This window comes from Peromyscus eremicus, chromosome 2 (assembly GCF_949786415.1).
Source record: "Peromyscus eremicus chromosome 2, PerEre_H2_v1, whole genome shotgun sequence".
NCBI lineage: Eukaryota > Metazoa > Chordata > Mammalia > Rodentia > Cricetidae > Peromyscus > Peromyscus eremicus.
Genome location: NC_081417.1, coordinates 152968905 through 153028511, shown reverse-complemented (window position 1 = coordinate 153028511; position 59607 = coordinate 152968905). Strand labels below are relative to the sequence as shown.

Below are 59607 nucleotides of genomic sequence, written 5' to 3'. Positions count from 1 at the left end.
AACAAATTCTTGCTCAGATGTCAACAGTAATTCCTTTCATCGCAGAAGTTTTCTCAGAGCCTACCTAGAGATCTGCAGCCTACAACTGATCATTTTATTCCCTATCAAAATTCAAACAACCTAAGAAAAACAAAAATTTCAGCAGCCATAAAGATACTAGGATTAGTTCAGATCCTTTCCAAAGAGCAGGTTGTTTTTGTTTGGTTTTGAGGCAGGGTCTCTGTGTAGCCCTACCTTCCTAGAACTCCCTATGTAGACCAGGCTGACCTAGAAATCAGAGATCACCCTGCCTCTTCCTCCTGAGTGCTGAGATCACAGGCGTGTGCTACCACCGCCAGCAAGGACCTTGAGAGTATAGGAGTCTCCAGCGGTGGTGGCGCACACCTTTAATCCCAACACTTGGGAGACAGAGGCAGGAGATCTCTGTGAGTTCAAGGCCAGCCTGGTCTACAAAGCAAGTTCCAGGACAGCTAGGCTGTTACACAGAGAAACCCTGTCTCGACCCCCCCTCCAAAAAAAAAAGAGTCTAGGAGAAGGAGGAGCAAATGAAGAGCCCAGGAGCAGAGAGAAGACCACTGAGGTTGAGTTTTCCACACACCAACTTTGACCCATTTCGTAGTTTTGCCCAAGGCTGATTCTTGCATTCAAAATATCAATCTCTAGCCCCAAACATTGGAATTAGGCAAATCATGGCACCAGCTATCAGAGGGGAGCAAAGTTCATTCTTCCCTGGAATGTGTCCACAGTCCAGAGTACAGGTGCACTGGAGAGGAGGTCACTCCAAGTGTGGTGGGACTGGACACGTGCCAAGAGAGCTGCGGGTGCCTTACACAGGTGCACGTGATCCTGGCCAAAGAAATAGGAAGTGTGTGTGTAAAAACACTCGGGAGGCTGAGGCAGGTGGGTCTCTGAGTTCAAGGCCAGCCTGGTCTACAGAGTGGGTTTGAGGACAACCAGAGCTACACAGTGAGACCCTGTCTCCAAAACAACAAAAATCAACAACAACCAATAAAGGAATAAAATGAAGTTCTATGTACTCTCATTTGACAAGCTAGAAATGAAGAGGAATTAGGATCTACTTTGAGCAACCTAGCCAGGATATGATAAGGAAGTGTGGCATGTAAGTACAGCTTCAAGGAGGCATTTTAAAGAACACTATACAATTCCCTAAAGAAAAAGTAATAGTCCAAAAGTATTTACAAGGCTGGACATGGTGATAAGGGACTTTAATCCCAGCACTGGAGAAGCAGAGGAAGGCAGATATTTTGAGTACAAGGACAGCCTGGTCTAGATAGAGAACTCTGGACCAGCTAGGACTACATAGTGAGACCCTGCCTCAAATGAAAAAAAAATATTTACAATATAGACACATCAATTAACATGTGTCCAGATGACGGCTCAGTGGCTAAAGGGCCTAGATGTGCAAGCCTAACGCAGGAGCTGGGTGTCCAAAAGCCATATTAAAATGGGTGCACCAGGCTGTGGTGGCACAGGCCTTTAGTTCCAGCACTGGGAGACAGAGGCAGGTGGATCTCTGAGTTGGAGGCCAGCCTAGTCTACAGAATGAGTTCTAGGACAGCCAGGAGTATATAGAGAAACCCTGTCTCCAAAAACCAAAGAGAGAGAGAGAAAAAGGGGGTGAGAATCAACCTGTGATAGTTGTTCTCTGATACCCACCCACCCATACACCACCCCCCAGTACATACTTTTTAAAAATCAGGATAAACTAGGCGTGGTGGTGCCTGTCTGACAGGAGAATGCCAATGTTGAGGCCAGCTTGGGCTACATAGTGAAACTGTCTCAAAAAATAAGAAAACAACTGCTGTGGGATGTTCTGTATGGCAAATGTGTTGCTAATTAATCAATAAAACACTGATTGGCCGTTGGCTAGGCAGGAAGTATAGGCGGGACAAGGAGGAGAATAAAGCTGGGAAGTGGAAGGCTAAGTCAGAGAGACACTGCCAGCCACCACGAGGACAAGCAGCATCATGTGAAGGTGCCGGTAAGCCACGAGCCACGTGGCAAGGTATAGACTTATAGAAATGGATTAATTTAAGCTATAAGAACAGTTAGCAAGAAGCCTGACACGGCCATACAGTTTGAAAGCAACATAAGTCTCTGTGTTTATTTGGTTGGGTCTGGGCGGCTGTGGGATTGGCAGGTGAGAGAGATTTGTCCTGACTGTGGGCCAGGCAGGAAAACTCTAGCTACAAACAACCACACAAAGAACAATTAAAAAAACCAAACCCAAACAGGCTGGTAAGATGGCTGAGCAGGTAAAGGCGCTTCCTGCTAACATTGGCGACCTGAGTTTGCCAGCCCTGCGCCCACACGGTGGAAGGAGGAAAGGGACTCCAGCCCAGCTGCTCTCTCATCCCCCCATGCACCCCTTGTCGTGAGCACACCCACCAACATCTAACACAGCGCACAGAAATAAATGTACTTTTCAAAGGAAAACAACAACAATAAAACCAGAGAAGATGTCTTTAACTGTTTGGCCGTTTCAAGTAGAGAATAAGGCAAGAACCGAGGAGGAGAAGGGAACCTTGTTGGCAGTGACCGTGGAGTAACCAAGGTGGTTTGGAGCACAACAATGTGACATGTGTGGGCAGAGCATCTGTGCTCCAGTCAGGGGAAAAAAATAGAAGCTTAGATTATTATTTTTATTATTAATTACATAACTATGTGTGTGGGAATGTGAATAGGTGCCCACAAAGTCCAGAAAAGGGTGTCAGATCCTCCAGAGCTGGAGTTACAGGCTGTTGTGAACTATCCCACATGGATGCTGGGAACTTGGTTCTCTGCAAGAGCGGTATGTGATCCTCTGAGTCATCTCTCTGGCCCAAGAGTTTAGATTCTTACTTCCTTCCAATTTGAAAAAGCCTCCCAATCATTCTCTGTGTGTATTTAGGAAAGTAAATTAAAGTCCCCAGGCCTCAATTTCCTTATCCAGGAAATAAAAATGAGGTTTTCAAGAACATTTTGAAGAATAGTCCTATCTGAGGCATCTTAACATGGTGGCTAAGACTATCAGCTTGCTGGGTCTGGTGGCGTTAAAGCTCCTGAAACAGACTGTAGACTCAGGCAGGCCTCATGCTCATGCCTCTAATACCAGCACTCTGGAGGCTGAGGCAGGAGATTGAGAGTTCCAGGTCAGCCTAGACTACATAGGACCTGTTTCAAAAACTAGACATGACTGTAGGCTCACGTCGGATTGCTTGTTTTGACTCCCGGAGCTGCTATTAAATGTTTTTGTGTCCTTAGGCGAGAGGCTAATGGTTAGTCTCGATCCCTCTACTTCTGTAAAATGGAGGGAATACCTCATGGGACTTTCCTGAGGGCTCAGTGACTCACCACAAAGTGCTCAGAGGAGTTCTTGGCACAGAGTGAGCATTCAGTAAATGTTAGCGATCATTTGAAAGGTGTTCGACAGCAGTGATCAATTAACGGGACCGGTTTTTGGTAAGCCATGTTATTCTGGAGCAGGACTCCAGGTTCTGAGACTCCCTCTTCTAAACCTTCACCTCATTCCAGCCTAAGCTAGGATGAGGACTGATTTGTCGTTTGTGGTGACAGATGGTAGATGTGCAAAGTCTATCTTGTAGTGTGAGTTAACTAGAGTCCACACTCTGAATCAGATCCCAAGAGGCAGTTGACTGGAGTCCAAATGGGGTGAGGCATGAGAGGAACTGAGCTGACTGGAAGGACCTGGGAGAACTTTGTGCTCCTGGATTTGGCTCTGAAGAGGCAGGACCAGGTTCAAGGCCATTTGAGCAGTGAGCGGAGCTGTGGGCAGATGACCACAGGAGCTTGGTAGCTCTATCCCGTTCTCCAATTAGCAGCCAGTTGGAACATTAAAGGCACATTTCACAGCTTTATTAAAGTATCACATACTTCATGCACCAATTGCAGTTCATTCAGGTTGTTGTCAAGACAAGGGTCTCTCTGTTATACAGCTCTGGCTGTCCCGGAACTGGCTAGGTAGACCAAGCTGGCGTCGAACTCTCACAGATCACTTGCCTCTGCCTCTGGAGTGCTGGGATTAAAGGTGTGCACCACTATGCCCAGCTGAGACAGGGTTTTACAATGGAGGCAGGCTGGCCTTGAACTTCCCATCCTCCGACTTTATTCTCTTGAGTGCTGGGATTACAGGTGTGCACCATCATGCCAGCTCAGCTTAATAGGGTTATATGATCTTCACCACAATCAATCTTAGAACATTTTTATCATCCCTCCAAGAAACTCTGTACCCATCATTCTACGGGCCACAGGAATATATTATAAGAACTCAGCTACAACAAAACAAAACAAAACAACAACAACAAAAAGCAGGGCGGAGGTGGCACACACCTTTAATCCTAGCACTTGGGAGGCAGAGCCAGGTGGATCTCTGTGAGTTCGAGGCCAGCCTGATCTACAAAGCAAGTTCCAGGACAGGTTCCAAAGCTACAGAGAAACCCTGTCTCAAAAAAAAAAAAAAAAAAAAAAAAAAAAAAAAAAAAAGAACTCAGCTGGTTATGTCAATGTCACTACCTGAAGGGATCAGGGAATTCCTTCAGAGGAAGCCAGATTCATAAATTTATAAATTCCTGCTGGTGGCGGTGGCGCATGCCTTTAATCTCAGCACTCGGGAGGCAGAGGCAGGCGGATCTCTGTGAGTTCGAGGCCAGCCTGGTCTACAGAGCAAGATCCAGGACAGGCACCAAAACTAAAATACAATAAATTCCCCCTGCTCTCATCTGCATTTGGCACCATAGCCACCGAGGTGAGCGGTACCTCCTTGTGGTTTTAATTCACAATTGCATTTCATTTTGATCAATAGATTCTGGGAGCCAGAACTTCAGAGAGAGTACAGCATACAGAGGAGATGGCTCTGAGAAGTCTGGAGCCTCAACTGCAAAGTCTCAAAGGCTGCCCATGACTCACTGGCTGGGGCTAAGTCCATCTGGAAGGTTCTAAACTCAGACACTTGCTAGGTTTTTCCCGGCTGAGCGGTTTTGACCTCAGCTAAGCTGTTGCCTGAAATAGCTAGGTGTTTTCTCCATGGTGGTCTCACTTCAAGAGATAGTTTGGGCGTCCTCACTGGTTCCCAAGAGCTAATTGTCTAAGAGAACCAGGTTAAATGCTATTCAGACTTAAGGTCAGAAGCCATACAGTGTCACTTGCATAGACTCAGTCTACACCACAATTCAAACTGTCACACAGAGTCAGTCTACACCACAATTCAAACTGTCACACAGTCAGTCTACACCACAATTCACACGTAGGGACTTCTTTATTTTCTGAGCCAAACTGGTCTCAACCTCTCTTTTTAGTTGAGCATGGTCTTGATCTTATGATTGTCCTGCTTCTAGCTCCAGAGTGCTAGTGTCACAGGCATGTGTGTGCATGCTAGGTAAGCACTCTAGCAGCTGAGCTACACCCCCACCTCCCACCCTGTCTTGAGACACGGGGTCAATATGTGGTCAGGTGCCTAAAACTGGCAGTCCTCTCAATTCTGCCTCCAAAGCATTGGGATTACAGACATGCTCCATCATGCCCAGCTCACATATCTCATTTTTTTATTTTAAGACTGATTTTAGGGCTGGAGAGATGACTCAGAGGTTAAGAGCACTGCTTGTTCTTCCAAAGGTCCTGAGTTCAATTCCCAGCAACCACATGGTGGCTCACAACCATCTGTAATGAGATCTGGTGCCCTTCTGGCCTGCAGGGATATGTGCAGACAGAACACTGTATACATAATAAATAAATCTTTAAAAAAAAAGACTGATTTTATACATGTATGCATGTGCCTATGTATACATATATACCAAGTGAATGCAGTACCCAAGGATACAAGAAGAGGGCATTGGGTCCTCTGGCTGTTGCAAGCCACCCAACATAGGTGCTAGAAACTGAGTCAAGCTTTTCTGAAAGAGAAACGAGCTCTTAACTCCTGAGCCATCTCTCCAGCCACATCCCACATGCCTCTTCTTCTTCTTCTTCTTCTTCTTCTTCTTCTTCTTCTTCTTCTTCTTCTTCTTCTTCTTGGTTTTTGTTTTTTAATTTTTGAGACAGGGTTTCTCTGTGTAACAGCCCTAGTTGTCCTGGAACTTGTTCTGTAGGCCAGGCTGGACTTGAACTCACAGAGATCTGCCTACCTCTGTCTCCGAGTGCTGGGACTAAACGTGTGAGCTACTACAGCCCAGCCACATGCCACTTTTTAATGAGAGAAAAAACATACAGGATGGGGGGGGATTGTGATGGCCATGGTAGGAAAATAAGCTCTTCCAGAACCAAGAACCTGAGAGCTAGTAGAAAAAACGTCACAGAGAGGCTGTGGAGATGGCTCAGCCCCCAAGAGTACTTGTCCTTTTTGCAGAGGACCCAGGTTCAGGTCCCAGTACCCACGTGGTGGCTCACAAACATCTGCAGCTCTAGTTCCAGGGGACCTGATACCTCCTCCTGGCTTCCAGGGCATCAGGCAGACACATGGGGCACATATGTTACAGACATGCAGGCAAAAAATGCTATACACTTAAAATTATATATATGTATGTATATATACATATATTTGAAAGTCCTGTCGAATGTACCTAATTAAAAACCTATTTTAAACCTCCTCTGCTTTAGAAAGCATCGTGCATGTTTTACTTGACTCCATCTTCATCCCCCTTTACCAGACAGTGTCCATTAAAGCTTGTTGAAAATGCTAAACACTGAACACCTGCTTTCCTAGCTTCTCGTACAGCTACTTGACACAGGTCTGTCCAGTAAGATACCAGCCAAAGGTCTGCTGATAGACTTCTAGGCAAGCTCCAACCTTGGACAAGAAAATGACTCATGGTGTGGAGACTCCAGCCACACTGCAATCTTTGGGGAAAGGCCAAGAGAATTGTTACATCCTTAGAGGTAGGTGAAAGGCACTGGCCCTTGTGCCTTGAGCCAATGAACTGGAGCAGCTGCCTGTCCAAGCCCCTAGCGTGTGAGAAAACAAACCCTTTTTTGGTAAAGTCCCAGATAGCATCTGTCAACTCAAACTTAGAAAACTAAAGGACTTCCTCTGGAGTTGGAATCACAATTCAGGTGTAACGAGTTCATAGAATGCAGAGTCAGTGATGCAAATAAAGCAAGTAGGGAAAATTTGATCTGAAATGGGTGAGTAGAGAAGCTCCAGTGAAACTGGGAAAGAACTGGAGTTGTATGAAAGGCTCTATGTGACAGATTCCTTCGAGCCAGCGTGGTGGTGCATTCCTTTAATCCTAGCACTTGGGAGACAGTCAGGTGAATCTCTGTAAGTTCAAGACCAGCCTCATCTACACAGTAAGTTCCAGGGCTACGTAATGAGACCCTCTCTCAAAAACAGGGTAGGGGCTGCTAGAGACCTGGCTCAGCAGAGGCAGAGGCGGAGGCAGGCGGCTCTCTGAGTTCGAAGCCAGCCTGGTCGACAGAGCAAGTACGAGGACAGGCTCCAAAACCACATGGTGAAATCCTGTCTGGGAAAAAAACCAAAACTGGATTTGGATTAAAGACATTTGCCACAACCACCCAGCAAAATTTAAAATTTTTCAGGAAACGATTCATACAACAATAGCATCTTGATGCCATTAAATGTCTAGGCACGAGTTAATCATCTCTTTTAGATGACACAAAGTGAAGGTGACCAGAGTTCATATCCTGTGGGGCACCTGACGTCCTCAGAAATCTCGTTTCCCAACTCCATTTTGAAAGGCTCTTAGGATGTTGTTTTCATTGCAATTTGCCATTTATTTGTACAGTAGCTGGGCTTTCTGTCACTCGGTCCTTGGTACCAGCACTGTCCTGGGGGCCCAGCTTCTCCACTTCCGTCTTTGTAAAAAGTCTGCACCTAGACATTCTCCCTTTTCTGCAAACTGAAGTTCTTGCGGCATCCACAGCCATCCTGCTTCCTATTTCCTTCCACAGCAAAGTGAGATCTAGGGATCAAAGGAAGGATTTAGGTTTTCGTCCTACATTAATTACCAAGACGAAAACGAGTTACTATTATAATGCTAGTTTCCATTTTGAAAAATCTGTTTCAGATCTGCTTGTTTAAGTCTCCCAAAGCAGATGGAGAGTCAAGAGTGAGGACTCGTATCTTTCATCCACTTTTATGTCCGCGCAAAGCGAACAGTAGGGGCCTGCTGGCTGAACAACTGAGATCGTAGAGTGCTCACGAATTCAGTTATTAAGTCCACCAATAGTGGGTTTCCCCCACCCCCACATTCCTGCCGACAGGCTCCCTCAGCCCCGCCCCACACCCCACGCGTCGCGAAGGCGGCTGCAGCCAGGAGCGCTTTACGGCAGCCGCGTTGCGGCGGGGCGGGGCGCCGGGCGGCCCGCGCTTGACGGTAGCGGTGGGAGGCAGGCCGGCAGGCAGACGGCCTCGCAGGCGGGTGGCGGCGGCCGTGCTGGCTGCTGAGGGCGGGAGCGAGTGAGTCACTGCGCGCGTGTGAGGGAGGGAAGGAGCGAGGGAGCCAGCAGCCCGCGCCCGCCGCCCTCCCGCAGCTCCCGCCAGGCCCCCCGCCACCGCCTGCCCTCCGCCCAGCGTCCAGGCCGGGCCGAGCCGAGCCGGGTCGGGCCCGGGCCATGCTGCTCACCGTGTACTGTGTGCGGAGGGACCTCTCCGAGGTGACCTTTTCCCTCCAGGTCGACGCCGACTTCGAGCTGCATAACTTCCGCGCGCTGTGCGAGCTCGAGTCCGGCATCCCCGCCGCCGAGAGCCAGGTACGCTGGGGCAGCGAGCGGGGCCTCCAGACTCTGCAGCCGGGGAGTTGGGGGGTGGCGGGGGCCGAGTCCTGCAGCCGCCCGCCCGTAGCTGCACCCACTGCAGCGAGGGGGACACGTGCACGGGTGGACGGCCCTCTCCACCTTCTGGCACTCGGGAGCCCTGGGTCCTCATCACGTACCTCCTGCTTCTCCAACCAGAAATACCAGTTTGGATCCCTGGGAGATAGACGCTGGTCTGGGGTTTGCTTATTTGTACTTCAGTATGTGCAGTTTACCTGGGAGCTTGCAAATTTGTAGTTGAAAGTGAGGGGGAAAGTTTGAGACTCGCCCTGCCTCTGACGTCTCTAGAAATGCTTTTCCCCACGGCATGTGTTTCTGGTTAATTTATTATTATTATTTTTTTAAGTGAGGGTTAGGTCAACTCAAGTCTATTTGCTTCTCTCAGGCCAAAGCCGCCCTCCTTTCTGGTCCCAGTTCAGTTGGGTTAGTACAAAGCTCAGTGCTTTCGAAGGATATCAGCTTGAAAATGGCCTACTGTCTGAAGATCTCCGTGGGACTCGGTGGCAAGGAGTTCAGCCCCTCTTATGTTCTAACAACAAAATATATTCTCAAAATGCTTTGGAGCTCTTGATAGTCTTTACCAAACACAATAGGTGGACTACTCTGTAACCTTTGCACTAAAACGCTTAAGATTCTACCCAGAGTGGGCCTTGCTGGGCGTAGTCTAAACATTAGAAAATTATAGACGACTCCCAAGGCCCCAGAATGTAAATCTGGATTTCCTTCTGCAGTTATGAAATAGTTCCAAAAACTATTGCCCAACTACTGCTTGTTCTGCCTTGACTTATGATAAACGTGTCAATATTTTGTTCAGAAGTATGATTCCTTTACACAATATGAACTTTAGAACCTTGGCATACAACTTTTTCTGGGAGGATCTGTCTTAGGGAACAAGGTGTCACTCACATATGCAGTCTGGAAAAAGGTAGAGATTAAACAGTTCCCCTAATTTCCATAGAAAAATTGACCCACAAAAACCTAGTACTCAGTTCCTGTTGGTAAACCCCATGTTCATGTCAGTGGCAAACTAGGACTAGAGAGATTAGAGAGGGGGGATGTCAGCCTCTTTGAAGATTGATTGATTGATTGATTGATTGATTGATTGATTGGGGTGTGTGTGCAAGGTTCAAGACAGTGTTTCTCTGTGTAGCCTGGTTGTCCTAGAACTTCTGTAGACCAGGCTGGCCTCGAACTCACACACATCTGTCTGCTTCTGCCTCCTGAGTGCTGGGATTAAAGGTGTGTTCCACCACCTGGCTTGATTGGTTGTTTTTTGAGGCAGGTCTCACCATATAGTTCAGATTGGCTCTCACCTAAACTCAGAGTCCCTCTTGACTCTGCTTCCTAAGTTTTTGGAGGCCTGAGCTATGGCAACCGGCTCTTTTGTTTTTTGAGACAAGGTCTCAACTATGGGACTCATAAAACAACCTTCAAACAACAACCTTCCTGCCTCAGGCTCCTGTACTGTTGGGATTATAAGTATACACTACCATGCCCAGCCTCACTTTTCAGTTTTTGAAAGTTTGTTTTGTTTTTTTTTAATTGTTCTTTTGTGTGTGGCTGTTTGATTACCCAAGTTATAATTGCCAGCTGATTGGGAATAATTTTAAGTTGAATTTGTCAGTACGACTTGACGGTGAACAGAGGGGGACATTGTTTCTGTCTGCCAGGCAAGCGTTCTACTACTGGGTTATATCCCCCCCCCCCCCCCCAACCCCAGGCTATGGCACTCAGATGTCTGTAAAAAGTTTTAAGTAAATTAGGGTATCAGATTGAAAGATAATTGTATGACTAAAGAGGGCACTGTCTTCTGCCACCTTGGGGCTTTAGGGGTACTACTTGAACAGGTAGGCTAGTGCCAGATTCCTCCACTGCTAGCATTAACATTTGGTATTTACTTTCTTCCCGACCCAAATTAGTGTGCTCCAACTAGTGTTAAGCCTGTATTAGATAGCTGTAAACAGCACCCTGTTTTTCAAGTTAGTGCTGTTGGCTCTGTAACTTGACAACATAGTGTCTATTTTAAGAACTGATTTTTTTTTTTTTTAAGCGCTCCGGGGGTTGGGGGTCGCCTGCCTAGTTCATTGGCTAGCCCCCCTCAGGCAGGAACAGGATCCACCCCAGACACTTGAGTCACTTCCTTTCCTTGGATCATAAAAGTAAACGCTATCTTTTGTTTGGTTGGTTGATTTGGTTTTTGTTTTATTTTTCCCAGTCATTTCTTATTTGAGTTCCCCAACCAGCTTTTCTGACTTGTCCCTTCCCCTCAGATTTCGTCCAGTCTGTTTACTTCCCTGGGCTTTGATTTTTCCCATCCCCGTTCCCTCACCTGTTTCTGACTCCACGCCACTGGCATCCAAACATGTATGAACTTTACAGAGCCCTGCTTGGCTATTGAGTTGCACTCGCATGAGATAGAGCATGCCCCGCTTTCATCACATGTGCAGTGGAGATGGTTTCTGTTCTAAGTCTATTATCCTCATGCTATAACCTGTATCTCCATAAGTAAAGTGTTTCAGATCATGCTCACAGTACCTTATACATAAATTACATAAATGGCTGTTTTATGTACTATGCATGTTGTGCATATTCTGTTGTATGGTACATAGCCGTTACAGCTAAGTTATATATGTGCATATACTATATATCAGTTACATTTTTAAGAAAGATTTATTTATTAGGTATACAGTGTCCTATCTGCAAGCATGCCTGCATGCCAGAAGGACGGCATCAAATCTCTTAGATGGTTGTGAGCTACCATGTGGTTGCTAGGAATTGAACTCAGGACCTCTGGAAGAACAGGCAGTGCTCTTAATCTCTGAGCCATCTCTCCAGCCCAGTTATATTATGTGCATACATACATACATACATTAATTAATAATGTACATTATAAACATGCAAAGTAGAATTCAAGAAGGATAAAATGGGGGGGGAGGGTTGGCTCACATCTTTAATCTCAAAACTTGCGAGGCAGAGGCAGGCGGATCTCTGAGTTTGAGGCCAGCCTGGTCTACAAAGAGAGTTCCAGGACAGGCAGGGCTACCCAGAGAAATCCTGTCTCAAACCACCCCGCCCCAAAGAATAAACTAGAATAAATGGAAATGGGACTGAAGAGACAGATAACAATTAAGAGCACTTGTTGCTCTTACAGAGGTTTGATTCCCAGCACCTACACAGTGGGTCACAACACCCTCTTCTGGCCTCTGTGGGCACTAGGCATGCACATAGTACGCATACATACATGCAGGCATAGTACACATAAATAAGTCTAAATTAAAAAATTAAAAATAAATAGAGTGAACATGCTCATGCTTTCTTTCCTATGCTTTTTAGTTGTCGCATGCCTGTCCTGCCCAGGGAGCATCATTTGTGCACAAGACACTTGGAAAAGGCGTTAATTTTCCTAACAGCTCTAGTCTGAGTATAGTAGTTCTAATGCAGTGACAATAAATTTAGAATAGAAACCATCTCCTATACTGTGATTAAAGCAGGACGTGTTCTCCCTCATTGCAAGTGTGGGTTTGGCAGCCAGACAGACTCAGGGTGATGCTTTGATGCTGGCTTGGCTGGACCAACTTCAAGCAGTTATCAGAACTTAGCTTCACGTTAAATTAATGTCTTGATATTTTTGACACATAATTCACTTCTATAGGTAGCGTGGAGTAAAAGCCTGTACAGAATGGAAGGATCATCAGTGAAAGGCATGTTTAAGTGGCAGCTAACAGCAGTAACTGTGACCCTGGAAATGCCACTTTTCACACAGCCTGTGTGTGGTTTACAAAAATGCTATTTTAAACCATGGAAACCAAAAGTTTCTATTATGGCTAGTTTTGGTGTGTTTATTTCCTTAAGTAATTCTCTCCCTCCCTCTCTCCCTCCCTCCTCCCCCAGGTAAATACTGAATAGTCATGATAGAAAGGTTGTATAACGGCCAGGCGGTGGTAGCGCACGCCTTTAATCCCAGCACTCGGGAGGCAGAGGCAGGCGGATTTCTGTGAGTTCGAGGCCAGCCTGGGCTACCAAGTGAGTCCCAGGAAAGGCGCAAAGCTACACAGAGAAACCCTGTCTCGAAAAACCAAAAAAAAAAAAAAAAAAAGAAAGGTTGTATAACACTAAAAAGAATGAAGAATGCAACTACTCACTCATTCCTCATAACTCAGAGATACCTGCAGTTTGGGTGTTAGTTTGTTGTTATTTGAGACTCACAGTTCAAGGCCAGCCTGGTCTCCATTGTGGTTTCAGGCCAACCAAGGCTACATAGAGAGAACCTGTCTCAAAAAACAAGTTCTTGTTTGGGTGCTGAGCATGGTGGTTCACTTGGGAGGCAGACACAGGTAGGTCTCTAGTCTAACCTGGTCTAATAGGAAGTAGAGAGACCTTGTTTAAAAAAAAAATAAGGTCTACTGGGTTGGGGGTAGTAGCTCTGGTAGAGCTTTCCTGCTACACCTTTGATTCCCAGCACGGTCAAAAGGGATAAAAGTGACATCCCACCCCACCCCATTAACCATTAAGTGAAGGCTCTTTTTCAGGGACCAGAAAACATTTGATGTCATACTTTAAGGTTTTCAAATTGCATTGTTGAGTCTGTTGCTAAGTGTTGATTGATTAAAGTTGGAATCTCATCTTTTTTTTTTGAGACAGGGTTTCTCTGTGTGGCTCTGCCTGTCCTGGAACTCACTCTGTAGACCAGGCTGGCCTCAAACTCACAGAGATCCACCTGCCTCTGCCTCCCGAGCACTGGGATTAAAGGTGTGCACCACCACTGCCTGACTGGAATCTCATTTTAGAGTGAGGTTCTAATATTCCTCTGTTGTAAGTATTAGCTGCTGCAACAGTTCTGCAGATTTACACCTGAAAGTGTAGACTTCTGTTGTACAGAAGGCAGAGGCAAGTGGATCTCTGTAAGTTCGAGGCCAGCCTGGTCTGCAGAGCGAGCTCCAGGACAGGCACCAAAACTACATGGAGAGAAACCCTGTCTGGAAAAACAAAAACAAAAAAACAAAAATAACTAATCCTTTGATGAATTCATAGTATGATGGAATTATTGGGAGGTAGTGAAAAGAAGTGGGGTCTGGTTGGAGGAGAGTCATTGAAAGCATGTCCTTGGGACGTGTCTTCCCGTGTCTGCTTGTTTGCTTTCGCCTGCCATGAAGCGAACAGTTCTTTGCTGTGTCCTCCTGACCATGATCCAAATCCTGAAATCAGGGCCATACAGACATCAGTGCCCAAGTAACTAATCAACCCATTTTTTGAGGGAATTGGGTCACATATTCCATAGCTTGTATACATTTTTTTTTTTTTTTTGAGACAGGGTTTCTCTATGTAGCTCGGGCTGTCCTGTAATTCTATGTAGAACAGGCTAGCCTCAAACTCAGAGAGATACAGAGATCCTCCTCTCTCTGCCTCCTCAGTCTGGGATTAAAGGTGAGTGCTACCACTCTTGGCTCCTGTTGCCATCCATCCTTTCAAACATGAGAAACGGCCGGAAAGATGCTCAGCAGTTACGAGCACTGGCTGCTCTTGTAGAGGGCTGGATTCAGTTCCTAGCTCCCACATGGTGGCTCACAAACATTTATAATTCCAGTTTTAGAGAATCAGACACTGTTCTTCTGGCTTCCACAGGCACCATGCATGCAAGTGATATACATTATGTATGTGAAGGTCAAATGTTCACACACATAAAAAAAGTCAAAAAGTAAATAAAAATGACAAAGTAGGCCGAGTAAGAAGACGCTAGACACTGCAGTCAGTGTCTCTTTTCCGCCTCTCCTTTGTCCTGTCCTGTGCAGTCCTGCACCATGACCTACATCCCCCGCCAGCCCCAGGACTGTTTGATGTTTAGAATAAAAACTGTGTGTGTATCCCATACCCCATACTCAGAACTGAACCCAGGGGCTTCACATAGCAGGGCAGGTGTTGCCAGGAGAGGTGTAGATCCTTAGTGGTGAAGGCTGGCTTAGAAGCCAGTTCCTGAGGCTGCTTTGGTGTACTGGAAAAGAATATCATTTAATTTTATTTTTTCCCCCTGAGACAGGGTTTCTTTGTGTAGCTTTGGAGCCTTTCCTGGAACTAGCTTTATAGACCAGGCCGGCCTCGAACTTACAGAGATCCGCCTGCCTCTGCCTCCCAAGTGCTGGGATTAAAGGCATGCGCCATCACCGCCTGGCAAGAATATCATTTTTAATGTCAAGCACATAGAACATCAGTGTCAGTTCTCTTAATAGCTGTGTGGTCTCTTTGTCTTCTGGTCCATAAAATTGGACAAATGATCCCTGTTAAAATGACTGTGACACTCAGTGAGACAGTGTGAGGATTAAGTGGGTAATGTGAACTTGGTGTGTTAGCCCCATATAGTTTCACTCAGTGGTAGCAGATGGTCTTTAAGTTTGGATTTCCATATTATGTCCCACTGGAAGAAAATTCAGTAGTCTTGTGCTGAGCTCTTCCATGCCAGGCAGATGCTTTCCCACTGAACCAAGCCTCATCCTTAAATTGTTCTCATCTTACTGAGTTTGGTTCTTTATAAATGAATACATTTTCTAGTAAGTGTATCTGCCTTGGGAGGCGAGTCATGAGCCTTTAAATGCGTTACAGCTGACTCACTGAACTGAGACGCTAGGGAAGGCCATGGGCTATTGGTGACCTCATCACAGTGGCTTAGTTGTGTTGATGCCACCCAATACACCTCAGCCTGAGACCCTAGTTTATGGTTGTTTTCTACTCACCCCCACAAATTATATGTGGTACAGCGCTCCATTGTATTACCAAAAAGAAAAAAGAATCAGTTGTTTCCTACCTCCATTAAGTCTGAGATACGCACTTAGATAAGTGTCATGACAAGGTGGCAGGGATGGTTGCAGCCATTTTAGTCAGGCATCAAACTTGTAAAATTGGGCAGACAAGTTCTGCTTTCTTGTCTGCAGAAGGATTCAGTTTTGGAGGATTAGTTTTTTGGTCCTATCACCTCGAACTTGGGAGCAGAATGACAGCAAATACTGAGGATTGCTAATGTAAGTGATGTCTGCCTGTTCTATTCCCAGGAGCTTTGCCAAGAGAGCATGTGGACAGACAGGGAAGGCTGGTATTAGACAAGTTGCCTAGCAGGTACAAGGCCCTGAGTTCAGCCCCAAGCATGGAAAAAGAAGTGAAAGGGACATCTGCTGTGACCAGTCCTGGTGGCCTGCTTGACACAAGAAATTTGACTCCTGGCCCACCTAGTGACAGGCCCCTCCCAGAGTTCCTGGCTGAGTTAGTACCCAGCTCAGGTTGCTCAGTTTGTGGCCCAGAGCAGAGCAAACGCTTAGGGAGCAAGCTGTGCCAAGCCCCAGTGTGTCTGTGGAGTACAGGACGACATAGGGACAGTTTCCACCCTTGTGTGGTGAAGTCTCAGTGTGCTCCTGTGTGTTCCGTTCTTCCCTCACAGTACACTCTGCTTTTATGTGTGAACCATGGAAAGTGTTTCTGTTAACAGGACTTAGCTCAACATGTTTGTCTTTCTGTTTTTCTCTCATAAACATGAGAGCAGTAAAACTTTGGGAGAGAGAGTCCTGCTGGTGTGCCAGCCCACTTCTTCCTGCACTTACTGTATTCCAGTCACTTAACTACAGCTGTAGGTTTGCTTTGCGGTTGAAAAACACAATTGTCTTTTATCCTGAATTTCTTTTCTTGTTTTTTTGTTTGTTTGTTTGTTTGTTGTTGGGTTTTTTTTTTTTTGTTTTTTTGTTTTTTTTTTTTTTGGTTTTTTGAGACAGGGTTTCTCTGTGTAGCTTTGCGCCTCTCCTGGAACTCACTTGGTAGCCCAGGCTGGCCTCGAACTCACAGAGATCCGCCTGGCTCTGCCTCCCGAGTGCTGGGATTAAAGGCGTGCGCCGCCGCCGCCGCCACCACCACCCGGCTTGTTTTTATTTTTAAAGGTAGGGCTTCTCTGTATAATAGCCTTGGCTGTCCTGAAATTTGCTTTGTAGACCAGGCTGACCTCGAACTCAGAGATCCTGCTGCCTCTGCTTCCCAAGTGCTGGGACTAAAGGCATGCGCCACCATTCCTGGCTCTGAATTTCTTTATTATCTCTTTCTCAGATTTTTAAAATATGTTTTTTAAACATTTTATTTATTTATTTTGAGAATTTGATCATTAAATACTGTGTTTGCATCATTTCCACACACACCCATTCATGACCTTTTTATAATTATTGTTACATGTATACTGGGCTTTAGTTTTGTGGGGGTTTTTGAGACACTATAGCCCTGGCTGGCCTGATATTTAAGGTGGTTTTCTGCCTTGGCCTCCTAGTGTTGAGATTACAGGCGTGTGCCACCATACCTAGCTAAAAGTATACGTTATTTGCCTTGTAGCAGACATACCCAGAACATGTCATCCCTATTTCCATGGTTGCTCAGAATGAAAGCTAAATTCCTTACTACATAAATCAACGCATCCTTTACTTGAGCAGACTTCTGGGCATTCGTTACATAACAGGCTTTGTCCTAGGCATCTGTGATGGGCAGCTGAACAACATCGCGTTCCACAGAGCCTACATTGTAGTTGAGCAGATCAACATAGCATATTAGGTGAGGGAAGTATAGTTTACTTCAAAATATATTGTGTCGTTAGGGATGGAACCCAGGGCCTTGCGGGTGTAAGGGAGATGCAATGTCATTGAACTACTCCCACGGCCCGTAGCCAGGGTACACTTTAAATGTGGCTTCAGGGAAGAACATTGAAATAATACTTGATTAGAGACCTAAACAAAGTGACAGGAGAAAGAATGGTCCTCTGGTAGAGGAGGAAACAGCCTGAGAGGAAGAAAATGTGTGTCTCATTGGAACGATGAGATGAGCAGTAGGATGAGGTCAGAGGTGGCCATCAGCCAAGTTTTTTGGGCCCAGTAGGAGATAGGCAGGACTTTGGGTTTCCTTTTAGGCATGATGGGAACCCATGAAGAGTCTTGAGCAGGGAACATGATGAAGAGGAAAAGTGGTATCATGTTGCTTCTCCATACTTTATACCACTGGATCTTCCCTTGCAGATTGTCTACGCAGAAAGACCTCTCACCGACAACCACAGATCCCTGGCTTCTTACGGCTTGAAAGATGGAGATGTTGTAATTTTGAGACAGAAGGAGAATGCAGACCCTCGTCCTCCAGTGCAGTTCTCAAGTAAGACCAATCAATACTCATCACCTTGTAATACAAATGTCAGACTAATGGGGTGTAGACTGCCTGCCTACTGCATAACCTTGGGCAGGTCATTGGATTTCTAAATCAGTCTCCTCTGTAGTAAGGTAGGTGTCATAATTAACCTAGCTTTACCTCATCCAGAGATGATGTCATCAGAGTTATGTAGCTAGTAAGTAAAAAGTGATTGAAATGGTACTTTTTCTGTTATTCCAAACTTGGCAGATTTAAGTGGTTGGAGCACCAGGTTTGGGTCCCTACTTGACACTGCTATTAGTCTTGATGTACCGTTTAGAATGGGGAATTTTCTTCCCTTTGTAAAGATCTCTTTATTAAATGATATATTTTGCTGAGCGGTGGTGGCGCATGCCTTTAATCCCAGCGCTCTAGAGGCAAAGGCAGGCGGATCTCTGTGAGTTCGAGACCAGCCTGGGCTACAGAGTGAGTTCCAGGAAAGGCGTCAAAGCTACACAGAGAAACCTTGTTTCTGGGGGGGGGGGGGAGAGAACCCCCCCAAAAAAAGTTTTAAAAAAAGTTTAAAATGTTATATTTTTATATGTATGGCTATTTTGCTTCCGTATGTGTCCTGTGTGCATGCAGTTGCTGTGAAGGCCAGAAGAGGGTGTCAGATCTTCTAGAACTGGAGTTTATTATTTTTAATTATGTGTGGAGGTTTTTACACATGAGTGCAGGTGCCCACAGACATCAGTATCAGAGCCCCCTAGAACTGGAATTAAAGGTGGTTATGAGCTACCTTACATGTGTGCTGGTAGCCATCAGAAATCACTCTTGGGGTTGGGGATTTAGCTCAGTGGTAAGGCCCTGGGTTTGGTCCTCAGCTCTGGAAAAACAAAACAAAAACAAAACAAAACAAAAATCACTCTTAACCACTGAGCTATCGCTCCAGACCCATGGCTTTTTGTTTTGTTTTAAAGACAGGGATTCAAATCCAGAGTGGTCATGGAATTTCCTGTATGACCCAAGCTGGCTTCCAGACTCCTGAAGACAGGAATTACAGGCATGCACCCACACATCCAGCCAGGCTCCGTGTTCATAGTCTGGAGCCTGCATTTAGGTTTAGGAGGTTTCTGTGTCTGTAAAATATGCAGGACTGTGTGGGAGTGGACACATATGTGCTTGATGCTGAGAGAGCCCATAGCTTCCTTTAGCTACTCAAAGGGGCTCATGACTCAGAGTTTCCAAGCCCTGATGTGGAACTACATGATGAAGTGTGCCTTTTTTCCCCTCCCTGCTGCCTGCCATATTTTGGTGAAATTTTCAGATAGTATTTATAGCCTCTAGGTCTCCTGCTTTGAAAGTTTATGGTACTAGGTTGACAAGTGTGTTAGGTGACAACAGACTACAGAATGGAGCACAGTGCTTCATTCAGACTTCGAGACCAACTTCAGGCACCCACTTGATCAGTTCTGGATTTTCATCCGTCCCTTGGGCTTCTGCTTTAGGAAGAATAGCAGTTTGAGTTTGCCAGTCAGTAAAAAACAAATCTTCCCTCAGGTACTTTGTGAGGTGGTTGGTACTAGAGAGTCCCTGTATCAGTTTTGTTTTTGTTTGTGTGTTTTATTGTTTTCTTCGATGTTTCTATATGGACAGCATAGCCAATAGATTGCTATGAGGGGAGGGGTGTATGTGGAGATCTGGTTTAATGAAGTAAACAAATTTTCAGAATTCTGAAGTCAGTGGACTGGCAAGATGGAATGTCAGGTGGAGATAAGATTCTCCAGCTGCAGAGGTGGCCCCACCCATGTGTGTTTGGTGGTTGGTAGGGACAGCAGCTCCCCAGGGAGCCTGCCATTCATTCACCTTTCCATTGCTTAAATGTTTTGTCCTGTATGACCCTTCTCAACACACACACTGGCTGACAACTGGCCTCTGTTTTAAGACAGTGACTTACTTGAGTGTAAGCTTTCTCTTTTTGTAGTTGAAGCACAAAGGGCTTTATCGAGATAAAATCCACACACCACACAATTCACCTGTTTGAAGGATAACATTCAGTGGCTGTGGATGGTGATTCACAGTGGTGTAGTTATAGTCTCCATTTAGTTCATTGAGCATGGGAACCCTTAAGCCACTCTCCGTTTTCCGTTACACTCTGAGAGGTTGCTTTTTCTCTTTGTTTACTGTTCTGGGCATAAGGCAGTGGAGTCATACATTGTGAGGGCTCATGTGTGAAGACTGAAGTTCTAGAAAAATCCAGAACCTGAGATGAAAAACTCCTGCTCTTCAGTTCTTCAGTCCTGTAAAACAATTGTGTCCTTTAATTGTAACACACACCTTTAATCCCAGCACTCGGGAGGCAGAGCCAGGCGGATTTCTGTGAGTTCGAGGCCAGCCTGGTCTACAGAGTGAGATCCAGGACAGGCACCAAAACTACAGAGAAACTCTGTCTTGAAAAAAAAACCCAAAACAAACAAACAAAAAAACAGTTATGCCCACTTCCTTTTCAGGACCATGTGTGTCTGGGATGCACAGGTGAAACTAAAAATTCAAAGAGGTATGAAGAACCTCCTTAGACTTCCTCATTCAGTGCTTAGTTGTGCAGAATTTGACATGAAGTGTTTATGCTGTGCACTCGTTACGTACAGTTTTCTTTACCCCAAGTGCCTGAACTTTTCAACAGAGCAGCATATCAGGGGCTAGATAGATGGCCCAGTGGTTAAGAGCATTGCCTGTTCTTCCAGAGAACCTGGGTTCAATCACAGCTCCCACATGGCAGCTCACAATTGTCTGTGATTCCAGTTCTAGGGGATCTAGAATATGTAGATGCACCACATGTGTGCCTACACAATGGATTTCAGAGGAGGATGTCAGAGCTCCTGGAAGTGGAATTAAGCATAGTTGTGAGCTACTACATTATTGCTGGGAATAGAATCCAGGTCCTTTATAGGAGCAAGTGTTTTTTAACTACAGAGACGTCTCTCCAGCCCTAGGGTATCTTTTTTTTTTTTTTTTTTTGGTTTTTCGAGGCAGGGTTTCTCTGTGTAGCTTTGCGCCTGTCCTGGAACTCACTTGGTAGCCCAGGCTGGCCTCGAACTCACAGAGATCCGCCTGCCTCTGCCTCTCGAGTGCTGGGATTAAAGGCGTTGCGCCACTTCCGCCCGGCAGGTATCTCTTAATAACCATATGTAGGGCCAGTAAGATGGCTCAGGGTAAAAGCCATCTTACTGGCATCACCCTGTACAAGCCTGGCAACTCTAGTTTGAGTCCTACAACTCACATTAAGGTGACAGAAGAGAACTGATTGGGTGTGGTAATTTCAATAAAAATGGCCCCCATAGGCTGGTTTTTGAATGCTTAGCCAGGGAGTGGAACTATTTGGAAGGATTAGAAGGATTAGGAGTTGTGGCCTTTTGGAGAAAGTATGTCACTGGGGATGGAGTTTGGGGTTTCAAAAAGCCCTTGCCAAGCCCAGAGTCTTTCTCTCTGCCTATGGATCAGGATGGAGCTCTCAGCTGCTGCTCCAACATACCGCCATGCTCCCTGCCATGATGGTGATAGACTAAACCTCTCACACTATAAGCAATTAAATGTTTTGTTTTGTAAAAAATTGGCATGGTCATAGTGTCTCTTCACAGCAGTAGAACAGTGACTAAGACAATGGGTGTGCACTGGGATACATGCTCACACATAGACCATACACTCTACACAGTAACAGTAAATAAAATCTTTAATTAATTTTTATTTATTTATTTATTTTGGAGACAATGTTTCTTTATATGGCCCTGGCTATCCTAGAATTCACTATGTAGACCAGGCTGGCCTCAGACTCACAAAGGTAAGCCTACCTCTGCTTCCTGGGTGCTGGGATTAAAAGCCTGTACCAATATGCAATTATCAATAAAATTGTTTTAGAAGAGCCATATCTAGAATTAGGCAATTGCAGTTATTGAGACAAGGTATAATTTGTTTGTTTGTTTGTTTGTTTGTTTGTTTTTTGAGACAGGATTTCTCTGTGTAGCTTTGCGCCTTTCCCAGAGCTCGCTCTGTAGACCAGGCTGGCCTCGAACTCACAGAGATCTGCCTGGCTCTGCCTCCCAAGTGCTGGGATTAAAGGCGTGCGCCACCACCGCCCGGCTGTTTGTTTGATTTTTAAGTTTAACTTCTTTATTGACTCTTTGGAAGTTTCACATCATGCACTCCAATTCTGTTCACCTTCTGGTCCCCCCATATCCTCCCCTCCTCCCTGCCACACACCCCCACATAAGGAAACAAAATCAAAGTACACAAGCAAGCGAACAAAAACAAAACAAACACCATAGCAAACTACAACAGAAAACTCTTTGTTTCTTCTTCTTTCCTGCTTCTCCAACGCCTCTTCATTCGTCCTGGTAGCACTGGAGGCTTCAGTGTGCCTTGTGTATAGTGTACCTCTTTGTCCCTTCAGTTTTACTGAAGTGTTTACTGTGATGAGTCACTGGTCTGGTTCAAGGCCTCTGATTTCTGGTACACCATCATCACATCAACCCCTCTGAGATATCCTTTGACTGTTCAGATATGGTTCCACAGGACCAGTCCCTTCATCCACTCCAGCAGGTCCTAGATGGGGTAGATGCTAGAGTGGGCCAACCCGAGACCCTACTGTGGGCTTAGTTGGTAGCCATGCTTGTCACTAACCTCAGGCGGGGGGTGGAGGCAGTTCCCCTACACACACGCATGTCCTCAGGGTGGGTTCACCTTGGCCTATGGTGGGGGCGTGGGGACCATCTCTTCAGCGAGCAGGGGCCAGTTCTTGCTGTAGTGTCCAGGGAGAGTCAAGGCTAGCTTTCCCAGGGCCAGTGAAGGCTGTGGCCGGCTTCAGCATGGCCCTCTGATTTCATCTCACATGAGGGTGACAGGCCACAGACATCCACACAGACCCCAGCTGTGACTGAACCACAGACCCAGGCATGGTCCTCAGCAGCAGCTTGGGGCAGGTTGACATACTGACTCTGGGTAGAGGGCCTGGCTGCTCAGGTGGGAATGGTTGTGGCCCTAACCTTGGACCTCCATGTACCATTTGGTGGTGCTGCAGGACCTGGACTTCTGCACAGACCCCAGTCAGAGTAGAACCATGGACCCAACATGGTCCTCGATGTTGGGTCTGGGTGTCACCACTACCCCAGTGGCAGTATGGCCCTAAAACACCAACATAGGCCTCGATCTCAAGTCTGCATTGTTTGTTTGTTTGAGACCGAGTCTCATATATCCCCAAGGTGACCAGAAATTTACTGTGTTTCGACTTGCCTTGAACTTCTAATCCTTTTGCCTCGCCTCCCGAGAACCAGGATTATAGGTTCACACTACCACACATGGTTTATGTGGTCCTGGGGTGCACACTGCCACACACGGTTTATGTGGTCCTGGGGTGCACACTGCCACACAGTTTTATGTGGTCCTAGGGTGCACACTGCCACACACAGTTTATGTGGTCCTGGGGTGTAGACCCAGGGCTTTGGCTGGGCAGCTGTTCTGTCAACTGAACCACATCTCAACCCTTGGATTTAGTTTCCTAAAATCATAAATAAGGGGCCAGAGAGATGGCTCAGTGGTTAAAGGTGGTTGCTGTCAAGCCTGACCGTTTGACCCAGAGGCTCACTGGTGGGAGGAAAGAACCTTGAGAAGTTGTCCTCTGACTTCACATCCCCTTCCCTCCCCCATACAAATTTAACGAATGTAATTTAGCTTTTTTTTCTTTTTCTTATTTTGGAGACAGTATCTTAACTATATAGCCTTGGCTAGCTTGGAACTAAGTATGTAGACCAGGCTGGCCTGGAACTCAAGTACTGGGATTAAAGACATACACCACTACATCCAGCTAAAATTTTTAAATAAAACCTTTATTTGTTCTGGAACATTTTATAGATTCCAAATTTGGAGTCATTACCATTGCCTGATACTGAATTCCTTCATCCTTTCTCCCTCCCTTCTTCCCTCCCTCCCTTCCTCCCTTTCTTTAGGTTTTTCAAGACAGGGTTTCTCTGTGTAGCCCTGACTGCCCTGGAACTCTATAGCCCAGGCTGACCTCAAATTCACAGAGCTCCTCCCGCTTCTTCCTCCTGAGTGCCGGGATTAAAGGTGTGCGCCACCACTGTCCAGCTCTTTTTTAGTTTAAGGTTTAAAAAAAAAAAATACGTGTGTGAGTGTTTCGCCTGCATGTATATATGTCCTGCATGTGTGTGCCTGACCTCATGGAGATCAGAAGAGGATGTGGGATGCTCCTAGAACCCGAGTGGCAGATCTTCTGCAAGAGCAGCCAGTGTCTTAGCCTCTGGGGGCTCTGCAGTGAGCCCCTCCTCTCGTATTCTTTCCTGTTAAATTACTCTTGGAGCACCGTCGTGGAGGAAGAGCAAGGGAGACGGTTTACGGTCAGCACTTGCTGCTGTCCTATGAGGAATGGCTGTCGTGTTGTTTCCTTCAGCACTTGTTATGCCGTCCATCATTTGGGTAAACTTGATTGATTGATCTCAACAGACTTACCCCGGATTGACTTCAGTAGCATAGCTGTGCCTGGCACGTCAAACCCCCAACAGCGCCAGCTGCCCAGAGCACAGGCTCAGCACTCGTCTCCTGGGGAAACAGCATCATCTCCTCAAGGCTTAGACAACCCAGCCCTGCTCCGAGACATGCTGCTGGCCAACCCGCACGAGCTGTCCTTGCTGAAGGAGCGTAACCCACCCCTGGCAGAAGCTCTGCTCAGTGGAGATCTCGGTAAGCTCACTTGTGAGTCAGTAGTTGTGCCAGAACAAATGTGCAAGACCCAGGCAATTGTTTTAGTCCCTCAGCTGCTGTCTGCTGTGATTGTTGAACAGGCCACTTGTTGACGAGAGGTGAACTAATGTCATCTCAAAGACTGGGTTAATTATCAGTAGTGTTTGTGTTTAATTGAAATCATCTTGATCTTCAGGGCGGTCTCTTCATCCACCTGGGGCTCTGCCTCCAGAGTGCTATGATTAAAGACTTGTGCTACTACACCAAGCTTCTTTTTAAAAAAAATGTAATTTTGGCCAGGTGCACACCTTTAATCTCAGCACTTGGGAGGCAGAGGCAGGTGAATCTCTGTGAGTTCAAGGCCAGCCTGGTCTACAGAGCTAGTTCCAGGACAGCTTAGTTACAGGACCACACCTCACACACAGACACACACACACCCCTGTCTTGGGAAAAACACTTTTTTTAAAAAAAAATTCTGTGTGTGTGTGTGTGTGAGACCTCTCTCTCTCTCTCTCTCTCTCTCTCTCTCTCACACACACACACACACACACACACACTCTCTCTCTCACATACACATACACACACTCACACACACACACTCTCTTTCTCTCTCTCTCTCACACACACACACACACACACACACACACACACACCCACCCTGTCTTGGGAAAAACAATTTTTTTTAAATTCTGTGTGTGTCTGCATGTGTGACCACAGCTGACATGCAGAGGTCAAAGACAACCTTGGCTGTCTGTGCTCGTCTCCTACCTTGTTTTGAGAGCAGGCTCCCTGCTGTTTATCACTGTACTGTGTGCAACAGGCTGGCTGGTCTGTGAGCTTCTGGGGAGTCTTTCACCATAGAGACACTGGCACCCAATGTGTTCGACTGCACCAGCTTTTCCATGGGTTCTGGGGTCCAAACTCAGGCTCCATCTTGTATAGTAGACGACACAGCACACAGCACAGCCATAGTAGAGGACAGCTCTCGGGCTGGTTCTCTCCTGCCCTCTTCGGGGAGCCAGAGATTCCATTCAGATAATCAGACTAGTTCACAAGCCCCTCTACAAGCCCCACCCCAGGCTTGGTTTTCATCTTTCTAAAGTGGGGTTGCATGTGTAGACCAGGGGAAAACCTCGTTTATCATCCTTAGTGTCATCCACCTCCTGTGCGGAAGGGTCTCTCCTTGACTTTTCAGCAGGTGGGTGAGGCTGGCTGGCCACAGGAATTCCAGTGTGCATCATCATTTCCAGCAGTTGATGTGGACTCTGCATTTCAAACGGAGGCCCTCATGCTTGCAAGTTAAACACATTACCCACTGAAGCCACCTCTCCCCTGGAATATTCATTGTGTTCCTTCTGTTCAGTTTCCTCTTGAATAGGCTAGCACTGTTCTCATAATTACTGATTCGTTTTGCCTGTTTTCAAACTTTATGTATTTGGAATTGTAGAGTATACTCTTTGGTGTTGAGGTTTATTTATTTACTTGTCTTTGGTTTTTCAAGATAGGGTTTCTCTGTGTAGCCCTGGCTGTCCTAGAACTTGCTCTGCAGACCAAGGTGGCCTCAAACTTACAGAGATCAGCCTGCCTCTGCCTCCCAAGTGCTGGGAGTAAAGGCGTACATCACCACTGCTAGACTGAAATAAAAACACTTTTAAAATAATGGATTAAAAATAAAAGAAGTGGCCGGATGGTGGTGCTGCATGCCTTTAATCCCAGCCCTGGGGAGGCAGAGGCAGGCAGATCTCTGACTTTGAGGATAGCCAGGGCTACACAGAGAAACCCTGTCTTGTGAAAGCCAAAAGAAGGGAAGAAATGTAGAACTGAATATGCCCCTCTGATTTTTGTAGAGAGATTCTCTAGGGTCCTGGTAGAGCAGCAGCAGGACCGAGCTCGGAGAGAACAAGAAAGGATTCGTCTGTTTTCTGCTGACCCCTTTGATCTTGAAGCTCAGGCAAAGATAGAAGAAGATATAAGGTAAGATCCATCTACCTAATGAGCAAGCTCACAGCATCCAGGTCGTCAGGCATTAGCTAGACAGACGGCTGCTTCTCTGTCTCCAGGTTGAGATAATAACCTCAGTCTTCTTTGGTAACTCTCTCCTTCATTGTCTGATCTGATTTGGAAAATACTTAATGATTTCTGCTCTCAAATTTTGTGAGCACTTCCTGATTAGCAGACAGAGCAGCATCGTTAAAGCTGGGTAGGTGACCCCAGGACGACTGAGGTAGACTGGCTCTGAAGGTTGATTTCAGTCCTGATTAAATCAGGTCTTGAAGGCGATTGGATTAGAGAGCTCCGCACAGGTGGGGTCTTGTAGTCCTCTGTCTTCTTTCTGCTGAGCCTTTGCTGACTTGGCTGGTGGATAAGCTCTCTGCCTGACACATTGCCACCTCTGAGTCTGTTGCAGTGGTTCTCTGCTGGGGCTGTATTAAAGCATGCAATAAGCTTTTAAAACTGCAGATGCGTAAGCCTTCTGTAGCCTGACGAGTCGGGATCTTTCAGAGTGCAGCCCAAGCAAGGACAGAGATGCTAATGGCAGTGCTGACCAGATCACTAGTCTCAAGCAAGATGCTGTTTGAATAAAATGGCCATCTGCTCCCCAAACCCAATTCAGTTTTTGTTGCTAATTATGAAAATCCTCCTGTAACTAAGAGGAACAAATCTAATGGTACTCCTATTACAGTGAGTAGGGTGGGAGCTGTAGTTACCTGATTGGCTTGCTTTATTACACTCATAGGCTCTCTCCGCCCTTTTGCCTACACTGGGGACCTCATGAATTCATACCCGTTAGACTAGTCCTTCACTGCCAGGCTGATTCTGGACACTCTGACTGTACTCGAAATTGAAGGACAAGTCATATTCCAGGACTAATTGAAAGCCCTAAGCTGTTTGCTCATGTTCTGTTGCTTCACTAATCGAATCAGATATTGGTGTTTTTTTCCCCCCTCTTAGCACAGTTAGGCAAGTTTCTGCCACTGAGTCATATCCTCAGCTCTGCTTTTACTTTTTATTTTGAGACACGATCTCACTAAGCTGGCAAGCTGTCCTTGAACTTAATGTCCTGCCTCAGCTTCCGTACTAGCTGGGTCTGCAGACCTGCGCAGCCATGCTTTAATCAGATATTAGTATCTATGGACATAGCTTAACTAGCTCAGTCGGCCCAGAGAAATAAAGCCCTTGTGTTCTTACTGGGTCACATTGCAGCCGTAAGAGAGTCTGACATTGATTATAAGCATAAACAAACCCTGGAAGTAGAGTATCAAATCCAAACAGGTCGTTTCCTATGGGGGTGGGGTAAAGGAAGCAGATTGCAGATTATCCAGACAGCACCAGCTGGCCTACATGGCTGTGCATCTGGGGTTGCACTGATACTCTTTGTGTTGTTTGGTTAGGGTTGGTTGGTTTATTGCCTTTAGTTGTTTTGACACAAGGTTGTCTCCAGTCCCACTCAGGCCCACAGCCGCTCAGACCCAATTAAACACACAGAGACTTATATTACTTATAAACTGTATGGCTGTGGCAGGCTTCTTGCTATCTAGTTTTTATATCTTAAATTAACCCATTTCTATAAATCTATACCTTGCCACATGGCTCGTGGCTTACCGGTATCTTTACATCTTACTTCTCATGGCTGCGGCAGCTGGCAGCATCTCCTGACTCAGTCTTCCACTTCCTAGAATTCGCCTCTCTCCTTAGCCTGCCTATACTATACTTCCTGCCTGCCTACTGGCCAGTCAGCGTTTTATTTATCAATCAAACAGAGCAACACATTCACAGCATACAGAAAGACATCCCCAGCACAAGGTCTTACTGTGTAGCCCTGGTTAACCTTGAACTCTGAGATCTACCTGCCTCTGTGTGTTCCACTATATGTTGTAAATACTTATTTTAATTTTATTGGGGTGTGTGTGCGTGTATGTGCCCCATGAGTGTAAGGAGCCTGTTGGATCATTTGGTAGCTGTGAACTGCCTGATATGGATGCTGAGAACCAAACTCGGGCCTTTGGAAAAACAGTAAGCGCTCTTGATGCCGAGTTATCTCTCCAGCCCAAGAAATGTGGCTAGATCTACCTAGAGTTAAAGCGTTTTTATTATAATTTATTTATTGGTCTGGATATGCACGCAGTGATACATGTGTGTCAATCAGAAGACAACTTGCAGGAATTACATTTGGTTCTCTCCTTCCACCATGGGTTATAGAGATCAAACTTAAGTTATAAGATTGGTGACAAGCACCATGCTTCCTGAGTTGTCTTATGGCCCTACATTCACCCCTTGAAGGAAACTTTGTACTTCTGAAGCTGCTCTATTGAGACCTTCAGAGCCATAGCCAATTGGTATCTCAAAGGATTGATTTTTTTTTTTTATTTTAAATGGGCTTTTCCTCAGTTTCACTCACTTTTATTTTTTGAGACAGCTTCTCTTGCTGAACCTGTAGCGAATAGATTTGGGTGGGCTTGTTAACTGACCATTGAGCTCCAGGGACCCTCTTGTCTCTACCTCCCCACCTCTGAGATTGCGATTGGATGCTGCCAGGTACCCTCACGCTTGAATGGTAAACATATTACTGACTGAGCCATCTCCCTAGCCCCACTTTTCCTTTTTTTCTCCTGAAACTTAACTTGGGTTAGAGCAATACCAGGGGTACATAATTAGTTGTTGTGTAATTTCTAAATTTAATAGTGTGTCATTGGATAAAGGTGTATAATTATATCAAATGTGTCTTAAAATTTCTGCCTGGCACATGACGTGATTGTACAGGGGCATGTGTACACCAAGGTGTGATAGCTTCCCTGTTTGCCAAACTAAATTAAACAAGGGCGCCCAGACTTTGTGAGACGTTTAACCGTCTGTTGCAGATCTGAGGTTAACCATGGGTTTGGTGAACGGGAGCGTTAGGAAGGCACAGGCAATGGCCTTGAGAGCAGGGTCAGCAGACCTCCCGTAAAGGCTAGTAATGACTGGTCTAGGTTCTGCAGGCCACGTGACCTGTTCTCCTGTTGAGCTCTGTGTCTGCTGTGCGAAGCGAGTGGTGGTGGGACAGCTTGTTAGTTTCTTATCTACTTGCTCTGACCAGCGACTTACAGCAAGGATATTTATTTATTATTTATTCTGTTTAAGGCTGTAGTCCACGATGGTGGGGAAGACCTGGCGGCAGGATCATGTTTCCTTTTTATTCAGTCTTGGACCCCAGCCTGTGAAATGGTGGTGCCCACATTCAGTGATGTTCTTCTCTCCTCAGTTAAACCTTTTCAGAAGCACCCTCACTGACAAATCCAGATTGGTATTTCTATGGAGATTTTAAAACCACTGTCACTGATCAAGGTTAACCATCACATGTTATGTAAACAGTGTCTCTGTTCCCATAAGACATGCACATGTATTGGAATGTGGTTTTAGCAGTCCTTAGTTCACAGTGAACTTTACCCCAAATTATAGGTGGAATTCGATATTCCCAGTCTGAAGGTAAGAGTCTAAGCAGTGTGTCTTGAGACAGGGTTTCATGTAGCTCAGGCTGGTCTTAAATGTCACCCAGGATGACCCTGAAGTTCTGATCCTCTTGCCTTCACTTCCCAGATGCTGGAATTTGCAGATGTGCACCACCACACCTGATTTATATGAGTCTGGGGCCCCTGCTTTCATGCATGTTACATCTCCTGATAGATGCAATTTTTGAAGTTCTGTTCTTGCCTTAGCACCATAAGCTAAATTTTTTAGGCTGCTCATCAACTTTGTAATGGGAAGGAATTGGTTTTTTTGGTGGGTTTTTGTTTGTTTGTTTGTTTGTTTGTTTGTTTGTATTTTAATTTTACAGATTAGAAAAGCCAGTTGTGTAAATGAAGCAGCCTGCGCAGCACAGACAGGTGGAATACATGGAATTCTGTTTGAAGACTTACTGATGCACTGGGATGATAATTCAGATGCCCAGGACATCCTCAGTTAAAATAGCAGCACATGGCTGGCATGGTGACACATTCCTTTAATACCAGTACTTAGAAGGCAGAGGCAGGCGGAGCTCATGAATTTGAGGCTAGCATCATCTATGGAGCGAGTTGCAGGGCAGCCAGGGCTACACAGAGAAACCCTGTGTTTCAAAAAGATGCATATCAAAATAACAAAGATCAAAATAGAGGCGTATGCTTACAAGGTCTGGTAGCACACATAATCCCAACACTGGAGAGGCTGAGATGAGAGGGTCACAAGTTCAAGTCTAACCTGGGCTATGTAGTAAGATCCTGTCTCAAGTAGCATTCATGAAATTTCAGTGTTTGTTAAGATACAAAGGGACTATGGCCTTGTTTTCTAGGAGTTTATTTTTCCATATCTGAGCTTTCAAAGGGAGCACGATTGTTTTACATGAGGATAATTTTATGCCTGTCTCAGGTCTTCTGCCAGCTTTGTCTCTCCTCACCTCCTGTTGAGTCACTTGTTGGGGAACACAGAACCAACTTCCATTCTATGAGTCAGCTGCTCCAGTTAGGGCAAAAACCATTTACCAATGTGTTTGTGGTGGTCTTTCCTGGAAACGGAGCTCTCAGTGTGCTGCTCTGACTTGTCATAGGCAGCAGAACATTGAGGAGAACATGACAATAGCTATGGAGGAGGCCCCGGAGAGCTTCGGCCAGGTTGCCATGCTCTACATCAACTGCAGAGTGAACGGGCATCCTGTGAAAGCCTTCGTTGACTCAGGTAATGATGGGGAGAGGGGAGGCTCTGGTGTCTATTAGACACTAGTCCTGTGGTCTGCTTGCCGATGCCTAGAAGTTACATTTTCATTTTTCAGTCTGTGTTGGTGATAGATTTCTTTCCCAGTCATTTCTTACCTGGTTTTATGTTTAGAGTGCCTCAGCTGGTAGTAAGGACTTGGATGGGTGTAACTAAAGAACTGAAAAATAGAGGCTCGAGCAGAGGGAGGCAGTCCAGATTGATTGGGGGTGGGGGGGGTGTGGGTGTGAGTTGGATCAGTGGTTAAGAGTTAGTACTAGTCTTGCAGAAGATGTGGGTTCAGTTCCCAGCACCCACATTACACAGCTCACAAACACCTATAACTCCAGCTGCAGACAATATGACAGACACCCTCTTCTGGCCTCCATGGGCACCTGTACTCACATTGCACCCACTCTCCACATATACATGGAATTAAAAATACATCCTCAGCTCTGTAGTGAGTTTGAAGCTGGTTTCTGAGATTTATGTCTCACCTCTCTGAAACAGGAGATAGGGTAGCAGTAAGGTTGAAGACAAACGGGATGCAGTGCACCTGACCCCGGCTGGGCACTAATTTGACACAGTCTTATAGAAAGTGGGAACCTTTAAGGGTTATTGAACAGATAAAGACATGATTTGAAGGAGGCCATAGTTTGGGACTGCAGGCTGGAAAAATTCTATAACTTTGAGGGTCGTATTTGCTTTAAATTATATGTGCATGGCACAGATTCAGAGCCAGAGGAATCCACTCAGGAGGGAGGTGGGTGCGAGCCCTCAGCAGCTGTGGGAAGAAGGAAGAAGGTCAGAACAGCAGACATTGCAGAGATCTGATTTGTAGGTTCAGGCAGTTCAAGGGCGCAGTGAAGGCGGCAGGAGTCAACATCGAACTGTGCCGTAGTTGTAAGATGGTGAGAAGGCCATGCCACTGGCAAAGAGAGACATCTGAAGTGAGGTTTGGGAGAAGCTAGAGCTGTCCAGTACATAAGTGTATGGAGCCAGTGTTCAAGGGAGGGGCTAGGGCTAGACAAAGATTACAGAAGTATCAGCCTGCTACAGCTGAGTACATATGTCCTGAGATAGAAAATAATCTCACGTAAGGCTAGGGATGTGTCTAGCATACACAAAGCCCCGAGCTGGAACCCAGCACTGCATAAAACTTAATAGGAGCATAATAGAGCATGTTTGTAACCCCAGCACCCAGGGAGGTGGAGGCAAGAGACTCCTTAGCTATATAGTGAGTTTCCAGCTTGAGTAGCAGTGAGACACATGCCCTCAGCTTTCAAGGGAAGAAGACCCATTTGTAGGTTCATTTCTAAGTTTTTGGAAACGTAGAGGACTTTTTGGGTTTTGTCCCTCTACCCACCCTCCTAGGGGTGTGGTTGTTTGGTTAAGGCAGGATTTCACTATGTAGCTATGGATGGCCTGGAGCTAGCTGTATAGACCAGGATGGCAAACTCACAGAGATCTTCTTGCCTTTGCCTCCTGAGTGCTGGGATTAAAAATATGTGTGTGCTACTGAGGCTGGAGAGATGGCTCAGCGGTTAAGAGTAAGCTAAGAATGCTCTTTCAGAGGACCCAGCTTCAATTCCCAGCACCCACATGGCAGCTCACAACTGTCTGTAACTCCAGTTCCAGGGGACCCAACACCCATGGCAAAACACCAATGTACATTAAAAAAAAGAAAGAAAGAAAGAAAGATACGTGCCATCATGCCCAGCTTTTTTCTAAAGTGGTTCTGGGTTCAATCCTAGGTTCTTGTCCATGTTAGGCAAGTGTTCTACCACTGAGCTGTACTCAGCTGCAGCCTATATTTTTTAACTTGTAAGCAGTGTGTCCCAACACTTTAAGTAAAAATCACTGGAATCTGTGTGTTGAAGCACACACCTGTAATCCCAGGAGGCTGACACAGGAGGATTACATGTTCAAGACTAAATTTGGACTACACGGGGAGTAAGAACCTGATTCAGAAAACAAAAGCAGCCGGGCAGTGGTGGCGCACGCCTTTAATCCCAGCACTCAGGAGGCAGAGCCAGGCGGATCTCTGTGAGTTCGAGGCCAGCCTGGGCTACCAAGTGAGTCCCAGGAAAGGCGCAAAGCTACACGGAGAAACCCTGTCTCGAAAAACCAAAAAAAGAAAAAAGAAAACAAAAGCAAACAACAAGGAAGACGACGTGTTCTCAGTATTGTCAGTAACATCTGGATTTCAGAAGGTCACCTCCCGATAGGCTTGTTCGCTGTTGGTAAAGTTTGTTGGTGTGTGTGTGTTTTTTAAGTGCATGTATGTCTGTGTAAGGGTGGCGAGTCCGTTGGAACTGGAGTTACAGACACTTGTGAGCTGCCATGTGGGTGCTGGGAATTGAACCCAGGTCCTCTGGAAGAGCAGCCAGTGCTTTAACCGCCGAGCCATCTCCCCAGCCCTGTTAGTAAAGTTTTTAAGTATCATTCTGGTACTCCCTTAAAAACATACTCTTTCTCTCAGACTTTTGTACTGTTTTAGATTCTGGTATGGAAATGAAAGTTGAATTAAGCAGGGATGTTGGTGCACATATACCATTCTAGAACATGGGGGTAGAGGCAGAAAGAATAGTAGGAGTTTTCAAAAATAAGTAGATCGGGCCGGGCGGTGGTGGCGCACGCCTTTAATCCCAGCACTCGGGAGGCAGAGCCAGGGGGATCTCTGTGAGTTCGAGGCCAGCCTGGGCTCCCAAAACAAAAAAAAAAAAAAAAAAATGGGCTGGAGAGATGGCTCAGAGGTTAAGAGCACTGGCTGCTCTTCCAAAGGTCCTGAGTTCAATTCCCAGCAACCACATGGTGGCTCACAACCATCCACAATCAGATCTGGCGCCCTTTTCTGTATACGTAATAAATAAATAAATCTTTAAAAAAAAAAAAAAAAAAAAAAAAATAAGTAGATCAGCTAATCAGGGTGATGTTACAGAGATAGAAGTCTTACCACAAATGTGGGTTATAGTTTTTACAGTGTGATATTTCTCTCTCCCTCCAGGTGCCCAGATGACTATTATGAGCCAGGCTTGTGCGGAAAGGTGTAACATCATGAGACTGGTGGACCGTCGGTGGGCTGGCATAGCCAAAGGAGTAGGCACACAGAAGATTATTGGAAGGGTGCATCTAGGTGAGTGAAGGCAGGCCAGATGCTGCTTTTTGTAGGGCGGTTGAGTTTTGAAGTTCTTTCCTGATTCCCTCTGGTTGACATGGCCATGCACGTGCAAGCAAGCGGATGTGTATCTGTGGGTACACCTGCTCCTGCGCAGGTCAGAGAACAGCTTTGGGGTTGGTCCTGGCCTTCCACCCTTCCACAGTCCCTGGACTTGAATTCAGGTTGTCAGCCTTTCATGGCTAACAGTTTACTTGCTGACCCTAGAGTGTGGTTTCTTTCCCTCCGTCCTGGCTAGGTCGGGAGTCATTTCCATCACGGTGTTAGGCACTGTGTCTTAATCTCCCTGTGATCAGTGTTGCTGTGGGGTGCTGAATGCGCTTGGGATGTGTGGCCCCTTCCTTCTTTCAACTCCCCTTAGGGCATTTCCATGTCCTTGAGTGTGATCTATTTATTTCTTGTACTCGAATGTTAGTGGCTTTTTTAGTCTGGAAATGCATCTTTCAGATCCATGATGGAGCCCAGTGCCTTAGCACATGATAAGCACACTCCACAGTCAGGCCGTCCTAGCCCCTTGATGTACTCTAATGGAGATCTATTGTTACTCAGTCAAAATGGTCTCCTACACTAGGCTCATCCTACATAGTCTTAGTGTCTCTGGTGTGCACACATGTGTCTGTTCCAAGAAAGGAGTCGGGGGAATCCTTAGAATGGATATTCTCTCAGTTAAACCTTTCTAGAAACACTGTAGCAGAATATCCAGAGGTATGTTTCCATAGAGATTCTAGATCCCATCAAGCTGGCTATAAGATTAAATTTCACAGACCCTTTATTTCAAGAACTGGAAAGACATCATAGGAAGGGTTTCCAACACAGGGACTGCATGTGTGGGAGGGCGGTTAGGGGTGAGATATCTTAAGATGTGAGCTTTTGTGTGTGTGTGTGTATGTGTGAGGTTCTTGGTGCTTTTGTTTGTGGTACTCAGTTTTGTGGTTTTGTTTTCATTTTGTTTTTTAAAGATTTATTTTTTACATTTTTTTGTATAATAGTGGTTTTGTGTACTATGCATCTCTGGTGCCCTTGGAGTTTAGAAGAGGATATCCAATGCTCTGAAATTACAAGAGGAACCTAACTTGGTTCCTCTGCAAGAGCAGCAAACGTTTGACCTCTGAGCCATCTCTCCAGCCCCAATTATGTGGTTCTGGGTCATGAGTTTTATAGTGGGCAGTGTCAAAAGCTGGACCCTGTGCAGGTCTCAATTAGTTTCTGGTTTTAGCTCTCATCACCCAGGGGTCATCCGCACTCTAGATATCTGGAAATCTTAGAGCAAGAGAGAATTGGCGGTGTTCTGGGGTAGCTGCACGTTCTTGTAGAGAGGGGACTTGGAAATGAGACCAACTTCACAGCACGCACATACAATTGTCCAGGTGGATTACAGCCCATGTGGGTTAGAGAAAGGTCGAATTAGCAAAATGCTTACTGTGCAAGTGTGAGAGCCTGAGTTTGGATCTCAGCATGCAAAAGCAAGGTGTGATGGCACCTGTCTGCAGCCTCAAGGCTGCAAGCACAGAGTAGCTGATCTTGGGGACTGGTAAGCCGTCCAGCCCAGCCAAAATGGTGAGTCCCTTGTTCAGTGAGACCCTATTTCAAAAACTGCTATGGAGAGCAATAGAGGAAAAGACATTTAGCCTCAAACTCCAGTCTCCACATACATGTTCACACCTGCACATGTGCTTAGAGGCAGAACTTCTCAGCTTGAAATGTGGTGTCACGTAAACCTGTAAACTAAGCATTTGGCAAGTGGAGGCAGCACAATTAGGACCAGCCTGGACTACATGAGATCCTGACTCCAAAACTGAAGGAGGAGAAGATAATGAAGAAAACAAGAGAAAGATTGATTTTGAATTTGTTTGTTTGTTTGGACAGGGTCTCTCTGTAGCCCTGGCTAACCCTGGAACTCATTATAAAACCAAGCTGGCCTTGAACTTGGGAGATATGCCTGCCTCTGCCTCTGGATTATTAAAGGTGAGCTCCACCATGGCCAGCAAGTTTAAGAAGTTTGCCTTGAGAGCTGGGCATGGTGGTGCATGCCTTCAAACTAATCTCAGCACTCAGAAGCAGGGGCAGGCAAATCTTTGAGTTCCAGACCAGCCTGGTCTATACAGCAAGTTCCACGTCAGCCAGGGCCACACAGAGAAAACCTGGTGTATGTGTGTGTGTGTGTTGGGGGGGGGGGGTGAGTGCTTTGAGCACATGTGGTATCATACACCTATAGTTCCAGCGCTTAAAAAGACAAATAATATTTTAAAATAACAAAATAGACAGTAATGTTGGCTAGAAATATGTATAATACTATTTGAAGATCTAAGAAAAGCTAAAAATGATGAACACAGAACTAAGATAGTTGGGAGAGTTGGAGGAGATAGGAGGAATATAGGAATCGTAACACTTTGGTTTTCTTTTTCCTTTTAAGATTTATTTTTATTTTTATTTATGTGTATGTGTCTAGCTAAGTGTATACCATTTGTGTGCAGAAGCTAACTGAAATTACAGGCAGTTGTGAACTGCCTGCCAGTGGTTCTGAGACCTGAACTCGGGTCATTTGGAAGCACTCTTAACCACTGAGGCAGTCTCCCGTTGTGGTTTTCTATTTCTTTATCTGGATAATGTATGGTTGTTTCTTATGCTTTATATTGGACACATATCTCACACTCTCTTTGGCTTGCTACTTAATAGTAGCAAAGTAATTTAATGTCTTTTATTATTATTATTTACGGGTTTTTGCCTGCATTTACATCTGTGCATCACATGTGTGATGTGTGCCTGGTGCCTGTGGAAGCCAGAAGAGGGTACAGGACCCCTAGAACTAGAGTTATTGGTGATTGTGAGCTATCCTGTGGGTGCTGGGAATTGAATCTGGGTCCTCTGCAAAAGCAGCCAGTGCTCTTAATTGCTGAGTCATCCCTTCATCCCCTAGTAAAATAATCTTTTTTGTTTCATGTGCAATGGTGTTTTGCTTGCATGTATGTCTGTATGAGGCTGTTGGACCTCCTGGAACAGGAGTTACAGATAGTTGTAGCTACCATGTCAGTGCTGGGTATTGAACCCAGGTCCTCTGAAAGAGCAGCCAGTGCTCTTAACTGCTGAGCTGTCTCTCCAGCCTCTAGTAAAATAAATTTTAACCTGAGAAGTAGGAGATTGCAAGCAAAGCCAGACCCTCCTTGTGTCTCTGATTTGAAAAGTAGATACTTGGTTCTAACAGGCAATGAGAAGCCTTTTCTTGCATGGAGGTTTACTTTAAAGGTTTTAAAGGTTTAAAATATGCTGGTTCTACAGCTTTTTGGAAACATTTGTGCAAAATGTGTCTGAGTGGTATGGCTTGGGCTCCATCCTCAGCAACCCATGTATACACGTATACTCACAAATACCCGGTAGACCTTTTATAAGTATATAGGAAGCCACTTGTTAATACCAGAGAACTGCCTTCACTGTTACTGTTCTTGTGTATGTGTTGTTTTTTTAATCCTCTTCAGGCTTCCTTTCGTCACCTGCTGAGCATGGTCCTGGCGGCGGCCCACAACAAGCCCAGTCCTCAGAACAGTAGCTCTGCCCGTCTGCTTCAGTGCTTTCATCTTGTTTCACTGTTGTCCCTCCTTGCCTTGCCTGCGTCCAGGAAACCCAGACACAGAGTGATGGGTTTCTCACAACTCGCCCTGGGCTTGGGAAGCAACATCAGTAATATCTTCTTCTCTTCTGTGCTTTAGCTCAGGTTCAGATTGAAGGTGATTTCCTGGCATGTTCCTTCTCCATACTCGAAGAACAGCCTATGGACATGCTTCTGGGATTGGACATGCTTAAACGGCATCAGGTAATTAGAGCTTTTGATACATGGACACACGTAAGTGCATGGAGGCTAGAGGTTGACAACAGGTGTCTTCCTTGGTCTGTCTTACCTTGTTGTTTCAGATAGTGTCTCTCACTGACCCAGAGCTCCCGGATTGACTAGACAGGTAGGGCAGCAACTCCAGGGGTCCTGGTGTGTCCGCTCCCCCAGTGCTGAGGTTGTAGGGTGCCTTCAACTCGCATACTCTTGCCTCTTGCTCCTGGGATTTATAGGCATGTACCATCATGCCTCCGCCCTCTGCTTTTGCTCTGGGTCTCTAGTATTCACATCAACTCTGCTAGTTTCATATATTGACAAACCAAGAAAGAAACATGGTTTCTCAAACATGGAAGTGTCCTTGGTAGATTCTGTTGTACAGAGTTGAGATGACTGTCATTACAAATGGAGTCTGTCAGATGAGTGTGGTGGTGCACACCTTTAATCCTAGCGCTTAGATCCTAGCACCTAGAACAGAGAGGTGGCCTGGCAGGCGCCTGTGAGACCCTGTCTCAGAACAACAGCACAGATCTCTCCTTGTAAAGCCTCTAGGGATAAGTTAAATCTTGTCTCTTTTGACATTATAATTAGCAGTCTTATTTATTTATTTATTTTTTAACCTTAACGGTTTTTAGACTTTATCTGTTTTATTCACATGTATGCACCACATGTGTGCCTGGTGCACTTAAAGGTAAGAAGAAAGCATTGGATCCTCTGGAACTAACATTCTGATGGTTATAAAACACCATGTGGTACTGGGAATAGAAGGTCCTCTGCGAAAACAAGTGCTCTTGTTCCTTTTTTTTCCTTTTACTGAAAATAGATTTTTTTTGGGGGGGGGGTCACAATAAATCCTGGTTATGGTTTCCCCTCCCTCTACTCCTCCCAGTTCTTCCCTGTCTCCCCTCCCATCCAGATCCACCTTTCTGTCTCATTAGAAAACAAACAGGTTTCTAAGGGATTATAATCTGATAAAACAAAACTAACATATCAGAATTGGACAAATGAACAGAAGGAAAAGAGCCCAAGAGAAGGCACAAGAAACAGAGACCCACTTGTTCTTACACTCAGGAATCCCTTAAAAATACTAAACTAGAAGTCATAATATACATGCAGAAGACCTGGTACAGACCTATATAGACCCTGTACATGCTGCCCCATTCTCTGAGTTCATATGAGTTTGGATTATGTTGATTTAGAGGGCCTAGTTATATTGGTGTCGTCCATTCCCTCTATCTCCTTTCTCAGGGGTTTCCCTGATCCCTGAGGGGAGGGACTTCCCTTTATTAAGTTGTCTAATTTTAAGATTCTGATTAGAAATCAAAAGGGGCCTGGAGGGTGGGTGGCGCAAGCCTTTAATCCCAGCACTTGGGAGGCGGAGGCAGGCGGATCTCTGTGAGTTCAAGGCCATCCTGAACTACAGAGTGACTTCTAGGAAAGGCACAAAGCTACACAGAGAAACGCTGTCTCAAAAAACCAAAAAAAAAGGACAGAAGTCAAAAGAGTTTTTTGCTGATTTCCTGCAGGTGTTTAATTCATGCTTTTCTTAGCTGTTAATTAAACAATAGAACCTTGAGATTAAAAGGCTAGAGAATGAAAATGCTTTGTTCATACAGTGAGGATTATCTGACAATACATTAATTTGTCATGATAATTTATTTCTCATCTAAAGCCTAACTAAGATCTACCATGCTCATTGCAGACCATTGGTTAGTGTCTGCTGCGTAATGAAATGCCACAGTAGTTTATATTTGTTTGTTTTGCTAAGGAAGTGCTGTACCACTGAGTATACCTGAATCCCACTGTGGGTTTTTAAATAAAGTCAATGCCTTCATGCCACTATGTTTTAAATATTCCACACGATGATGTAAATCAGGTGGGACTTGACTAGTATATGGAAGGCTGTCTAGTTTCAGGCTCCTAAAATAAAAAAGCCTGAAAAATAATGTGTATTATATTGATTTAGCATTTTAAATGCCAAATGTATAAATATGTAAATGAAAACTAAGTTGTTTATTTGTCACTGTCTTGCTATTGTTTAGCACACACTGGTATTTTCTAACTTTACAGATATAAATCATGTACATGGCAATGTCAGACTTTTAAGTAGAGATAAAAACACACAGGGAAGGATAATGTAAATAAGAGTAAAGTGGCTGTGGTGGGCCACCACACCTGTGATCCCACCACTTGGCCTCAGGCAGATGGATCAAGAGGTCAAGGATGGTCTGGACTATAGACCCTGCCTCAAAAAATACAAAAACAAAGGAGGGCAGAGAGATGACTGGGTGTAACACTAGCTGCAGTGGCTGTGCAAGCCCGAAGACCCCCACTTATCCCCAGAGCCCTTGATGGATGCGGTGGCATCTGTGCCCAAGATAGGACATGGAGACACAAGGGCCTGAAGTATGCAACACAGCAGCAGAAACGAGACAAATAGAGACAAGCCTCAGGAGTTCAAGGCCAGCCTCCACTATATACACGCTGAGTTCAAGGGCCTATCTCTAAAATCAGAAAAGGTTTAGGGAGATGGAGTAGCACACAGGCAGGAGGAGGGTGAGTTGGAGGCTGTCTTAGGCTACAAAGTGAGTTCGAGATCATCCTGGATTACATAGCAAGACTGTGTCTCCAAAGCCAGCTGTAAAAAATTGATGCTTTCAGGTAGATGGTAAGGTTATGTTTGTTTTAATTGTTAAACTGTCTTTTCCTGGTAATGGTCTTTAGTGGTCGACTGTGGAACTAAGACTTGATTCTTCTGTAGGGAGCTTCATTTGCTGATGTTCTTTGCTTTCTTCCTCCAGTGTTCGATTGACTTGAAGAAAAATGTACTGGTGATTGGCACCACAGGCTCACAGACCACCTTCCTTCCTGAGGGGGAGCTACCGGAGTGTGCCCGCTTGGCATATGGAACTGGGCGAGAGGACATACGGCCAGAGGAGATTGCAGACCAAGAATTAGCAGAAGCCATTCAAAAATCAGCAGAGGATGCAGGTATTGGGGCTGACCATTTGAATAGTGCTGTGTCGTTAGTGGGGAAAGGCCTTTCTAGGAATTAGCTTCATTTTTCAGCAGAGGTATGTTCGTTGTCTTCTTACTCTTAATACCATGGTGAGGAGGCTCAGTCCCCAGTACCACGTAAAATGGGTGAGGTGGTACACACCTAGAATTCCAGCACTCAGGAGGTAAAGATGGGATAATCCGAATGCAAGGCTAGCTTGGAATATCTGAGACCCTGTCTCAAAAAGGAGAGAGGGCAGACAGGGGTTTGCATTGCCATGGCTCAGCAGGTAAAGACCCTTGCCACAGAAGCCTAGAAACCAGAGCCCAAATGTGGAAGAAGAGTGTCGACTCCACAGCTATGCTCTGACCTAGGCATGCCCACAGATAAATACTTCATAATACAAAAACTTGAAAGGACTCCTGTTTCAACAGCTCAAGAAAAAAGAATCTGGGGAGCTGGGTGTGGTGGCACATGCCTTTAATCTCAGCACTCTGGAGGCAGAGGCAGGGGATAGGGGATCTCTGTGAGTTGGAGGCCAACCTGGTCAACAGAGTGAGTTCCAGGACAACCCTGGCTGTTACACAGAGAAACCTGTCTCAAAAAACCCAAAAATAGCAGCAGTCTGAGACCAGGGCCGAAGAATCACAAATTCAGGCCCAGCTTTGGCTGAGTATTGTTCCAGGCTGTTTTGGGCTGTGTAGACATACCTGTGACAAAACAAAACAAACAACCAGAGGAGCCTGGAGCGGTGGCACACACCTTAATCCCCGCACTCAGGAGGCAGAGCGGATTTCCACCTCTGGGTTCAGCTAAGTTGTTCTGCATAGTGTGACCCTATCTCGGAAAAAAAAAGAGTAACAAGGATCCAGTGCTTTGTTCAAGGTTAGGTCGTTATTTGCTCGGATGTTTCTGAAACATCCTGTTTTGTCCATAAAGAAACTTCTGCAGTAAGCACACACTTTCAAGATCAGCAGTATTTCTCTAGAAATGTCTCATTTTCTCAGCCTGTTTGATTTGAAGGAAGGCATTATCACTGTGACTAAGCAGGGAAAGTTTACTGAAAGTGCTGCCACCAACGAGAAGAATCAGTGACCAGTGTAATCTTAACGTTAATCAACTGTAGTATTCATGTTCGCTGAGGTCCCAGACTAAGGCTGTGAAGCCAAGCTAATGCCTTCTAAATCTGAAGAGAAAGCAGAATCTTCTGAGGAAAATGGATCAAGATAACTTTGCTGAAATTCCCCATTTGTTAACAGAACAGTGACTCTGGGTGCATTTTCTAAAAACTGAAAAGAATTACCTTTTAAGTGAGTTGTCTTGAAGTCTTGGGTCAGGATTATTCATCAATGTGACTATCTCAGACTTTGCTTTTCCTGGTAGAGAGTGTGTTAGAATTACAAGTTCATGGAATAGATTTTCTGCTCAAGACAAAGATAATATGTTTGAAAAGTTTTATTATGTTTTCCTGGAGAACCTGCAGGTGTGTGTAGCCTTGAGCCTCTGGAATGGGATTGTGTAGCTGATGGAACTTCCAGGTTGGCCTTGGTCACCTTGTGGTCCAGCTTCACTGTATGTAAAGTGGAGTTTCGAGTTACCAGCAATCATTTTAATTTTCCCGGAAGGTCAGCCTGAGTGAGCTCATCTACCTCCTCAGCCTATAGACAGTAACTTGGCAACTTAGACGGGATGCTGATGTTTTGAGATCTTTTCCTGCACAGCCACGTGCTGTGATTAGAGAAGCACTAGCTGATGGCAGCAGTGTTCCTAACCCATTAACCCTCAGCCTCCTGAAGAGCTCCTCTTACAGTTCAGGTGACTAAAGTAGGTGAGACATTTTCAGGATCAGCAAAGGAAGGTCTGGCCAGTTTCAGAAACCACTGTATCAATGGAGCCTTTGCTACTGACCTGGTAAACTGCTGATTTTTGTAGTAGTGTTCTAATGGTGTCATTCTGCAAGGTTAGACTTGATTTATTTGGAGGACCAACTGCCTAAGATCATTAAAATTCACAATTATGGACATAATTTGTAAAAGTATTTTCAGAAAGTTACTTGGTTAATTATCAGGGTATCTTTACCCTTTGTGTCTGTCTACAGTCAGTAGGAGCTCTCTTAACATGTCTATATGCTGGTTAACTGAAGAAGGCAGTAGCTGGGACTTAATCAGACTTGATTTGTCCTCAGAAAATAAACATGAACCAGTTGTGCTGGCACTTGCCTATAAACCCTGCAATTGGGATGTCATGTTCTGCCAGTCTGGGCTATATACATAGCAAGACCTTGTCTCAAAAAAAAATAAAATAAAATCAAACAAACAAACAAACAAATAATAATAATAATAATAATAATAATAATAATAATAATAATAGGACTTTTGAGAAGTTTGAGAAGCTCCTACACTTGTTCGCTAACATTACAGAGTGGTCTTCAAGCAGTTCTTTTGATGGATTGACTGCCTGTGGCCTGTTTGCCTCCAACATCTGTGCAGAGCTATGGAATAATTTCTTTCCAAGTACAGTTAAAAATCTGAGCCGGGCGGTGGTGGTGCACACCTTTAATCCCAGCACTCGGGAGGCAGAGGCAGGCGGAACTCTGAGTTCGAGGCCAGCCTGGGCTACAGAGTGAGTTCCAGGAAAGGTGCAAAGCTACACAGAGAAACCCTGTCTTGGGGGAAAAAAATCTGTTAATGTAGAAACCTTGCTGGTGTCTTTGAAGAGATGCCCACGCTGTGGAAACATCCCTCAACCTGGACTCCTCGCTCCTGATTGGAAGGATGGGAAGGATTGAGGACTGCAGCCCTGCATGCTGTGTGGTTCTGCATTGTTAACCCACGTTTGCTTGTCTGTTTCCTAATCCAAACAGAGCGTCAGAAGCCATGATGCATGTAGTGTGTGTGTGCTGCAGCTGGAGTGGGCCCCAGACCAGGTATTTATAGACACCACATTAACCTTCCGTCCACGTATCGCCTGTGCTTTGAAAAATCTCTCTGTCTGGAACCATTTTGGAAATTCAAGACTTGTCATCCATGTTTCTCCCTATTCACTCTGGTTACAACTAGCCTGTATATACATTTATATGTATGTAGGCATAAATCCTTGTTATTGTTTATGGGAACAGTCCAGGGGGAGAGTCTTAGTAAAAAGTACTCTCGTACCTACCACCTGACAGTTGAAAACACTGCGTCAAGATTATTGGCATGAATTTCTTAAGCCATTTTACTTTGAAAACCTGGAAGTCCTCGGATGTTTGAAGTTTATAGAAGGGCAAAATTTTCATCTTACTGAGGAGAAATGGAAACTTGAGCCAATTGACTTTTCCAGAATCATAGTAATAGGTGGGCTGGGTGTGGTAATGCATTCCTGCCATCCCCTTCTTGGGAAGTTGAGGGAGGAGGATGCAAAGTTTGAGACCAGCCTGGACTGTTTAGTGAAACTGTCTTGGGGGAAAGTGTTGACAGAACCTGCTTTTTTTTCCCAAACAGTAAGAGCCGAGACTTGACCTTTTCTTCTGTCCTTGGCTTGACAAACCTGTGGGAGCATCTGCTGTCACTTCGGTATTGTCAACAGGACTGTGTTGGTCTGTGTGCATTTGTTAATTCTATCTGAAGCCCAGCTTTAGTAAGGGTTTGGAGGCTGGTTGTAATTAGACTCACATTTCATATTCTCGCTCTGTCTCGCTCGCTCGCTCGCTCGCTCGCTCGCTCGCTCGCTCTTGCTCTTTCATTTTAAGGACATTAGGCATAGTTAATGTCCATTAGGCTCTTTTTCTAATCCCCGGTGGTACTAGCTATTTAGTTTCGGAAGGACGACATATATGCTGCTCTAATAGTAAGTACAAAGTCCGCCAAGGCTTACCTTCACCTCACCTGCTTTTTGGGTTGTGCAGGTGCTTAACACTGAACCCAGGAGTGGTACATGCTGACATGGATATTCTGTTACAATGTGCTTTTTATGTTAGCACTAGTTCCAAACTGAACTTCTTTCAGAGTCAGCTTTATTGATTAGATTGATAAAACTAGGAACTTTTTAGATTTAGTGAACGTAGTTTAAATAGACAAAATCATTATCCTGTTTTTCACTAAACTTTAAGAAAAATTCCTTAGGTCAATAATTGAGCCAAGCAATGGTAGCGCACGCCTTTAGTCCCAGCACTTGGGGAGCAGAGGCAGGCAGATCTCTGAGTTTGAGGCTAGCCTGATCTACAGAGCAACTTCCAGGGTAGCCAGGGCTATACAGAAAAAACTTGTTGGGGGCGGGGGCAGGTAGAGAAGTCAATAGCTATATAGGATATGGTGGCGCACACTTTTAATTCCAGCACTGGGGAGACAGAGGCAGGCGGAATCCATGAGCCTGGTCTACATAGTGAGTTCCTTTATCAGAGGGGTGGGGGCGAGGGGAGGAAGTCAGTAATTGAGCCAAGTGTGGTGACACCTCCTGAGGATCCCAGCACTTGAAAAATGGTGGTGACAGAATCCCTAGTTCAAGAGCAGCCTAGACCCTGGTGTGCTAGGTTACACCTTTAATCCCAGCATTTAGGAGGCAGAGGCTAGAGGATCTCTGAGTTCAAGGCCAGCCTGGTGTACATAGTAAGCTTCTGGACAAACGACTACATTAAGAAATCCTGTCTCAGGTCTGGAGAGATGGCTCAGAGGTTAAGAGCACTGTCTGCTCTTCCAGAGGTCCTGAGTTCAATACCCAGCACCCACCAGGTGGCTCACAACCATCTCTAGTGGCATCTGATGCCCTCTTCTGGCATAAAGGTGTCCATGAAGATAGAACAATAAATCTTTTTTTAAAAAAGAAAGAAAGAAAACAGAAATCCTGTTTCACCCCAGAAGTGGGAAAGCCAGCGGCTTCCCAGCACAGCCCGTCCTTTAAAGCTGCTCACAGTGTCTGCTCAGTGTCGGCCGCTGGAATCCCAGCTGCTCTGCAGGACTTGAGGAGTGGAGACCCAGCAGGAGCGCTGATGTCGCTGCTCTTCAGCACAAAGCATCTGAATTGAATTGAACCCAGGAGCCGATTGTTTCCAGCCTTGATAACAGCCTGGATCTTTTAATTAAAGACATTTTGAGTGTTTAAGAGGCCAGTTTTTAATGGTACCAGAAGGAGTTGGACCTATTGAGTGGTGTCATTGTGGTATCTGCACTGAACTAGTATTTGAGCCTGCCATCATGTTTGAAGGGTTGGTAAATTAGAGCAACTCTTAAGTTACTGTTGCCTAGTACACTGTTCCTCTACCCTCCCTCCCCTGTACTCAGCAAAGATCTTAAATCTTGTCAGTTTTATTATGCTGTATTAGAGTTGCAGTGTTTGGAAGCTGGGCATGCTAGTGCGTATTGTAATCCCAGCGCTCAGACTGAAGCAGGAGGAGTGCCACAAGTTCCAGACCAAACAGAACTACATTACAGGGCTAGAGATGTAGTTGGATTAGTAGAGTGCCTTCCTGGCATGGAAGCTAGGTTTGGTCCCCAGTACCATATAACCTGGGAGGGATCATCCTTGTGCTTGATCAAGTTAGAGGCCAGCCTGGGAGCCAGGAAATCTTGCCTCAAAAATGGTTAAATAAATAGTTACAGTGCTTGATCAGATAAATAAAACTCTTGTCTGATTCATCTCTAGGTTTGTTTTGTTCTTTGAGTTGGGTGCTCGATTGTACCATGATTTTTTAGAAGCTTGGGTAGAAATGAAATCCATTGTTTACTTCTCTGTTTTCTAGGGATCTCTAGGCATGTAAACCCCATCCTGGTTGCCCCACTCTGTCCCCACCCAGCATGCTTGCTTTTGGATTTCTTCTGTATAACTTAAGCTTACATTTGAAACGTGAGAAAGTTTACTGGAGCCGGCTGTGGTGGCCCATGCTGTAATTCCAGCATCAGGAGGCTGACACGTGAGAATCGCTGATAGTTCAGGACTGAACAACTGGGCGCCTTTTTTTAAAAAAAAAAAAATAAAAAGAAAGCTTGTGAGAATCATCCAATGAAGATCCAAAATTTCACCAGAAATAAAGAAGCATAGCTGCTTGGCATGATGGGATGCTCCAATAGCCTGCACTCCAGAAGCTGGGGCAGATCTCAAGAGTAAGGCCAGCTCAGGCTAGCTATGTAGTGAGACTGTCTGAGATAAATACACACATAACTGTCTTTGAGCCATTGTCAAGTGCATGTTACAGTTCTTTACATATGGAATTTTAATAACGTTTATTAAAGACACACTCGAGGCCGGGCGGTGGTGGCGCACGCCTTTAATCCCAGCACTCGGGAGGCAGAGCCAGGCGGATCTCTGTGAGTTCGAGGCCAGCCTGGGCTACCAAGTGAGTTCCAGGAAAGGCGCAAAGCTACACAGAGAAACCCTGTCTCGAAAAACCAAAAAAAAAAAAACAAAAAAAAAAAAAACAAAAAAAAAAAGACACACTCGATTCAGGTTCAGTGATGCTACCTCATTTACTACAGAAAGATTCTTGTCCTCATTTACTACAGAAAGATTCTTGTATTTTTTTTTTAGCCTCATGTTTCCAAGAGAGACCTAAATTAAAAGACCTGCTTTTATTCTTTTGAGATTTTATTCTCTGATAATACAGTGATCTGCTAACTAATCTTTCTTCTTTCCTTTACTTTGTTTTTTTTTCCTTTTCACAGAGAAAAGCTGTAAAGAATCTACCTCACAGGGAATGTCATCGTTGCTGACTTCAGATGGATTCCACCCTCCAGCCCCTTCTTCTGGGCAGAGTCCTGAGGTTGGCAGCCCTACGAGTCTCGCTCGCTCTGTCTCTGCTTCAGTCTGCGCCATCAAGCCCAGTGACCCCAGTAGCATTGAACCTATAGCTATGGAGGCTATGAAGACTTCGGCTGAATTTCAGACAAGCTCTAAGAAAACAGACCCTCCTCCTCCTCTGCAGGGTCTTCCTGATCTCGCTTCCCCAGCAGACCAGAATCCAGCTATGCCTTTTCGTAATTCATCTGAAGAAGCATTTGTTGCAGATAATCCAGAGAAAGCTGCTGAAGGAAGAACCCAGGGCCTCAGAGTTTATCTCCATACAAGACAGGACACTAGTTTCTCTCACACAGCTACTGGGATGCATGAGCCACAGGTATTTGTGGAAGAAAAGAATTGGCATCCAGAAAATCAGAACCCAAGTCAAGTGAATGGCCTTCAGCAACACAGAGAACCACACAATGGGAGTGGACAGCAGAACGTTCCACATGACCAAGAATGTCTTTGTGACACAGAAGATCTTGAACTTCATGAAGAAAATCAACAGGACCAAGAAAAAATTGTCAATTTGAAAGCTGTGATGAAAAGAGATGAACTTCAGACAAATGCTCATCTTCTAAGTACAGAGAAAAGTCTAGCTTCAGGGTACTGTAGCTGTTCATGCTCAGAAACCCTGATGGAAGTGGATACAGTTGAAGAGTCTCTGGTTGCTCTGTGCAGCTCAACAGGCAGGCAGAATGTCAGTGTCAAGAGCCCTGGTGCATCGCATCTCACTTCAGATAATCCCTCAATGGAAGTGGAAACAGGACAGTGTAACCCCTCCTGTGAAAGCATGGAACATTCCATTTCGACCCGGCATTTGCAGCTCCCAGAAGATACTGTTGAAATGTCTGTGATGGATAGCAAAGATAGCCGCAGTTCCCCTTCCCCTTTAAGTGACCACGGTCACCCCTCTGTGGAGGCAGCTGAAGAATTTTGTTCGTCTGTCACAGTGGCCTTGAAAGAACTGCATGAACTTTTGGTCATTAGCTGTAAGCCAGCTTTGGAAAATGCACCTGAAGATGTTACCTGTCAGTCAGAGATGGAAGCTGAGAGCCAAGCAGGTATTTTGGACGTTTCAGGAAAGAGGGCCCAAAATGAGCATCTGATCCCTAGTGACCAGTACCCACAAGTCTCCTGTCACGAGGCCACCTCTGAATCAGAAAAGACAGACATCGTAGGCACTGCACCTTGTGCTGGGATAGAAGATAAAGCATACACTAGCTTCAGGGGTCTGGGCGATAGCTTGTCAAATGGCAGAGAAGTTGCCCCCAGACCAAGGGAGTCGGCCAGGAAGAACTGTTCTGTCGTTATAACCTCAGCCAAACCATCTGATGAGTCACGCTGCACCTCAGGTGTAGAAATGTCACCCACATTTGCAGTAGGTGAGGAGGGTACCCACAGTCAGCCTTCTGAGCACATGCAGAATCCAGGCACAGACGGGCCGGAGACCAGCGATGTCTGCCCTGGAGCTGCGCCGCCCTTTCATGGATTGGACCCACCTGCTACACAGCCCTTGTCTTCTCCCTCCGCTCTCCCGCCGTTCATCTTTCCCGCCGCAGATGTTAACCGGATTCTTGGTGCCGGCTTCACTCTGCAAGAAGCCCTCGGGGCTTTGCATCGAGTTGGTGGGAATGCAGACCTTGCACTTCTTGTCTTGCTAGCAAAGAACATTGTGGTCCCTACGTAATCGTGGGACAGTGGGCTGACTGTACTCCATTCCGTTTGTGAAAGCCCTCTCCACACAGATACACACTCACCACACACATACACAGTATATGTAGAAACCTGCAAGCAAAATGTTGAGCCAGATTTTTTTTTTTTTTTCCGGCCAAAGTAATTTATGATCTTTTGTCTGATGAATTTGTCTATTTTACTTGTTAAATTTTGGGCCTTTTAAAATGTATTGGCAGTATGTGCATACAAAAGCTTTTTATTCTCATTAAGATGATGTATTCTGGAATAAAATGGATGGTTTTGTGTATAGCATACCATTTTAGATGAGTGAATGCTTTGAAAGCAGGAGCCATGAGGAACCTGCCACCTGTGCAGCTAGGAACAGGTCAGCCGCCTGCTGTGACTGGCTGTGCTGTGTGCAGGATGTGGCTTAGAACAGGACGCTGGAGACGAATTCAATAACTTCTCGAGTTGTATGTTTGATTTGTGTGCTCAGGGGTGACATTTAAGTAGGATGAGCGGGAGGGCTTAACACCTGGGCTGTCTTGTGCATAATAGGCTGCTGCATGGACTGATTGCCAAATACCTTTATGACAGTGGGTGGGAATGGGGGAATTCACATTAGAGTGAAACATGGTGCTACTTGTATTTAAAAAGGGAAGGGGAAAAAACCTGATCATAATTCCATTTGCAAATGTCAAGGACTGTGAGTAAAAGATAATGGCTTAGACAAAACACTGGAATGTACTAGAGATAGGGCTTGGGGCATCTCACTGGCACCCCAGCCCTCAGTGGCCAGTGGTGAGTCCAGCTTCAGCTCACGGATTGGCCGCCAGGAGCCTAGCTTCTGAAACATGTCTGGTGGGAGGTTCTTCCCACTGTCAGTCTAAGCTCTGAGCTGAGCAAGACTGAGCTAGGAGAACCTTTGTCCCTAGTCCTCTTGGTGCTTAGACTGGTCCATCCATCTGTGAGTGTTCTTCATGGCAGTGAGTACAGCTGAAGTTCTGACTACAGTGGCCTTGGTACAGTTTTCATCCCTTTCTTTCCTCAGGAGTTTCTTTTTCTAAGCAGGATCCATGTTTGTGTTCACCACGTTGAGGTAGAGTTGGGGTGGAATGTGTAGATGTGTTTATCGTGGCCTTTTTAATGTAAGTTCTCGCCTTGCAAGTTGTCCTGTGGGCCCCACTGTGCAGTAATCCCTCCCGATAGGTTTGAAAGCATCCTTTCCTAGAACATAAACTATTGTCTTAGATGTCTGGCAGGAATCTGGAATCTTGCTTTTCTTGAAAAGGATCTTAAGGATAATTCCTGGTTCCCAGTGAGAGTTTGCAGTTTGTTGAAATGGAAGTGTCGAAATCGATTTCTGAACTTAGCATTAACTGATTTTTATCTAACGTCAATCTCTTCCTCCCCCGCTCTGAAAGTCTGTTCTTACCATCAAAATTAAAGTCATTGAGCAGAGACGGGTTCATATCTCAGGGGTTTTTGAAACCTTAGGGTCACTTACAGGGATCTGTTCTCTGGTCCATCCTCCTTCCTGCCATATTATTTGTGTGCCGAGACTCACTTCAGGACATGATGGCAAGTCACACAGAGTATCATGATCCTTTCTGGAATTAGGAGATGGTTTCTGGATGGCCTTGCAGTTTCCTGCTCTCCATTAACTGGCACTCAGAACATCAGGCTAGCCAAGAAGTTCTTTGTTTCAGACGAGCACAGCTCGTACACTCTTTGCATGTTCTGCACCAAAGATGTATGTTGGTAACACTAGGCAACTGCTCCGGGGTTCTGTCGCCCGACTCAGCTGTGGTTAGAACCAGATCCAGCAGCAGCGCGGCGAGGCCTGGTATTTGCTTGGGGGTGGGTTGGGGTATGTTTTAGGGTTACAAATCTTTGAGACCACAGGATAGGGTGGGTAGAGAAGGTACTGATGACAGACCCACCCACTCACCCCAAGGCCTTCTGAACAGAAGAAACTGGCAGGAAAGCCCAGTGGTTTGGCTACTGACTTTTTACAATGTGGAAGTTTGGGAGACAGCCCTAAGGCAGAATGTCGAGTACCAGTCTGGAAAAGATTTCATTACAATAGCTTTTAATGTACCTACAGGTATGTTTATTTTTAGAAGCAAACTGATAGGCCAGTAGTTTACACAGATACTCTTTTTAGGAGTCCTTTGAGCTTAACTCATTTGCCAAATACTTTGTTCCTTTGGGTCATTACTTTCTTTTCAACATATACTTACTTTTGATTTTTAAACTGTCAAAAATAAATTAAAGGCCAGGCATGCTGGCATATACCATGAGGTAGCAGAGTTCAAGGCCAGCCAGAGCTACATTAGTGAGACCCTGTCTAAAAACAGAAAATCTTTTTAAAATTAGGAATTGGTTGGCTTAAATGGAGCAGTCCTAGAACAGGGACATTAAGGGACATGGCACTAGTGGACGTCACTGTCAGTTTTTATTTAGTAGCTAACTACCAAGAGTAAGATCTAATCATCGTGAATCCGAGTGTTCAGGTGTCAGATTACAGCCATAACCACAAGGGCGGGCAACTCCTTTACCAAACCGTGTCGGGAGGTTCCGTGGTCGGCACTTACCTCCAGTGGTGGTCTCCATGTATGCACCAAAGAGGATTTACCTGTAAAACTTGTGCTGAAGCTGATGTGTAGAAGGGGCTTGTAGCAGACAGTATAACTGCAGCTGGGCTTTGGCCCTTTGCTTCTGTGAAGGACTGTTTCCAGATGGGATAGTTCAGGACTTTAGACAGCCAGAAGCCTTCATCCCACAGTTTGGGCTTTGGGTGTTGATAGATGGAGACCAGTTGCTTGGCAAAGGAAGCTTGAGTAGATGGTGAATGGTGTGCGAGAACCTCTTCCTCAAATCCTAGCCCCTCTGATCGAAGTGTCCACCCAATGCATTTCTCTGGCAAGAGGGTGCGTAGGAATGGGATAGGGACCTGGTGTCGCTGATTTTATAACCAGCTTGTGTAGCTTCTGCCTGTTCGTCCCTCTCTACAGCTTTCTATCTCTAGCGAAAGCCATAAGAATTTGTTTCAGCTCTTCAGCTCATGTCTATAAATAAATATGTATACGCTATCATAGATAAGGTGATTGACAAATATCTTGCAGTAGGTTGAAAAGCAGCTTTTATGTCTACAGATGCCTGCACATCTGGCGGCTTTTCTTCCTACCATGTATATAATAAACTGCCTTGCAAATAATTGCAGGAGAGTCAAGGCAAATTTTCTTTTTTTGTTGTGTGATTTTGTTTTTTGTTTTTTGAAATAGGATCTCGCCATAGCCCGGGCTGGCCTCAAACTCATGGCAGTTCTGCCTCAGCCTCTAGAACGCTGGGATTATAGGCTCACACCACCATGCCCAGTTCACGCAGTGCATTCCAGTTGCTACCTGTGGTGAGCATGAACGAAGTGGCTGAACTGACTGGTGTATCACTAACAATGGCATGGGACTTGAGGGCATGGCTGAGTGGTAGGGCTACTGCATAGCATGTGAGGTCCTTAAAGTAAAAGCCAGTCTTGGTGATGTAAGAGTCTGTGGCTGACTAGAAAGGCAAAGGTTACCATATATTCCCCTCCTGGAGAAGGAAGGCCACTCGTCTCAGTAGTTACGTTAGATAGCATTTTGTGTTTCCTGGGAATGAGTTCCTCTTGACAGCAGAAAGTCAACTCAGCGGTCCCTGAGGGCTGGCACAGAGCTCCTGTGAGCTCCCTAACCCCTTGAGTGTTGGCAGAGAGAGCCGCAGGAAGGACTTCAGGGTGAGCCTTGGATGTACTTGCTTTTCTTTTGTGCCTTAATTTTTTTGAATAGCAGAAGCATCACATCTTGGGAGTATCAGGAAAGGTCAGAGGGGCAGCTCTCCTGGAGAGGGCTGGTTGCAGTATGTGGTCCTTGGCTCGTGGCCGCTTTGACTCACTCTTACCCTGTGTCAGTCAAACATTAGGTCTCCCCGATAGGAGTTTCTGCATCCTGTATACCAAAAATGATTTCTAGGTGTTTGTTAGGTTTTCTGTTGTGCATTTTGTGCTGTTAGGGAGATATCAAATCTTACATTCTAGATAGGAAGTTAGCTCCTGTTAAGTTATGCAGTCTGAGCAAGAGCCCATATTTTTGTTCATCAAACATTGAATACCCCTGAACCTGGGAGCTCAGCAGCAACAGAAGGAGCCTGGAGCCTGGCCTTAGAAGCCTTCAGTCTAGGAGAGACATGAGACAAGTGTTAACTAAGATCTGTTTATACCTATTGGCATGCTTTTGTTTTGGAGAAGAGATTTCGTGTAGCCCAGGCTGGCCTTGAACTAGCAGTCCTCAAACAGCTGGAACTATGAGGTTAGAGGCACATTCTGTAATGTCTGGGTCGCATGCTTTTCTTTTTAAACATACTCTGTTGCAGTTTAGAACTGACGGGGGGAAAAAAAATCAAGCCCACAGTGAGTCAGATGCTGTAAACCTAGAGTTCTACTTTAAATGTTTACTTTTGTTTTGTTTAAACAATTAGGGTCTGGATGTGGTGGCACACACCTTTAAGCTATAAGTTCAAGGCCAGTAAGGGCTACAGGGAGAAACTGTCTCAAAATAAGTAAAAATAAAAAGCAATTGGGAAATGTAGCCCATTGATAAGTAGCTTGCTTGCCTAACTGCAGGAAACCCTTAGTTCAGCACCCAGCACTGCATAATCCAGGTGTGGCATAAATGTAACCCCAGCACTGGAGAAGCAGAGACAGAAGGATCAGAAGTTCAAGGTCATTCTTGGCTACATAATGAGTTTCAGGCCAGCTTTGGTTACATGAAACCCTGTCTCCAGAAAAGTGAGGGGGGAGTACAGGTGTAGTTCAGTGGTAGAACACCTGCCTGGCATGTACAAGGTCCTGGGTTTGACCCCCAGCACTGCTAAGAGAAAATAATTTTAAATAAGAATTTAGTAGAAATAACTGAAAAGATGCTGAGGAATCAGTGTGTGATGCTGTTGACCAGGAAGGAGCAGGCAGGGTAGAAGTCAGGTAAATGGAAGAGAGGAGTGAGTTACCTTTCCTTCCTTGAGGAGGCTGTATGCCACACTGACGGGTGGGTGTGCAGCATCCTCCACCCTCTGGTGAGCCAGGCTGCACTGGGATGCCAACCATCTGGGAGAGCAGAGCTCAGTGGAGGCCTCTCGGGATGTGCTATTTTAAGGCAACTGAGTGCAGTGTGTGGAAATGAAAATCCAGAGCAGCAAGATAAGTGAACGATGGGTGGGATGGGCAAGTAGGGTTGCTTTGCGGAACTTGACATACTCTGCAAGACATTTTTCAACCCTCTGTTTAAGATAGTCCAATGTATGCATTCCTGAAGCATAGAAAGAAAGTAGGTTGTTAGTGATTTCTGAGCTTTACAGTTAGGAAATATGCTCAAAAATTAATCAGTACTTAAGACTAGGGGGATGAGGAGGGGACTTGTGAAGTGTGGGGGGGGACTGCTAATTTTTAGGACACTATCTAGGGAAATCTACCAAGAAAATGGCTCAAGAACGTAGGAGTCTCTACCTGTGAAGTTTGAACCACAGATTAGGAGATGGCACAGAGTAAAAGGTCAGCCTGCTGCTTATAGAGCTGTGTCTATGTGAACAATCTCAGAAGGTTTGGAGTAGCTAATGTGGATGAGGGGTATTTTTCCCTGGGCCTGGTCAGGTGATGGGCAGTGATCGTACCTAAGAGTTTAGTAGCCTGCAACCTGCAGACTTAAACAAATGTACCAGTGACGTGCAGAGTAGACCTATGTTCCTACATGAGCTAGCCAGATCTGTGTTTACAGGCTCCTTGACAGGTCCGTAAAGCCTGGGAGACACGTGGGCTCACACCATTCCACCCCAGTGCTTAGGCTTGGGTTCTTCCCTGCCCTGGACATGTTTAGTTCTGGAGGGACATCAGGGGGATCCTTTGTGTTGATCAAATCTGCTCTATATCACGCACCTTTCATGAGAGACTAATTGTGCATTTGTGTCCAGACCTCTTCATGGTGAGTTGGGCTGGTAGCTTGTTCAATGGCTTCCTAGCCCCATCTGGCAGACTGTGACTAGGAAGCCCGCTTTGCTTCTTGCCTGTGTGTCACGAGGTTTCCTGGCTTTTCTTGAAGCGAGGCTGGTTGGCACAATCTGCTTGCCAGTGGTCCAGTCACGCTCACATGCTTCGAGAGTTGGGAAAACAGAATTTATGGGAACTGCACTCAGTAATCCCAGAGTTGGTTGCATTGTGCCACCATTTAGGACCTGTCTGCAGCTGAACGCACTAGATGCCTTTGAGTTTGATTTTCTTTTTTTGGTCACACTTTGAAATGTAAGTCAGCCCTGAATAATCCAAACACTTTATTTTATTTTTCTTCTTTAATAGGAACTTTCTGAAGAAAACGTGATGTGTAAAACCTTTGATATTTAAGATAATAAAGTTTTTATCATAAGAATTTTGTTTGATCTGTTTCTTTTAAATTGAGGTGGTTACTTCACTCCGGTCCTTGTTTCCTACTCCCTGGCCTTTTAAATTCTGCCCATGTACTGGGGCAGCGTTGCTCTATGTACCCAAACCTGGAAAGAATGAGCAGCCATGAAACTGTCCAGGTTGCTGGAGATCTGCCCCCTGTAGATGTTAGATGAGCATTTTGAGCCAGGCGGTGGTGGTGCACGCCCTTAATCCCAGCCGTGGGAGGCAGAGCGAGGCGGATCTCTGTGAGTTCCAGGCCAGCCTGGGCTACAAAACCAGTTCCAAGACAGACTCCAAAGCTACACAGAGAAACCCTATCTTGAAAAAAACAGCACTGGTAGTAGAGAGCTGTGGTTGCAAATCCTTTTGGGGATCAAACAACCCTTTCACAGGGGTTGCCTAAAACCATTGGAAAACATATTTGCATTATGATTCATAACAAAATCTACAGTTATGAAGTATCAATGAAAGTAATTTTATGTTTGGGGGTCACCACAACTTGAACTGTATTAAAGGGTTGTAGCATTAGGAGGTTGAGAACTGGAGCCAGGCTGCTTGGATATAGCTTTGCTACTTAATAGACTCGGTTTCTTCCTGTGTAAAATGAGGATTTTGTTTTGTTTTTTTTTGAATGCCAAATGCCTTTTATTGAAGGAGGGAGGAGGTCTTAAATACAGGCTTACAGCACAATGGGAGAACCTGGGAGGGCAGAAGTTTGCTACCAATGTTTTACAATCTTGCATCTAAGCTGTTAATGCCCAATATGCAGGATACACAGACAAGGAACATCCCTTAAGCATTCAGGATGGTGGAACCCGGCAGGGAATTAGCATAGGGAGGACATCAAGGTCAGCAAGCAAGGCAATAGCTACCCAAAACGGGGGCCAGGGCCCTACAGGTCCCCCCTTTTACTAAAAAATGAGCTTCTGACTTAGGTTGCGTGGGACATCAGCAGGTCAACTTACTTGTCATGGAGACACCTGCCCAGTCCACACAGGGGCTCTGTCTTAGGTTGGTGAGCGCCCCCCCCCCCAGGCATTACCTGTCTCTGAATATTCATTATCACAGGCTCAATCGTGTGTGAGCTGCAGAGTTAACTGCTTCCAAAGATCTCAAAGTGGTGCTGGGCTTTCTTGTTTGACACAGAAAAGACCAACAGAAGTCCTAACTCACCCATAGCCAGTAGGCTAAAGGCAACTGAGCCATTCCCTTCCTTAACGAGCCTTACTGCAAATTGGAGTCCTTGTAAGATGGTATCCCAAAAGCAAATGGAACTTGAGTTTATAAATTTATAACTTTCAAGCCAATCGAAATGTATATAACTATTGAATTAAATTTATCATGCCCGATAGAATGAAAGATTTCTGTGTAAAATGAGGAGATATATATATATATATATATATATATATATATATATATATATATATATATTTTTTTTAAACAAAGTTTTTCTGTGTGCCTGTCCTGGATCTCACTCTGTAGGCTGTCCTCGAACTCACAGAGATCTGCCTGGCTCTGCCTCCCGAGTGCTGGGATTAAAAGCATGTGCCACCACCGCCCAGCGATAAAATGAGGACTGTTAAAGGGCTGGGGAGGGGCTCCATTAGTCAAGTGCCTGCTTCACAAGCATGCAGACTTGAGTTCAGATTCCAGGGTCCACATGAGAAAAAGCCAGGTGCCATAGCCGGCAGAGGGGCAGTCAGGCCAGTCCCAGGGCTCACTGGTTTACCGGCATAACGAGTTGGTGAGTGCTGTATTCCGTGAGAATCTGTCTCCAAAAATGAGGTGAAGGATGATAAAGAAAGCGTGGATCTCTGACCTGCACATGCACGATCATGTATACACGCAAACCATACACGAAAGGGGGCAGAGTGGGGATGATTGTAAGGACTGAACAGGAGCTTGGACTAATAGCTGGCCAAAGATGTGAGGTCAAGGCGGTGGTGTTGCTGGGTCAGGTGGCCACAGAACCCTGTAAGAGGGGCTGTGAAGTATCTGTTTGTTTGCTTTGTGTTTATGTGGGTGAGGGGGGATGTTTAGTTCTTATATTTATTCTGTGTGGTGTGTGTGTGCATACCAGGGTATGCGAGTGAGGATCTCAGTATGTACCTGAGCTGGCCTCAAACCTGATCCTGCCTCAGCCCCTTCAGTGCTGAGATTAAAAGGCATGTGCCAGCATGGCTAGCTAGGAAATTGAATCCACCCTCCCACCCTCCCACCCTCCCCACCCCACCTCCACTCCCCTACCGCACCCCCGCTTAGACAGGGTTTCTCTGTGTAGCCCTGGCTGGCCCTTGCTGAACTCAAAAAAATCTGCCTGCCTCTGCTTCCTGAGTGCTGGGATTAAAGGTGTGCACCACCACCACCACCACCACCACCACCACCACCACCACCACCACTACCCTACCACCGGCTTCTTCTCGAGGCTCTTAAATTGCACAGTCCTTTGCTCTGTCGGAGATAGTAGAGTAAGGCAAGCTGGGGAGGAAAAGTGGGGAAGTCGGGGGGGTGGACCAGAACAATCACCTGGCCACACCCAGCAGAAATTGAAGCAGGGACACACAGTTCAGCTAGTGTCTCATAGCTGTGGGCTCTCTGCTCCTGTAATCCCAGGGGTTAAGACTGGATGACTGCACTAAATTCCAGGTCACAGTCTCTCCAGGAGAGAGAGGAATCGGCTAACACCATTTCTGTCGTAGAATATCAGCTCTGTTGCATCTGATCAGGGACTAGAAGACTTGACTCCCAACTCTGTGCTCAAAAACTGAGACTCACAGTTTAGATCTGCTGTGTTTTGTTCTTTGGGCTTTTATGAATCACACAGCCTGGCCTCAAATGGCTATGTAGTCGAGAAGGACCTTGAACTGATCGTCCTGCTCCCACCTCCAGAGTTCTGGGATTACAGGGGTTGCCACCACTCCCGGCTTCAGAACTGTTGGGAGTTGAGTTTCTTATGGTTGAGCCTCAGGACAACTCCATTCCTATCTTAAGACTTCTAAATAATGTGCTTAATTTATTTATAGGCAGATCTTCTATATCCTAGGCTGACCAAGAAAGAGATGTAACTGAGAATGACCTTGAACTTTTGAACCCCCCTGCCTCACCTCTTAGTGCTAGCCTTACCGGTGTACACCACCACACTTAGTTTATGGGGTGCACGGGATCCAACCCAGAGCCTCCTGCCTGCTGGGCAAATACTCTACCAACTGAGCTACACTCTCAGCCCCTATGTACTTTTTTTTTGGCAATGCTGAGGCGGTAGAGTATTTGCTTAGCACTAAATACCCAGTGCTGCAGAGAATAATACTCTATAGACTCAGTGTGCCAGGGAAGTATATGTCAGA

At 45.5% G+C, this 59607-nt stretch overlaps 1 protein-coding gene across 3 annotated transcripts; it reads left to right on the top strand.

Annotated features, from left to right (window-relative positions):
- Window positions 1–8370: 8370 nt before the first annotated feature.
- On the top strand, window positions 8371–50101 carry LOC131904265 (protein DDI1 homolog 2). Of its 3 annotated transcripts, none has more exons than XM_059255333.1 (9): window positions 8371–8724; window positions 17814–17943; window positions 24430–24666; window positions 26514–26640; window positions 31229–31356; window positions 34379–34507; window positions 38254–38357; window positions 41171–41360; window positions 44231–44293. In XM_059255333.1, the coding sequence occupies exons 1-9, from the start codon at window positions 8587–8589 to the stop codon at window positions 44245–44247; spliced, it is 1200 nt and encodes a 399-aa protein (XP_059111316.1). In that variant the 5' UTR covers window positions 8371–8586; the 3' UTR covers window positions 44248–44293. The 3 variants fall into 3 exon arrangements, with proteins under 3 accessions (XP_059111316.1, XP_059111314.1, XP_059111315.1); XM_059255331.1 differs by lacking the exon at window positions 44231–44293 and adding an exon at window positions 48003–50101 and having other exon boundaries at window positions 8378–8724; XM_059255332.1 differs by lacking the exons at window positions 8371–8724; window positions 17814–17943; window positions 24430–24666; ... (2 more) ...; window positions 34379–34507; window positions 38254–38357 and adding an exon at window positions 48003–50101 and having other exon boundaries at window positions 41326–41360.
- Window positions 50102–59607: the final 9506 nt, after the last annotated feature.

Coding starts and splice junctions, on each gene's coding strand:
- LOC131904265 (XM_059255331.1), top strand. CDS start 8,587: ATGCTGCTCACCGTGTACTGTGTGCGGAGGGACCTCTCCGAGGTGACC. Junction 8,725..17,813: donor TCCCCGCCGCCGAGAGCCAG/GTACGCTGGGGC, acceptor CTTCCCTTGCAG/ATTGTCTACGCAGAAAGACC. Junction 34,508..38,253: donor TATTGGAAGGGTGCATCTAG/GTGAGTGAAGGC, acceptor TCTGTGCTTTAG/CTCAGGTTCAGATTGAAGGT.